This window comes from Pleurodeles waltl, chromosome 2_2 (assembly GCF_031143425.1).
Source record: "Pleurodeles waltl isolate 20211129_DDA chromosome 2_2, aPleWal1.hap1.20221129, whole genome shotgun sequence".
In the NCBI taxonomy this organism is placed as follows: Eukaryota; Metazoa; Chordata; class Amphibia; order Caudata; family Salamandridae; genus Pleurodeles; species Pleurodeles waltl.
Window position 1 is genome coordinate 775,629,617 of NC_090439.1, and position 72,089 is coordinate 775,701,705.

Here is a 72,089-nt window from a genome sequence, read left to right on the forward strand (position 1 = left end):
GGCCTCTTCTGTGGGTGGAGTGGAGATGTCTGGACCCTCCTGTGTGGTGACGTTACGTAGTGGTCCTGCAGGGGTATAAGAGCATGATTATTGCATGTGTGTGTGTCATGGTGTGCAATGGGTGGGTGTGCGTGTACCCCAGTGCAAGCATTCCTGTGTGGGGGCTTGTGTGATGATGTTTGGGGGTTTGTTATGGGTATGTGCAGTGGGCATGCTTTAGTGATAGGTGTCCATGCTTAGTTGTGTCATGCAGGGCTTGGTGTTGGGATGTGTGGTTTGTGTTATTAGTACATTAGTGAGGAGTTGTAGTGATAGGGGAGGGGTGAGGGTGGGGGGGGGGTGATAGCGTGCAGGTAGAGTGGGGGATATGATAGTTAAGATTTGACTTACCAGTGTCCATTCCTCCACCGACTCCTCCGAGGCCCTCTGGATGCATGATGGTCAAGACCTGCTCCTCCCATGTTATTAGTTGTGGGGGAGGAGCTGGGGGTCTGCCGCCAGTCCGCTGAACCGCGATGTTGTGCCTGGAGACCACGGAACGCACCTTCCCCCGTAGGTCGTTCCACCTCTTCTGATGTCCTCCCGATTTCTTGGATGCTGTCCCACAGCGTTGACCCTGTCGACGATTCTTTGCCATAGCTCCATGTTCCTGGCTATGGAGGTGTGCTGCACCTGTGCTCCAAATAGCTGTGGCTCTACCCGTAAGATTTCCTCCACCATGACCCTGAGCTCCTCCTCGGAAAACCTGGGTGTGACATGGGGTGGTGTAGGTGATATGTGGGGTGGTGTATGTGTTGATGAGTGTGGTGATGTGTGGTGGTGTGGGGTGTTTTGAGCGTGGATGTTGTGTGGGTGATGGTGTTGTGTGCCTCTGTGTGGTGGGGTTGTCTATTCTATGCTCTCTCTCTGGCCTTCGTCAATCAGTTTTGGTCGTAGGGGTTTGTGGGTGATGTGGGTGTGTGTTTTATATTGTGTTGGGTGTGTGGGAGTGGTGTTTGTATGTGTGTCAGGTGTGTGTATTTGGAATTGTCCAATGTGGCGGTGTTTTGGAGATGTGTGTGTATTTTGAGCGCAGCGGTGTGACCGCCAATGGAATACCGCGTTTGAAAGACCGCCGCGTGGATTCGTGGGTCGTGATAGCATGGGCGTGTTTCAGTTGGCGTGACGGTGGAGGTTTTGTTTTCGCCAGTTTATCACTGACCTTTGTTGTGGCGGACTTGTGTGGGTGTCTGAATTTCGGCGGATTCCGAGATGTGGGTCATAATAGCTTGGCGGAATTCTGCGGCCGCATCGGTGTATTGGCGGTCTTCTGCATGGCGGTAAGCGCCTTTTACCGCCAATGTTGTAATGACCCCCTTAGTGTCCAGCAGTGAAGCACAGCCCAAAGAGAGAGCTCTCCCCTGTGCAGGACCTTTTAAGTGGTGGCAGAAGTGTCCAGCAGGCCTGCACCTCTGGCCAATCCAGACATGCCACATCACTTGCTTGCCCCTGTCCCCTCCTTCCTGCACAGTCTTCTGGGATAGCTCAAAATGGCATTGTCCAGGAGCTTGGGCCACATATGCTCTGAAACTCAGCCCCTCCTTCCTAACATTCCTTTCAATGGTTCTCCACCCATTTCCTGGTGGGGTCTGATAGCTGGTAAGCCCCTGTCCATGCAGCTGAATAGAGCAGTAATTCACCCTAATCATGAGCTGAGTCAGAGAAAGATTAGATTCCTGGATGACCCATAGGTTGTACAATTATGCTTTTGTAACCCACTGCGTCATTCTTTTCGTACAGTTTACAATGTACATTGGTGTGACTCTGGTCTCTGTGGGCCATAGGGGACCTGAGTTATGCCCTAAGCCATTCTTTCATATTGACATTAAACGGAGTGTCCCTATAGTAAAAATACAGTAAGCACACTGACTATTCCTCCTCTGTGTACACCCATCTCATGAGGCCAACTCCAGGTCACCACCCACTCTGCATAGTTCCTTCTGCACCAGGCTCCCTGAGCACAGTTCTTGGGCTGCACATACCAGGGACCCTCCCCACGCAGTCCTTACATGGGTGCACACATGTGAGCACACGTGATCCTGTGTAACCAGCCCGGGGCCTCCTACTCTTGCTACACCACAGCAGCCTTTCCATAGCAAGGTGGCACTTGGTGGTCAAACACACAGTCCATTTTAGCATGAGTTTACTGTGAGGGAGTCCCTGACTAGGAACTCCCTTACCATGAAAGGTCAAAAACCAGGTGGTCAAAATGAGAAAAATCAGGGCGGACCAGACGTTTAGAACCCTCCTTTCACAAGTCCTTTAAAAGAAATTCAGGGCATATTTGCAAGGCTCTAGCGCCACTGGAGTGTCACTTTATTGATGCTCTGGTAGCTCAGTGTGGCTTTTCATGGCCTTGTAAATGTGGCCCTCTTTCATGCATTATTCTGCAGTACAAGGGCATTCTAAGGATGCTGATGTGGGTGTTCTCTTGAAGTTGACACATTCCCAGATTTACAAGGCTGGGAATGCATCAGATTCCTACTCCACATCAGGGGTTGCGTAAAAGTGGTGCAACAGGAAGAAATATGTTTATTTCTCCTCTCTTTTTTCTCTTTCTATATGTACTTCATTTTGCAGCACACATACAAGGGGGGAAATGTCATTAATGCTTGTTTGTGTGGAGGAAGGTCTGCCTTCCTGCACATAAACAATCATCCCTGCAACACAGGGTGACTAGGTTGGCGCTAGGCTGCCAATTGTGCACCAGTACTGAAGAAAGTTCAGGAATGCATTATATTGTTGTAAATATGATGCATCCCTGCACTTTCCTTATGGCACAGCTTGGCACTGCAAGATGACTTGCGGCACCGGGCTGCATCATTATTTTCTAAATATGGCCCTTCATTTTCGATCAAATTTTATAAATCACAGTAAACTTTTCATCCTCATCAGGAAATAACTTCAATCCCACAATTCTCTTCTCAGAGTTCTTAACCAATAGCAACGTGGTGAGAGAGCGTAATCTAAATAATACATATATTAGAATGAAATGCTCATATCAATGCTTAACGATTTTGCATAGAAAACGACAATAATAGTGGTTTTGCTTAAACACGCATCTGAATTACGACTATAATGTGTGTGGCCACCAATATATACATGTGAACTAATAATGATTGAGTAAAACTGTTTATGTTTTAGTTTATATTAACATTTACGATATTGCATTTATTAAAACCTCATAGGCCTTAAGTTAGCGTGAGCTGTGGGTTTTAGTTTGCCTGGCTCTCATATTAAAAGCATTTTTCTGTTTTCCAGTGTGCTGACTCGCAAAGGGCCATGACCCTGCAAATGTTCTTTTTCTTCAACTTGGAAGATGAATGTATCGGTATAAATTTGTTCTCATCCGCATGTTTGTTGCTTTAGTATGGGTTTATGTACAAAATTGAAACAAATGTAGATTAATGTAATGTACAAGGCCGTTTAAACCATGGACAAAGGGAACTCATGACCCGAGAAGACGTGCCAACCCGTGAAGTAATCTCCGGATGTGCCACCTCCGAAGACGCCAATTATGAAGACCAATCAAAGTGTTATAAAGTATTGTGGGGTGACAATTAGAATTACCTAATGTATAATTTGATAGGGTAAAGATAGTGGGGTATAGCAAATGCCAATAGAATTTTGGGGGAAGGTATTACGAAAAAAGGGATAAAAACCCATGACACAGAAGGAGCGAGAGAACTAGGTAGGGAATACTATTGATTTCATCCAGAAACTCTGTCACTCTGTTTGGTGACTTTGAGACTTATTAAAACCATCCTCACCCATAGACTGCCCTATACACTTCTCCTCCTTATGAGGGAAGTGTCCCCGGTCCTTTAGGCGAGTTTAGACTGATGGTGATTTGACTGATGTCCTGAAGACAAAGACTGATCCTGCATGCTGACCTAATCCTTGGAGGGTAATTATGATAATGCAAATTGTAATTTGTCTGTTTGCTTTTCTTTTCTAGGTACCAACTGCTCATTTTGATAGAGACTATAGTTAGACGTTTTCTAAATTGGTGTTCTAAATTATTTTTACATGAAGCCCAACATGCTGATGCTAATTAGTGGTTAGGATAGGAGTTCACTCTGACTGACGCAAATAGATAGATGACTGACATTGCGCTATGCTGAACTGAGACTTACATGATATTCACTGTATTCTGATCTATGTTTACACCGTGCTATGCTCTTATGTTTGTAATTCTTGCATTAATGAGATCTTATCACAGTTGCCATATCGTGACTATGCTCTTATGCTTCCTGGTATTGAGATTAACTCATCTGCTCGTAGATTGTAATCAATAGGGAATAAAAATCATAAAATTCTATCAAAAGTGTGGTTATTCATGGCTGAAAGGTCATGGTTGCGCCGACAATTTGATTAATGTCTTTATCCAAAGTAAAGTGCATTGTGGTGGTGAATATTGATGACATTATTGATATATTGCTTGACATATTGATCAGTTATCTCGTCCTACGGTGTCTCACCACTGGGTCACAAAATTCATTGGCTAAAAACGAGTCCTAATGTGTATAAATTAACATAGAAGGACGCGTTAACAGTGGCATTGTCCACCAGTACCAGCGCAGCTTCACACCAACTGACCTATACCAGCGCCACACAAGAAAACGTCAAACGCACACCTTTTTACAACTCATTCTCTTTGCAATTATCTCTTACACAATTGCTATCACACAGTCTAATGCAAAATATTGCAAGGGAAAAAAAACAATCTGTCTGCTCACTACAGGATAGCGTACCCAAAGAGGTACACTTTCTGATTATGGCTTTCACATTTACATAACAAATGAGGCTTAACCAGCAAACCTCACTTCGGGTGACATAGTTCCTCCATGTGCACTCAGGATTCATTTAATACCAGCCAAATCCACATTCACTCAAGGAAAACTATTGGCACTGTTGACGATGTTGCACAACAAGTACCTCACTGCAGACAATAAATTAACCATGGGTCTTCTACACTTGTGCATTATCCCAGGATCTTAGTCCACGACCTGTCAACAACAGCAACAACCGCAGACATTTTTTGTCAACCAGCAGCACAATCACACAACTTCAAAAACTCCAGTAAGCAATTCATAGTATCTCACTTTACTGTAATCTTCAGGCAAAAAGCAGTGCAAGTGCAAAACCATATTAATACTCACACATCTGTCTCTCGAAGGAACAACACTAGAACTTCATCAATCTTTGGAATTAACCATGGAACTGAATTCAGGATGTGCAAAATTTGGAGTGGGCTATTGCATGGGACCAATCCTATCTTCCTAACACTATCCCTAATTTGTGCTCCCCCCTAGTGGGGAGAACCGCTGCTCTGCTACCAGATTCACTGTAACATTTCTCCTTTGCAGGATATTGCTTTAAATGGGGTCAATGAATCGTTGGACGCGGCATAACGATGTGGAGGAAAAGTCATTAATTTCACAGCAAATCAGTTTCAACACAACAGTGTGACAAATGTGGCCACACAAGAAAAACTTTAGTCTGAAAGAAAGTTAAGGGGTTTTATTACAAGCTCAAACTCAAAATGAGGTAGACAATTCTCAAGACAAAGGGCCAGATGTACGTAGCATTGGGTTTGTGATTTCATAATACCAAATTTCTCCGATTCGCCATTAGGCAATCACAAACTGTTAGGCACTACATTGTGTTTAACACTGTTTGTGATTCCCAGATGGGTCGCAAGGGACCTGCCTCATTGATATTCATGAGACAGGTTGCAATTTGCGACCCACTGGGAATGGCCAGCACTCACAGGGATGGTGGCCTGCTGAGGTCATCATATCACCATGTCTGTGGCTGCTTTTGAAATAAAACAGTTGTTTTTTTTATTTGGTAATGCACCCTCTTTGTCCTCAAAGGAAAACATGATGCATTAAAAAAATGCATGGGTGGTTTGCTACCAGTAAAAAGCATCCTATATCTGGCCCATTATTATAAAGATACAGAATCACCAAGTGTTGACCAAGGCGACAAAAAAGATTCAAACAAACTAACATTAGCAGAACTAAACATTCAACAAAAACAATACAAAACATCAGAAGAATAAACTGCTGTTCAGAGAACAAGCGTTGTTCAGTTCATGCAAGCATCAAATCAGCTTAAAATCATCTAAAGTTAGCTCGTTTGGGCAGGGGAAACCCTACTGATTAGCAAATAAAGAATTAACATGTGCAGGGCTAAACACATGTAGGCAGAAAGCACAAAAAGGCTAAAAATAGTTTGGAAAAAGAAAATTTGGGAGAACAAGATGCTACCTAAAGAGAGCAAAAAGTAAGTAAAAAAGGAAAGGCTTAGCATTTCAGAAGCTCGGTCAATAGTTTTGTTCTCGGGGTTAGGGAAAAAAGCTCTAGGTTTTAGCAAGGCATTTGTAAGGGCAAGGATAGAGAGGGCAATACCTCTCAGAGTCCAAGGGGTTCATCATCTCAGGTTAGGTGAAAGGATCTGCTGCAAATCCACTTGAGAAGCATTATATTAAAGTTCATAGGGCAAGATTATTCATCAGTCCGTCACTCAATATGACACCGAAGATGTAACATCCAATAGAACTCAATCATTTGACACAGGCTGCAACATCACCAAAAGTTTCCATTTCCAACAGACAGAAAATATTCCATTTGGTCTCATCTGTGCAAGTTGAAACATTTATATATGTTACCAGTTCTACAGTTCCAAATATACTTGTCTCAAAGCCAGATTCCCAAGCTTTCCATGTATAAAATAATAGCATAGCTATTACTAAGCTAGTTTTCTCATGAGAACGATGTCTGAAAGAAATATCCACTCTAGCAATAATAACTTAAAATGTTTTGCACAATAACGAAAAAGGGCCTTGCAGGCCAAATTTAGTTAGGCTGATGCAAGTGAATTAAAACAGCACATTAATTTATGTATTTAATCATATTTAGATTTCTATACCATAACTCAATATTAACATGCTACCAGACTTGTTCATTTTACAAAACAGTTCAAATAAAACGATCCTGTTAACCCCTTCATGTAACTATAAGGTATTAATGCATTCTCTACATTTGCATATCACTTTTTAAAGGCTTCTCACATTAAATCTATTATCATTTTAGTGCACTCTAATATTTAACATCATAAATTATAAGATGAAAATGAATTAATCCGTTAGACATAAACTTACATAACTAAACCACATGCTTATTGTCTGACAACCTACAGTGAATGCACGTTAATGTGGCTTTTCAGTGCATCATTTTCAACTAAACTACTAATATAACATAATGCATAAACTGTCAGATATAGATGATTACTGTGACATGCGGGACAATATTAACATTTCTGCTACATCAAATTCTAAAGTTAAACTTTGCTAAAACTGTTGTGATCTTGTCACAAGCACCGGAGCCTTCTACCCCTTTACTTCACATCTGCTGATTGATTTTCTAGGAACCAAAACTCAAAGGTCTGCATCTGCTGCCAAACCACCAATTTCTAATGACTCACATACTAATAGCCTCATTTACAAGAGACAAGTGCCTCCAGATTGTCACTTGTTATAACGCTTCAGTGGCGCAGGCCTCTCAATCATATCCATGAAGCAACACAAAGCCACCCTGTGTGGCTTTGCATGGCCTGGTAGATATGTAAGGCGAGGCAGCACAAACATCCATGGCTTCCTAGATTTACAATGATCTGCTAGCCTGGGAATGCATCAAACCCTGTGTGCCTAATCATGGAAGGTGTAACAGAGAGAAATATGTTTATTTCATGCCCTTTTTTCTCTTTCTGTGCGTGCAGCATTCTGCAGCATATATAGAAAGAGGAGAACATATCAATTGATTGTTTTTGTGCAGGAATGTGTCCCTTCCTGTACAAAAGCTATTGTGCCAACAACTCAGACACTTTTGCACCATGATGCAAGGGTGTGTGCGCTTGCACTAGGCATCAATTTGTGCACAGGCAGAAAGGACAGAAATGTGCCATATTTCTTTAATATGTTACATTCCTTCCCTTTCCTTTTGACACAGAGCACTGCAGCATGAAGCCTTCCTGTGCTGCCATGCACCAAAAAGTTGTAAATGAGTCCCTAGGTGTGGAGGTTTTGTGCACAGTCCCCACTTATACTTCAAAATTTCAAGATGGCTACCGGTGGTTTGTTACAGTAAATCTTATGTGTTTTCTCTGCCCATTTTCATGCATAAGAAACCAATGGACCCTCTCATGAGGGTTAATACCACAGACATAATTTACTTGATCCAGTGTTGTCCAGTGATTGACGATAATTTGTTTCCCAATACCAGCCTGCACAGCACCAACAAGGATGAAGAGACAGACTTTGTTTGCCACCTAAACCAGAGGAGAAGCTAACATTGGTTTACCAGGTACAGTGACATAGGGGACCAGAGTCCTGAAGGACTATTGAAACCTGATAGTTGCTGTGTGTGCAACCCAAATAAAAGTCAAAGGGGTCAGTTTCCTTGCTTGCACCAGGGCCAATAGCATCCTTGCTAAGTTACTGGCATGAACGCTTGGCACACGGTATGTTTTGACAAGATGGGCACTAATTCCACAAGGTCAATACCATATCCTAGGAACAACATTTTACAAAAATGGACAAACTGACTCCACGTTGCTTTTACTACAAACACAATAAAAAGTGGAACACACTGCCTATTTTGCAACATCTTATGCAAACTGGGTTAAAAACATAAGCTCTGTTTTTGCCAGATCTCTGCTCAATTTCCTATTAGGTCAGCAACAACAACGGAGCAAACAGTTTTCCCTGTCTATTTTGCACCAGCGAGAAGTGTCTGCCCCAAGACCTAGGATATTTCCAAGCATCATTAGAGCCAATCCCTGGTCCTTGTTAAAGAGCAGAGTGATAAATGGGCTTAACAGAGAGAAGCATGTCGCTTCTACTGATCACAGTCTCATTAGATCTGAATTCCTAATAAGGTCTTGTACAAGGGGAAGAGAAGAAAGGACGGGTTTGGCTTCAAGCGAGCTGATCTAAGAGATGCAAGGAGCGTTAGGGAGTGCCCATTAGAGCTTTATGACACAGGGGCGGTGGACTGCAGAAAAATGGATGCAGTTAAGAGGTAAATGGTGTGATTGCAATTAAAATCCATTCTGTAAACTCTAAGCAGGTGAAAGGCTTTAGAGACTAATAAGGTTAAGTGGGGGGTTAAAATGTAGTACCGCGTAAGTGATGAGTTATTGAGTTTTTCTGAAGTAGAACTAATCTCAGCCAGAGGAAGATAAGAAAGAATCAGACATTAAAACAAGAGCAAATTAAAGAGCACATTAGAGCGGCACGCACAAGAACTGAAATGTTAGAGAAGCATTTTAAATAAAATAATGATTAAAAAGAGTCATAAGGTATTCACATCATAAAAAGAGACAGGCAGCAACAATTACATGCACTGTAACTCACCCACACTTCAATTACAATCCAAAACTATCAGAAATCCCATAATGAGGGATGCTAAAAAAGAAACAGCGCTAGAGGCAGTCCGTCATCATAGGAGGTCTCAGAGCAGGATTGAAACAGTGGTCAGTGGATGAATGAATGACAGGGAATTCGAGGGTGTACAGTTACCCTATTAGGGCATCCTAGCAAAGAGTGATAAACCACCAGTAACATTGAAACTAAGAAAATAGGTCGGTGAACATCTTCATAAAGGAAGGTAAAATGATAAACATCAAAGCAACGCAGAAGTAGCTGAACTGGTGGCAAACAAAGAGAAAGAAGGGCCGACAATGCAAGTCTTTCTAACGTTAGCCCCTTCGCTGCCAGGCCTTTTCCCCCTCCTGTGCAGAGCCTTTTTTTGTCTATTTTGGCAGTTTGCGCTTAGGCCCTCATAACTTTTTGTTCACATAAGCTAACTACGCCAAATTTGCGTCCTTTTTTTCCAACATCCTAGGGATTCTAGAGGTACCCAGACTTTGTGGGTTCCCCTGAAGGAGACCAAGAAATTAGCCACAATACAGTGAAAATTTTGTTTTTTTTTAAAAAACAATGGGAAAAAAGGGCTGCAGAAGGCAGCTCATGGTTTTTCCCCTGAAAATAGCACCAACAAAGGGTTTGCGGTGGCAAGATCACCATCTTCCCAGCTTTCAGGAACGGGCAGACTTGAATTGGAAAATCCAATTTTTCAATACAATTTTGACATTTTATTGGAACATACCCCATTTTTACTATTTTTTGTGTTTTCAGCCTCCTTCCAGTTAGTGATCAAAATGGGTGAGAAACCAATGCTGGATTCCAGAAAGCTAAACATATCTGAAATGTAGACAAAATTCTTAATTCAGCAGGGGGTCATTTGTGTAGATCCTACAAGTGTTTCCTACAGAAAATAACAGCTGAAATAAAACAATATTGAAATTGAGGTGAAAAAAACAGCTATTTTTCTCCATGTTTTACTCTGTAACTTTTTCCTGCGATGTCAGATTTTTTAAAGCAATATACCGTTACGCCAGCTGGACTCTTCTGGTTGCGGGGATATATAGGGCTTGTAGGTTCATCAAGAACTCTAGGTACCCAGAGCCAATAAATGAGCTACACCTTGCAATGGGTTTTTATTCTATACCTGGTATACAGCAATTCATTTGCTGAAATATAAAAAGTGAAAAATAGGTATCAAGAAAACCTTTGCATTTCCAAAATGGCCACAAGATAAGGTGTTGAGAAGCAGTGGTTATTTGCACATCTCTGAATTCCGGGGTGCCCATACTAGCATGTGAATTTCAGGGCATTTCTCAAATAGACGTCTTTTTTACACACTGCCTTACATTTGGAAGGAAAAAATGTAGCGAAAGACAAGGGGCAATAACACTTGTTTTGCTATTCTGTGTTTCCCCAAGTCTCCAGATAAAAATGGTACCTCACTTGTGTGGGTAGGCCTAGCGCCCACGAAAGGAATTGGCTCAAAACACAACGTGGACACATCACATTTTTTCACAGAAAACAGAGGTGTTTTTTGCAAAGTGCCTACCTGTGGATTTTGGCCTCTAGCTCAGCTGGCTCCGGGGGGGGCAGAAATGGCCTAAAATAAATTTGTCCCCCCCAACCCCCCCGGGGAGCGACCCTTGCCTAATGGGTCGCTCCCCATCTCTAAAAAAACAAAAAAAAAGCACCCCAAAAAAATTTGCCCTGGTGCCTAGAGGTTTCTGCCCCCCCCCTAGGGGCAGATCGGCCTAATAACAATAAATGTACCCCCCACACCCCTGGGGAGCGACCCTTGCCTACGGGGTCGCTCCCCTTGCGTGACGGCGAAAAAAAAAAGATCCCTGGTGCCTAGTGGTTTCTGCCCCCCTTGGGGGCAGATTGACCTAAAATCGGCCGATCTGCCACCAAAGCGGGCAGAAATGGCCTAAAATAAATTTACCCACCAGGGGAACGACCCTTGCCTAAGGGGTCGCACCCCTTGCGTGAAATTCACGAGAAAAAAAAACTCCCTGGTGTCTAGTGGTTTCTGTCCCCCTTGGGGGCAGATTGGCCTCATAAAAATAGGCCACTCTGCCCCCAAGGGGCCCCCTATGGGAGCGACCCTTGCCTAAGGGGTCGCTCCCCACCTCTAAAATCAAAAACAAAACAAAAAAAAACTAAACAAAACAATTTTTTTTATCCCTGGTGCCTAGAGGTTTCTGCCGCCCCTGGGGGCAGATCGGCCTAATAATAGGCCGCTCTGTCCCGGGGGGGGGGTAGAAAAGGCCTCTGGGAGCGACCCTTGCCCTAGGGGTCACTCCCTCATGCCAATTTCATTTAAAAAATAAATCCCTGGTGTCTAGTGGGCGTTTCAAAAGGCGGATTGCTTTACAATCCGGCTTTTGAAACGCAGAGAGAGAGGAATGTATTTCCTTCCCTTTGAAGCCTCTCCGGGCCGCCTCCACGTGATCGGAAGAGAAATGCAAAGCATTTCTCTTCCAATCGCGCTGGAAGCTGAGCTTCCAGTGCGAAGGAGGAGGCGTCTGTGACAATCAGCGCACGTTCGCGCACTGACGTCACGGTGGTGGGGGGGTCGGGGGTGAAAGGAAGGTCTTCCCCTTCCATCCCTGCCTTGGGGGGGTGGAGGGGAACCCCTCAGAGGGAGCGCGAGCGCTAGCGCTCCCTCTGGGCTCTATGCACAGGACGTAATGGTTACATCCTGGGCACACGAGCACTGTGCCTCAGGACGTAACCATTAGGTCCTGGGCACAGAAGGGGTTAAGGACTCTCACAAGGATGCCCAGAGCCGAGTGAAGGGTTTTAGGTGATGCATAAGGAGCTATGCGCTACTGGATCATGATGAAGGGCCCACAGCTGATCCTGGAGGATATTTAATTAGCCGGGTGGTAAAGCAAGAGTGCTATTTGTCTTGTTGAGTCCTGGAGCAGGCATAGAGTATCTAAATGAAAGTAATAAGGACTACAAGTTTACTCTTGTTACATAGAGTAGTTGTAGAAGACTATAAAACATCCAGAGCACGCCAGCCAGACTCATCCTCAATCTCCCATACAGAACTGACATCACATGACACCTCAGGAAACTATACTAGCTCCATATACACAAGCATACTCAATTCAAACTCCTCAAGCACACATTCAAGGCACTACATGACTTAGGCCCCACCTACCTGAATAGTCACAACTCCTTCCAACAACCACCCTGACACAACTGCTTCACAAGACTCCTACTTGCACAAATCCCATACATGCACAGAAACAGATCAGGAGGTCAGGCATTCTCTACTCCTAAAGTGTGGGATGACGTCCCACTCCACATCAGAACTCTTCCTCTCTTCCTGAATTCCACAAGAAGCCGAAGACCTGATTTTTCAACTAACCAACAAATAATATGCAGAGCTAGGCACACACATCTTCTCAGCGCCATGATACCCTTGCACATGATAGTGCACTTTACAAATACACATAACATAACATAACATAACATAACATAACATAAGTGTTGGACAATGGGTTATTGGTAAGGGCAGGTAAGTACCTACACTTAGCAATAAGCCACTAACCTCCATTCAGGTCCAGCGAGGTATCAATAAATGAAACCGAGCAAATTCCCTTGGTATCTTGGCAACGAGCATCAAGGCTTAATTTAGGAGACAAGTGTGGAAAGCATTTAAAAATCACAAAACAGTGAATAAGTAAAACACAAAACACAATAAAAACCCAACACAAATTTATAAAGATATATATATTCTATTTTTATCTTTAAAATGAAATGGATAAAATCGGATCAGCGGAACCGAAGATATGAATTTTTAAAGAATTAATGTTTTCTAGAGCATAGAAACTAAAAGCGCCAGTCTGGTCATCTGGTCGCACCTCAACCAGGGCATAGTCAAAATTTGAGGTTGACCCCGATGGAGCCCTGCTTGGCTACAGCAAGTGGGAGGCCTCGGTCAAAAGTTTACCTTTGGACTAAGACAATTTCTTGAAGCTGTTCTTTAGCAGGAGGAAGTCATCAATCCGAACCGACCTCCCACGAGCCCTCTTCGGAAACGCATTGCAGGAGACCTCGGTGAAGATTTTTAGGCTCGGACTAAGATGATTTTTTGGGATGAAAATCTTCATCTGGGCCACAGCTGAATCCTGATCCGAAGTCCATGGAAACCCCCCCAGATACGCCGCACAGGCAAGTCCCGGTCAACTTTTTACCTTCCGACTTAGTCACTTTTAAGCTTTTTCTCTCTGACATCGGATGACCCTCCACAGCAAGCCGACTTTCACTCAATGTCATCAGATTGCCTTTCCAGGAGCCCCTGGTGAAATCCTGAAGGACTGGGGCTCCGGAGCTTTTCAGCTGGACTGTAGGAAAGTACCATCTTGCCTGGCATGTTACCCCCATTTCTACATGTATGTCAGTTTGTTTTTGCCTGTCTCACTGGGATCCTGCTAGCCAGGACCCTAGTTGTTAGAAACCCGGAATTTGTAATGGCCATCAGGGGTGGAAAAAGCTGATTTTTCCTTAGCACCCTCAGTCAGGCCGATCTGCCAGTACCCTGAAGTAAGATCGAACGTACTCAGGAACTTGGCTGCCCTAGTCTGTCAACGAGCTCATCAGCTCGGAGGGATGGGGTGAGCATCAGTCCGGGTGACTGAGTTGAGACCCCGGTAGTCCACACAGAACCGGAGTTCTGGCTTCGCACCTGGGGCAGTAGCCTTAGGAACCAATACCACAGGGCTGGCCCAGGGACTACTGGATTTCTCAATAACCCCTAAAGTCAACATCTTGGAGACCTCCTCCTTGATGCTGGCCTTCACCTTATCCGACAACCTGTAAATTTTGTTCTTCACAGGGGGACAGTCACCTGTGTCAATGTCATGAACACAGATGTGGGTCAGTCCAGGAGTAAGGGAGAACAGGGGGGAGAACTGCTCTAACAGCTCATAGCAGTCTCCTCTCTGGGTTAGAGTCAGGGAGTCAGATAGAACGATGCCCTCCATTGACCCATCCCCTTCTTTGACAGAGAGGAGGTCGGGGAGAGGTTCACTCTCCTCTTCCATGCCTTCATCTGTGACCAGCAGCATACTGACCTCATACCTCTCAAAGTGAGGTTTGAGCCGGTTGTGATGGAGGACCCTTAGGGGGTGCCTAGGGGGTCTTGAGGTCCACTAGGTAAGTGGCCTCCCCTTTACGCTCCTTTATCTCAAAGGGGCCAGTCCAGCGGTCCTGGAGAGCCCGGGGCTCTACTGGCTCTATCACCCAAACTTTGTCTCCAGGTGAGAACTCAACCAGAGCGGTTTTCTGGTCATACCACTCCTTCATCACCTCTTGACTGGCCTCGAGGTTACTCTTGTCCTGCTTCCAGAAGCGTTGGGTTTGGTTGCGGACGGCCAGCATGTAGCTGACCAAATCCTGGTGAGGTGACTTGGGAGCTTTCTCCCAGCCCTCTTTAACAATGCTTAGGGGTCCCCTGACAGCGTGACCATAGAAAAGCTCAAAGGGGATGAACCCCACCCCTTTCTGGGGCACCTCTCTGTAAGCAAACAACAGGCAGGGTAAGAGGACGTGCCACTTACGCCTCATGGCCTCAGTCAGGCCACTAATCATGCCTTTCAGGGTCTTATTGAATCTCTCAACAAGCCCATTGGAATGAGTATGATAAGGGGTGGTAAACCGGCAGGTCACCCCACACTAATCCCTTGCCCTCTGGGGTAAATCCTTGCCCACTTTCCCTCCCTCTCCAGAAGATTCCCATTTTGAGGAAGAGGAATCCTCTCCCTGTGCAGAACCTACACCAGATGAGCTGGCAGCAGACCCTGCTGAGCTTTTGGGTGCAAGGGGCCCTGCTAGGGAAGAGCTCAGTGTGGCACAACAGACCTGTCCCACACTAGAGGGTTTAAGACAGCAAGCTTTCAAACAGCAGAATGGGGATATCACTGATAGCCATAAAGTCTATTGGGAAGACAGCCTGCTCTATACTGACTCAAGGGACCCTAAACCTGGAGCTGCAGGTTTGGGGTCCCTTGACTCAGTATAGAGTCAAAGTCATCCCTTTGCAGTTTAGGGAGTTTCTTCTGACTTTGGCTCATGATATTCCTTTGGCTGGGCATTTGGGCCAAAGTAAGATGTGGGACAGACTTGTTCCATTGTTTCACTGGCCTCATCTGTCAGAGGACACCAAGGAATTTTGTCGCTCCTGTGTGACCTGCCAACCCAGTGGCATGACTAGGCACACCTAAGGCCCCCTTCATTCCACTCCGAGTAGGTGGGGTGCCCTTTGAAAGGGTATGGGTTGGCATTGTTGGCCCCCTTGACCCTCCAACAGCTTCAGGAAATAGATGTATCCTTGTGGTAGTGGATTATGCCACTAGGCATCCTGAAGCTATACCCTTAAGGACCACTACAGCTCCTGCATTGGCAAAAGCCCTCCTGGGAATATTTTCCAGGGTGGGTTTCCCTGAGGAAGTGGTATCAGACAGAGGTAGTAACTTCATGTCTACATATCTCAAGGCAATGTGGAAGGAGTGTGGTGTTACCTACAAGTTCACCACCCCTTATCATCCACAAAGAAATGGACTGGTTGAGAGGTTTAATAAAACTCTCAAAGGCATGATCATGGGACTCCCTGAAAAACTCAGGAGGAGATGGGATGTCCTGTTGCCATGCCTCCTTTTTGCTTATAGAGAGGTACCCCAGAAAGGAGTGGGCTTCAGCCCTTTTGAACTCCTCTTTGGACACCCTGTAAGAGGACCCCTTGCTCTTGAGAAGGAGGGTTGGGAACAACCTTTAAAAGCTACCAAACAAGACATTGTGGATTATGTACTTGGCTTCAGATCAAGGATGGCTGAGTACATGAAAAAGGCCAGTAAAATCCTTCAAGCCAGCCAAGAGCTCCAAAAGCAATGGCATGACCAGAAGGCTGTCCTGACTCAGTACCACCCAGGACAGAAGGTGTGGGTATTGGAGCCTGTGGCCCCAAGAGCACTCCAGGATAAATGGAGTGGACCCCATCTCACTGTGGAAAAGAAAGGTGAGGTCATCTACTTGGTGGACCTGGGCACTGCCAGAAGCCCCCTTAGGGTTCTTCATGTCAATCGCCTGAAACTGAAATATGACAGGGCTGACTTAACCCTGCTCATGGCCACAGATGAGGGGCAGGAGGAAGAGAGGGACCCTCTCCCTGACCTCTTCTCCACCACTGAAGCTGATGGCTTAGTGGAGGGAGTTGTATTGGCAGATTGCCTTATTGCTGAGCAGAAGGACAACTGCATAAATCTCCTTGATCAGTTCTCTGACCTCTTTTCACTGATTCCAAGTACAACTACCTGGTGTGAGCACACAATTGATACTGGAGACAGTTTACTTGTCAAACGTACAATTTATAGACAGCCTGACCATGTCAGAGACTGTATTAAACAAGAGGTGCGGAAAATGTTGGATCTTGGAGTGATTGAACCTTCTGAAAGCTCCTGGGCCAGCCCAGTGCTGCTTGTCCTCAAACCTCACAGTAAAGATGGAAAAAAGGAAATTAGGTTTTGTGTGGACTATAGGGGTCTCAATCAAGTAACAAAAACTGATGCTCACCCTATACCCAGGGCAGATGAGCTGATAGATACACTGGCTTCTGCCAAGTATCTAAGCACTTTTGATTTAACTGCAGGGTATTGGCAGACTAAGTTATCAGAAGATGCTAAATGAAAGACAGCATCTTCAACCATTGGAGGGCACTATCAGTTCACTGTTATGCCCTTTGGATTGAAAAATGCACCTGCCACTTTTCAGAGGTTGGTGAATACAGTCCTCCAAGGATTGGAAGCCCTTAGTGCAGCATATCTAGACGATATTGTTGTCTTTAGCTCCACCTGGGATGATCACCTGGTCCACCTGTGGAAAGTTTTGGAGGCCCTGCAAAAGGCAGGCCTCACTATCAAGGCTTCAAAGTGCCAGATAGGGCAAGGGAAAGTGGTTTATCTGGGCCACCTGATAGGTGGGGAACAGATTGCACCACTGCAAGGGAAGATCCAAACGATTATGGAATGGGATCCCCCTACAACTCAAACCCAAGTGAGAGCCTTCCTAGGCCTCACAGGGTACTACAGGAGGTTCATAAAGAATTGTGGCACTATAGCTGCCCCTCTTAATGACCTCACATCAAAGAAGATGCCTAAAAAAGTATTATGGCCGGCTAACTGTCAAAAGGCTTTTGATGAGCTTAAACAGGCCATGTGATCTGCACCTGCACCTAAAAAGCCCTTGTTACGCCAAAAAAATCAGACTGATGCTTCTGAATTAGGGGTACGGGCAGTTCTATCACAGCTTAACACTGAGGGCCAGGATCAACCTGTTGCTTTTATCAGCAGGAGGTTGACCCCTACAGAAAAGCATTGGTCTGCCATAGAGAGGAAGCCCTTTGCTGTGGTCTGGGCCTTGAAAAGGTTGAGACCATACCTATTTGGTACTCACTTTATTGTTCAGACAGACACAAACCTCTATTATGGCTTAAACAAATGAAAGGGAAAAACCCTAAATTGTTGAAGTGGTCTATCTCCCTACAGGGAATGGACTATACAGTGGAACACAGACCTGGGAATACCCACTCCAATGCAGATGGACTTTAAAGATATTTCCACTTAGACAATGAAGACTCCTCTGGGCAAGGTTAGCCTTATTGTCCCTCGTTTGGGGGGGTTGTGTAGGAAAGTACCATCTTGCCTGGCATGTTACCCCCATTTTTACATTTATGTCAGTTTGTTTTTGCCTGTCTCACTGGGATCCTGCAAGCCAGGACCCCAGTGCTCATAATTTGTGGCCTGAATGTGTATAATTGTGTAGTGACTAACTGTGTCACTGAGGCTCTGCTAATCAGAACCTCAGTGCTTATGCTCTCTCTGCCATTACATTTGTCATTATAGGCTAGTGACCAATTTTACCAATTTCAATTGGCACACTGGAACACCCTTATAATTCCCTCATATATGGAACCTAGGTACCCAGGGTATTGGGGTTCCAAGAGACCCCTATGATCTACAGAATTTCTTTTGCCACCCATAGGGAGCTCAGACAAATCTTTACACAGGAATGCCACTGCAGCCGGAGTGAAATAACGCACACGTTATTTCATAGCCTTTTTGCCTGCACTTCAGTAACTTACAAGTCACCTATATGTCTAACCTTCACTTGCTGAAGGTTAGGTGCAAAGTTACTAAGTGTGAGGGCACCTTTGCACTAGCAAAGGTGTCCCCACATAGTTCAGGGCCATTTCTCTGGACCTTGTGAGTGCGGTGAGACCATTACACGTGTGCACTACATATGGGTCAATACCTATATGTAGCTTCACAATGGTAACTCTGAACATGGCCATGTAACATGTCTATGATCATGGAATTGTCCCCCCATGCCAAATCTGGGCCACTATGGACCCCGGGTACTGCCAAACCAGATCTCTGTGGTTTTCTCTGCAGCTACCGCTGCTGCCACCCCACAGACAGGGTTCTGCCCTCCTTGGGTCTGGGCAGCCCAGTCCCAGGAAGGCAGAACAAAGAATTTCCTCTGAGAGAGGGTGTTACACCCTCTCCCTTTGGAAATAGGTGTTAAAGGCTGGGGAGGGGTAGCCTCTCCCCCCCTCTGGAAATGCTTTGAAGGTCACAGATGGTGCCCTCCTTGCATGAGCCAGTCTCCATCGGTTTAGGGAACCCCTAGTCCATGCTCTGGCGTTTAACTGGACAAAAGAAAGGGGAGTGACCACTCCCCTGTCCATCATCACCCAAGGGGTGGTGCCCAGAGCTACTCCAGTGTGTCCCAGACCTCTGCCATCTTGTTTCCAGAGGTGTGAGGGCAATCTGGAGGCCTCTGAGTGGCCAGTGCCAGCAGGTGACGTCAAAGACATCTCCTAATAGGTGCTTACCTGACTAAGTGGCCAATCCTCCTCTGAGGGCTATTTAGGGTCTCTCCAGTGGGCTTTTCCTCAGATTACGACTTGCAAGAATTCACTAGAGTTCCTCTGCACCTCTCTCTTCGAATTCTGCCAAGGATCGACTGCTGACTGCTCCAGGACACCTGCAAAACTGCAACAAAGTAGCAAGAAGACTACCAGCGACATTGTAGCACCTAATCCTGCCACCTTTCTCGACTGTTTCCTGGTGGTGCATGCTCTGGAGCCTTCCTTCACCCTGCACCAGAAGCCACAAAGAAATCTCCCGTAGGTCGACGGAATCTTCCCCCTGCTTCAGCAGGCACCACACTTCAGCTTCACTGGTACTCTGGGACCCCTCTCATCCTGAGGAGCATGGCCCCTGGAACACAGGTTGTAGACCAAAGTCACCCAGACTGTCCAGTGGTCCAACTGTCCAAATTTGGAGGAGGTAGGTTCTTGCCTCCCCTCTCCAGACAGTACTCCTTTGCACTGCGTGAACTGCAGCTACAAGGGCTTCTGTTCATATTTCTACGAAATCCTGCATGCACAGCTGAGTCTAGGTCCCCAGCACTCTGTCCTGCGATGCTCAGGTCCCTGAGTTTATCTCCTGTGTCGTGGGACCTCCTTTTGCAGTGTTGAGATGACTGCTGTGTTCAGTTTTCTTGAACCCATGTTCAAGGACTTCTGTGGGTGTTTCCTGCTTGTGCTTGGGCTTTATACATTGCTGAGGGACTCCTCTGTCTCCTCTCACAAGTGGTGACATCCTGGTCCTTCCTGGGCCCGGGCAGCACCCTTTTTCTCTAACCGTGACTTTTGCAGCTAGCAAGGCTTGTTTGGGGTATTTTGCCAAGGAAACAACTCTACATCCTCCAGCACGCCATGAGACATCTTCTGCACGAAGGAGAAGTTCCTAGCACCTTTTGTTGTTGCAGAATATTCAGCTTCTTCTATCCTGAGGCAGCCATTTTGCACCTTTATCCGGGGTTTAGTGGGCTCCTGCCCCCCCTGGACACTTTTGTGACTCTTGGACGTGGTCCTCTTCCTTTGCAGGTCCTCAGGTCCAGGAATCCGTCTTCAGTGCTTTGCAGTCTGTTGTGGTCTCTGCAAAATCCCTTATCACAACTTTAGTGTATTTCTGGGGAAATAGTAGTGCTTTACTCCTACTTTCCAGGGTCTTGGGGTGGGGTATCTTGGACATCCTTAGTGTTTTCTTACACTCCCAGTGACCCTCTACACACTACACTACCCTAGGGGTCCATTCGTGGTTCGCATTCCACTTTCTTAGTATATGGTTTGTGTTGCCCCTAGGCCTATTGCATCCTATTGTATTCTACAGTGTTTGCACTACTTTACTTTCTGACTGTTTTACTTACCTGATTTTGGTTTGTGTGTATATTTTGTGTATTTTACTTACTTCCTAAGGGAGTATATCCACTGAGATATTTTTGGCACATTGTCACTAAAATAAAGTACCCCTACTTTTAGTAACCCTGAGTATTGTCTTTCTTATGAGACAGTACCTATATGATATAAATGGTATAGTAGGAGCTTTGCATGTCTCCTAGTTCAGCCTTGGCTGCTCTGCTATAGCTACCTCTATCAGCCTAAGCTGCTAGAACACTACTACTCTACTAATAAGGGATAACTGGACCTGGCACAAGGTGTAAGTACCATTGGTACTCACCATAAGCCAGGCCAGCCTCCTACAGGGACAAACCTGCAAGTCAGGTCGGGTCGCGGTCGATGTAAACCGGCTTGACACTCGACAGCAGCTCGGTCCCTTTATGGAGCTTTTTACAAAAAGTTCTCCAATCTTCTCCAAACTTCTGGATCTTCTTCAAGTAGGTCTTTTAGGAGTCCACAGCTCACCACAGGGTTCCAGAAGCTCTGAGTTGCTTCTTGAGGGTTGAGACTCCAACTCCCAGAATGAACGTGGCTCAAACTCCAAAATGGCCACTGGACAATGGTCAGCCTGTCAGTTTCTTCAGGACTTGATTGAGGTGACTCTGGTTAGCTAGTTTTCACCTGTAGGAAACAGGGAATCTCTTCTTGAACCTGTTGAAGCCAGGCAAAGTCCTTTTTGTGGTGAAGACTAAGTGTGCAGCTGGTGCAATCCTTCAGAGTGTAGTGTCCAGGTACAGGTCAGGGGTCCAGCAGGGCAGTCCTTTTTCTTCTGATGTTCTTCTTTGTAGGGATCTGAGGTGTGGGTGCAGCTCTGCCACATTTATCCTTGGTCTTGGGTGGAAAGCAGGGGGGGTGCTGGTTGCCCAATCACTGGCAGGCTCCTTCCCCGTTTGATGACCACTTCCTGGGAAGTGTGGCAAAAATCAATCCCAAGGAGCAAAATTCTTCAAAAATTCAACATGGCTGAAAGTTATTTTTGGAGGTTAAATCTGGTTGAGCCTACCCACTGGAGTGGCTAAGGGCCAGATGTAGCAACTGACGAATTTGCGAGTTGCAAAGTGCGAGTCCATGCGACTCACAATTTGCAACTCGCAAATTCGTATGCAGTACGGTGTCTCAGACACCGACTGCAACTCGCTATGGGGTCGCAATGACCCACCTCATGAATATTCATGAGGTGGGTCGCAAATTGCGGCCCCATAGCGAGTATAGGCACTCGCTAACTGACGTCAGCAGACCTCCATGTTCGTGACCTGCTTTTAAATAAAGCAGTTTATTTTTTTTTAAGTGTAGCCCGTTTTCCTTACAGGAAAACGAGCTGCACTTAAAAAAAAAACGAAACCTTTTGTTTCGGTATTTTTTCAGGGCAGGGAGTGGTCCCTTGGACCACTTCCTGCCCTGAAAAAATATTTTTGGGTCCAGTCACAAACTGGAAGGGGTCCCATGGGGACCCCTTCCAATTTGCGAGTGGGTTACCATCCACTTGAAGTGGATGGTAACTGCGATGCCATTTGCGACCGCGTACGCGGTCGCAAATGGTATTGCATCCCACTGCGACTCGCAAATAGGAAGGGAACACCCCTTCCTATTTGCGAGTTGGAAATGCATATTGCGAGTCGGTAACGACTCGCAATATGCATTTCTGCATAGCAAACCCACGTTTGCGACTTGCAAACGGCGATTTTCGCCATTTGCGAGTCGCAAATGGTGTGCTACATCTGGCCCTAAAATCCTAAACACAACCCTCTCCTGCCCTCTCCTAATCTAATCAAGAGGGCACCTAATTGTCTGGAGATCCAAGAATGTGAGGGAGGTCATTAGCTGCCACAATTGTCCTTCCCTGCCTTTGAAGACCAGTTTGGCTTCTCTCCCCCATCCTGTTTCACCATCTGCTGAGGCAGATCTCCACCCCAGGAACATTCATTGTGTTCAGCCCAGGGCACTTCACAACTCATCAAGGCAGCCTGGCCAGGCTGCCAGAGGCTGGCCAATCAGAGAAGGGCACTACAGAGCAGAAGTTGGCAATTTTCAGGTAGAGTTTTAAAACTCTTTACCTGAACTAGTTATATTAAATCTATAAACTGTAAATTGTGGGATTGGTTAGAACAATTAATTTGATACCAAACTCAAGGAATCTAACACTTATGGGAACTTTGTTAATTAAAAGAAAGTCTCCCCTTTCTAGCCTATGGAGGCCATTCACTACAGTGAGGGAAAAACAAATGGAGCTACTTTACCTCACCAGGGTTTATAAAACATTTTTATAAGGTCCCTTCTTCTAGTTACATGGCACCCAACCCTAGGGGCACATAGGGAACACCTTAGGGATGACCTACGTGTAAAACTAACGTCATTTAAGACTTTGGAAGTACTTTTAATTCCAAAATCAAACTTGCATATAACTTTCGTTTAAAAGCAGCCAGCAAGGCAGGCCTGCCTTCAAAATGACACTAGGCACCTCAGCAGTGCACCTATGGGTGCACTGCCTATGCTGGGGTCCCTAAACCTACATGCCATACCATATACTAGGGACTTATAGGTAGGTTAACATAGCCAATTATAGTTAGCCTAATTTTCATACTCATTTTTGTTCACAGAGCACAGGCCCTGGTACCCAGGGCACCATCATAGTCAGGAAAACATCAGCAAAAGTGAAAAATAGGGGCAAAAAGTCAGGGGGCCTCTGCAATCAGCCCTGTTTTCTGACACTAAGGGCCTGATTCTAACTTTGGAGGACGGTGTTAAACCGTCCCAAAAGTGGCGGATATACCACCTACCGTATTACGAGTCCATTATATCCTATGGAACTCGTAATACGGTAGGTGGTATATCCGCCACTTTTGGGACGGTTTAACACCGTCCTCCAAAGTTAGAATCAGGCCCTAAGTAAACAGTTAAACCATGAGATTTTCACATAACAATGGTGTAAGATATTGAGAGTACTGGTTAAGAGGATGATTACCTAATTCAAGCAATACCCACATTCATTGTTAGGGTGAACAACTAAAGTCACTAAATAACCTGAGATTATCCCCCTGGTACCTATTGCACAGAGCAGACAGGCTTAACTTAGAGGCAAGGTGATAAGTATTTTTGCTGTACGGAAACAGTAATTAAGTGAAAACACAACAAAAAATAATCCCAAATCAGTTTAGAAATATATAGTAAATTTCAATAAATAAAATGAGACAAAAACAACATGAATCCAATAATGAGAACAAGGGATGTGATTTTTTAGAGTTTAAGGTTCAAAATAGCACTAAAAAGCATTAAGCGATAGGTGCCAACCGTAGTGATGTGGTCAAGGTAGACAGGGTCGTCGGAGCGATTTGAGGCTGACTGCAATAGAGTAGGGGTCAGCTACAGAAATTAGGTTCAATCCGGCTGAAAGCTTTACCTGCACACTGGAACTCAGATTCTTCCAGTGGGGCATTCTGTAATCAAACACGGCTCCACGAAGATGTATACTTTCTCCCCACAGAATCTGATTTGCTGCTGCAGAAAATCTCAGACCACAGAAACTTCAATGTTCAGCTCAGCGGCAATGCAGCTTCAATGGATGGACTCGGCAGGATTGTCCCTGTCCTCTGAGGTCTATGGAGCCAAAATGTTCAGCAGTTCAGCTTGGCAGGATAATCCCTGTCCCCCAAAGGCCTCTGGAGCCAAACAAAATCTATGTCCCACGTCTCAAGACTTTGGAGACAGCACTTGGGGTCCAAGACTCACTCCAGCAGAGGTCAGCAGCAAGATTGATGTCAGGTCCAGTTGGAACTGGTCAGCTTGGCAGTTGCAGGAAAGGCCTCTTGTAGCTTGATATGTTTCTGTAGCTTGAACAGAAGGTCAGCCTTATGACTCCTGGAGTCAACCTCTTTGTCTTACGTACAAGAAAGCAAGCAGGTCCAGTAAATTAGGTTGCTACTAACATCTTAGGATCAGTATCTGCTGATCTTCCACAGGTTAAGTAGTGTTCTGTGGCGGGTCTAGCAGTATCACACGTATGCCTGGCACCAGCCTGCGGGTGGCGGGTAACTCCTGGCTTCTCCCTAACCAACCGGGTAAATGTTCCCAGGGTTACCCTATCCACTACTGCAGCAGCTCCTCTGCTCTCTACTACAAACAATCCCACAGTGTCCCTTTCTACCTAGAAACAAGTTGGAAGAACCTTTCTTCCCTTGTGCAGAGCTTGTGTGCCTACCCAGAGATGAGGTCATGGAAATGAGCAGTCCCTCCTCCATTGGTCACACTAAAACAGTTCTGGCAGCAGCTCTTATCCCTCTAGAATTGGTGCCTGTCTGTCTGGAAGAACAAGGGAAGGGCCTGCCTAAGTGTCAGCTAACATTTGCCTGTGACACGGTAGACCTTTTTGACGTTAACCAAGTCCCAGGGCACATCTCACTGGCAATCTTGTAAAAAAAAAAAAGTTTCCCCAAACCCAAGGCCTTTGTCCTGATCTGGAAGTAGTTTTCACACATTATGGGATCTATTTAGCTGCCATGTGACAACTTGATTCCATGCAAATGGGTCTCTAGAGGCTTTAGGCAGGGAAAAGGCAACTTTTCTGAAAAGTAATGTTTCCTTAATAGATAGAATTAGATTTTTATCAACAAATTGGATTTTGTAGAACTATTATAAGGAGCCTTGGAATTATATTTCTAGTCGTTTAACAGCCAAACATATTAATTGTACTATTTTACATATTTTTTTCCTATGGAACAACCAGCCTTGCTACAGTTAAGGTAGCGTTTTATGAAATTTTCACTATAAGGACTGGTTTAACAATAAGCTTTTATGTATAAATACTGTGCACCTTGTCTTATGGGGAACACCTGGGAGAACACTGTGCAAATGATGGTTGTTTACTACAAATGGTAAAGATTAAAGAAGGTTTTTCAGTGATAGAAGACATCACATAGAAAGCTTTTGGATGAAGATTGCGGGTAAGAGGAAAATAAACACAGGAGTAGTAACTGGTGTAGAATGTTGATTTTATTAATTGGTCAAGCTTGTAGGCAATACGTGGGGCAGAAGGTTGACGTTTAAAAATTAATAAACATATATATAAGTAAATAAAACTATTAAGCTTGAATAAAATATTAAAATAAACATGTTCAAATAGAATGCATTTACATAAATTGTACACTAAATGTAAAACCAAAACCAATTTATTAACCATATACTTATAAATATTTTGTTATTTTACTTTTTTATTATTTTTTTTTTTTTAATTAAATAAATTAAAACACCATATCTATCTATCTATCTATCTATCTATCTATCTATCTATCTATCTATCTATCTATCTATCTCTATATCTCTCTCTATATATGTATATATATATATATATATATATATATATATATATATATATATATACACACAAAAACAGCACTCGTTACAATCCTGCACCTAAGAGGGGTGGAGTGCAGGCCAGATGAACAAGCTGGTCGTAATATCCAAAATTGCAAGAAAATTATTAATAGCACTCACTCAGGAATTGATTTGATCAAAGATTTTAATCACCCTTCATGACGCGTTTCAGCCAAACCAACGGCCTTGCTCACATAATCACTGTGTTGTGCAAAATCGCGTGAAGCCCTTCGAAGCGTAACATAACATATCAAAAGATAATGTAACATACATAAACGATGAAAATGGATTCTTGTAAAAACATCTATGCCAAACAAAAGCACAACAGACGCCATCTTATCATGTCTAGCAATACACTTAAAATATACCCTATTTCATTCATTTTTCAAATGTACCTCACAGAATATTCAAAATACTGGAATTACTAGACATAATCAAATAAATATGCATCAAGGAAATTAATAGTCAACATTGGAACATGTAAAATTTCACATTTGAAAATTGCATAAGTTATGCAATGTAACGGAGTTCTATTCCTACATATACATTGAAAGTAAATGGCACAGTTGCCTATGGGTGAGCACTGCATATCAATAGATTAAGCCTATTTCAGTTTATGTAGCCCTATTAGAGCTGTAAATCAACAACTTTCACATAGAATTTGACAAATGTGGGCTCAACTCAGTAACCAGAAACACATATATTCCAAATGAAAATTAATCCCCTAAAGGGATTTTGTCAACCATACTACCGTAACACTTATTTCCATTGTCACCACCATCCATGCTTCCAAAATATGACAGGTTACCGTAACACTCATTTCCGTTCTTACTTTATGAAACTACCAGCATAGTTATATTTACGGGTGGTGTTTTTCACTCATATGTACGTATATGAGGCTTGGTCACATAGAGAGTTGATTGAGTGATTTAGGATACAGGTAATGTGAGTCTCGCGAACATGTTGACCATATTTTCATAGCATACATAAGCCACTTAGTTTATATGTACCATTAAAATGACACTTTAAAATATGCAATCACTGAACATAATGATGTTTTAGGCAGTGATTCAGCCACCCTTATATACTGTGGGGAAGTTTGACTACATTGAAACTTTGACCATTAACTGTGAACAAGGGTGAAGCCACTGTAATAAACCTGCCACATGCACCCTGCACTTTGGAGAGTCTGTGTTTTCCTTTGGATTGGAGGAGTATCTGGTGTAATACACATATATATATATATATATATATATATATATATATATATATATATATATATATATATATATATATATATATATATAAATATATATATATATAAAAATATATATATATATGTGTATATGTATATTTATATCTATATCTATATCTATCTATATATAAATATCTATATATTTATATTTATGTATATGAGGAGAACAAAGCTTGCCAGGGGCCAAAATAGCTGCGTAGGCCTAGAGCTCCTCCTGTCGAGAAGACAATCCTGAGCAACACTGGCGCTAAGGGTGTCCAAATGTGTGAGTACGCTCCTGGGGAGAGTGTAGCTGGACCCGGTGACCAAGAGAAGCCCTCTGTATCCTGGCTCTGTGAGATGAGGGCAGAGACTGTGACACGGCCTGCTCAGGCCTGGGAGCGCTGCTGTCCAGGGAGCCCCGGGCAGGGCGTGGCCTGCTGGCGGCATGGGGCAGACCCGTGGAGTGAGGCGGTGAGCGGAGGTGGCTCGGAGGACGAAGGAGGGGCCCAGAGGGAAGAGGAGGTGAAATCGGCCTGGCCCCACGGACGCATCGGGGGGGGAGTGATCCATGCGCCAGTGGCAGGACGAGTGCAACAAAGGTGAGAGGGCCCGGCGGTCTGACTGGTGGGCCCTGGATAAGCAGACTGGGGTGGCCCTAGGAGGAGGGTAGCGTGGAGTCGCCTGACTTGTGCATTATACAGGATCGACCCAAATGAGTGCTCTGTCCGCGATCAGCTTTTTAGACCTGGGAGGTAAAAAGATGGAGTGAGGCCCTGTTTCTGAATTTAGAGTATTGGACGGGGATTGGGGAATGAGACATGTGAACTGCTGATGGTCTGGTGGTGGCCGCAGGAGCCTAGAGACGTATTATTAATAGACGACTGATAATGTTGAGAGACCAGGGGCACAGGAGAGGATAAATTGGTGCAAGGCCTACCTAAAAACATCCACAGAGAGAAGTCGTGCCCGCATGATGTGAGCTGTGGGGCAGGAGTGGGCTACTGGGACCAGGGTGCCCTGGTTGTTTGAAGTGCGTTGCGCAGCCTGACTGACAATTAATTCACCTTGGCCCTATAGAGGCGTTGTTCCTCCACATTTGCCTCTGTCCGGGAGGTCCACTGTTCATGAGTGGATGCGTCACTATGGGAAAATCAGACAGAGTGCAGACTAAACTACAATTCAAGTCAAGGAAGGCTCTCAAGGTATATAGGGAAGGAGTGACTGCCTCCAAGGGGTTATTGGAGGGACCTTCAGGGGAGACAGATGCGGACTTGAAGCAAATATTGATACATACGCTACAAAGCCTCACAAAAATTGATGAGAAGATAGATGTCCTCCTGTACATGATTGATCGAATGTCTTACAGACTGGATGGGCATGGTAAACTGTTAGACCAGGTGGAGCGAAGAGTGTTGGAGGCAGACGATGAGCACAATACGCTAGTGTTAGCCCAGAAGAAGGTGGATAAGCTACTACATATGTTGCAAGCAAAAGCAGAAGACCTGGAGGTTCACTCTCGTAGGAACAATGTACGCATAGTGGGTATAGCGGAGTCGACCCGAATTGACAATATGAAGCGGTATGTGGAACAGTTATTGTCCGATCTGTTGGGCTGTGAAACTTTCTCAGAAATGTTTGTGGTGGAGCGGGCACACCGTTCGCTGGCACAGCGGCCGCCGCCAGTGGCCCCACCGCACCCCATCATAGCGAAGCTCTTGAACTACAGGGATAGATATGCAGCACTTTGGAGGGCCCGAGATAAAGAAACAATGCACCATGAGAGCTCCACAATATCTCTCTTCCCTGACTTCACCCAACATGTGCAGGAAGCCAGGCGACTGTTTTTGCAGGGTAAATGGAAACTCTGAGATCTAAAATTAGACTATAACATGGTTTATCCTGTGAGAAGTAGGGTGATGGCTGGGGAAAGGCCCTGACCGTCACTGATCCACAGAAACTGCAGCAATATATCGCTAATAAAAGGGCCAAGGGACAACAACGGAACACACAAGCAGTTGGAGATGGAGATGCAGCGGAAGTAATGTACACTGTGGAATTTTGACTGGGGGCTATGACGGGGAGGCTAAGGCTTTCGCTGGTACAGCGACGGACTGCCAAGGCTGCCCACCCTGTCGGCTCACTCAGAAATGAGGTTGGACTTTGAGATCAATTTGTAGGTGGTACGGGCCTGTCATGTCATACAACTTGATAGGTGGCCTTTGCTGCCAACCAGACTGTGTTTTTGGGACTGGTAAGTCAGTGAGAAGGTGCTTTGACTGGGGAGATTGCACAAACATGTAAGGCAGTGTCCAATGGAGGTGCTGGCACTGAGAGTGAGACATTGAACCCATTTCATAAGAGACCCTCAATGCATAAAGAACTGGAAGATGTTGGCCACAGCTGTGCACATGTGTAACGTGAAGCACTTGGCTTTAGCGGCCCCCGTATGTGCACCACTATTGTGTTATGTGTTGTTGATATGAGGAATTGTAGGAATTTAGGAGGGGGGCTGTGCAGATTGCGCAAGTTGAGGGCAGCACAGCGTGGAGGGAAGGGTAGTTGGTATTGTGTGAAATTTACTCTTAGTTGGCAGATGGCCTGTTTGATGCTCTCAAAGTACACTAGTAAATTTGTCATAGTTATCAAGATATTTCTTGCCTAACACTCAACGTTTTGCTATGAAATATCAGCCAAGATCTAAGCCCTTACGGCTACTCACCTGGAATGTCCGTGGCCCAAATGATAATCGAAAGATCCGCAAGGTAGACGCATATTTGTGTCAGCATACTGTAGACATAGCAACCCACCAGGATATGCATTTGACACCAAGTAGTAGAGATTTAGTGCAGCGAAAGATACAGTGATTGATATGTGAGGCTGGCTTTACAACGTATGCGAGAGGGGTGCTTATTTGGGCCAGGAAGGGAGCAGGGGTTAGGCTGCAGGAGATGTGTGTGGATCCTGCTGGTCACTATGTAGTGGCTAAATGTATTATAGGGACCTTTACAATGCTGGTGGTGGGCATATATGGACCTAATTATGATGACCCTAATTTTTATTACACTCTTAATGCTAAGTTGCGGCAATGGGATGACATACTGCAGTTATGGGGAGGGGATCTAAATTGTGTGCTAAATCCAGACCAAGACCGATTGTCCAGGTCCCAGAAACATTTCTCATCAGCAGCTCTGGCTCTTCCTGAGATATTAACACGTGAGAGGTTTGGGGATGTCTGGGCGCATTGATATCCAATGATAATGGGGTACACTCATTACTCAACAGTGCATGATAGACACACCCGCGTAGCTTACTTGGTGTACTCATGACTCTTAGCCCCCCAAATACAGGTCTGTGAGGTTTTGCCACGTACATACTCGGAGCACTCACCGATACTTCTGGGGATTGATTTCAGTGTGCCACCCCCACCTGCCTTCTCTTTGAGGTTCCCTCCAAATTCGCTACAAGATGAGGCATTTAAGGCAGAACTGGGTCTGGACTTTGCCTTGAATGTGGGGATGGTAGACAAATTTGCCACAGTCTTGGAGGCGTTTAAGGTCTATGTATGTGGTGTCACAATGGCAAAGCATGGGGGAGTCCTGTGGGTGTTGCGCGCAGTTGACTTAGTAGGTTGGAAACAGAAATAGTGGAACTGGACAGTAAACAGTTAGAGGGAAGGGATGATGCGGTGTTGAATGAGATACGCAGCAAACTGACAGAATTTCAGGAGGTAGCCCAGGCTGAGGTAATGCACATGGGGAAATAATAGGTGGTGGCGCATGTTTATGGTGAAGAAGAGCGGCCGGGGACCACATTGGCGGCGCTCCTTCGCCCCTGACATGAGACTAATGTAACAATGAACATATGGATTGATGCTGGAAGAGTGTGGGGTGATGCCGAGTCCGTGGTGGGGAAGTTCCAGGATTACTATACAGACTTATACAAGTCACGCTTGAAGTTTGATGAAGCGGCAGTTACGGACTACCTCACTCACATGGTAATGCCATGGCTAAAGGATGACCATAGGGAATGGTTAATGGCCCCATTGACTTTAGAACAGGTCAGGGCTCCCATTAAGGATATGCCGGCGGGCAAAGTGCCCGGGACTCATGGTAGCCTTTTACAAGACATACCAGGATGTGTTTATACCACATCCCCCTATCCCAATAGAGCGAGGAACGAGGCAGGGATGCCCCTTCCCCACTATTATATAAACTTGTTGCCGAGCTGTTGGCATGTGCACTCCGGGAATACCATTTACACAGAGGGTTGCACTCTCCATATTATACTCTGATAGTGTCTGAAATTGTGGATGACATCTTGCTGTATGTCAGGGACTCAGAACTGATCCTTGCATCAGTGCCACGTGGGGTGGTACTGTTTAGTTGTGATGCTGGACTCCGAGTGAACTGGGATAAGTCACTGGTATTTCCACTTGCTTCTAGTACTGCCCCGGAGCAAATGTAGTATCCACTACAGTGGACTGGTTAATCTGTTGGCTATTTGGGGATCAAGTTTCACTCTGACCCGGCTGTCATGCTGCAAGATTATTATGGCACAGCAGTGCAACAGCTGTCTGAGGCAGTTGAGCTCTGGATTCATCTTCCTCTCTCTCTTGCTGGGAGAGTGGCAATCATGAAAATGGTGTGGCTGCTGTGGTTCCTTTCACTGTTTTTAAATATCCCAATCATCCTCACCCGCACCAATTAAAAGCTCTCCTGAGCAGGCTGACATGGGCGGGCAAACAGCCCAGAATAAGATGGCAAACACTGACTCTCCCATATGATATGGGGGAACTAGGTGCCCCAGATCTACTGGCGTATTACCAGGTTGCACAGGCACAGTTTGTGTACTACTGGGTACACAGCATGGCAGATCTACCCCATGTTCGGCTGGAACAGGGGATGGCAGCACTAACCAAACTGCCTTGGGTTCTGTTTGACCGACTGAGGCACCGATACGGAATGCTGGACTCACTCTTTTCGACAGCATTCACCTGGCAGAAATTAATGGAAAGGCATGAGAGATCCTTACTATATTCACTGACCATGTCTGTGGAGTGGTGTGCTTGGCTTCCGCGGTTGCAGGAGTGGTGCACTGTTAAAGCACTACAGGACTTGGGCATCGCTACTATGGGAGATATGTTTGAGGAAGGTCATTTACTGGGTTGGGAGGAGATGCGGCAAGACAAGGTCAATGTCACTCCACTGACTAGGTTCTATCATTATAGAGCATGAGCTGCGTTGGGGGAGATATTGTGGGATAATCTCATTGAGCCTCTTCTAGTCCTCGCTCTGGCATCGCTGCTGCAGTACTCGGCTCCAGGTCACTTAATATCGAGATTGTATGTCGCGGGACAGGAAGTGCGAAGGTCAGAGGTATCTAAAGCTCAACTGGCATGGCAGAGGGAATTTGGAATCATTAAAGATGATAAGCAATAGGAATATTGTTGTTTTGTAACTAAAGCCATTTTCCTTAATGGGCGCCACAGGCTCATACACTCCAAATACCTTAGTCAGGTTTATTATACTCTGTGCCGGTTGCACAGGTATGGTCTCTGTGATAACGCAAAGTGCTCTAGATGCTCAGAGGATGAGGCCAGTTTCCTACATGTGGCATGGGCTTGTAGGGGCATACAGCTTTTCTGGCAGGCGGTCCTCCAGGAGTTAGGTTTCATCACAGATGGGATGGTGGAGTCGGACCTCATGCTGGCATTGCTAGGCTATGATAAGCGCCTATCAACCGTGACTAGATGACTAATAGCTGTGGGGCTTCTTCTGGCAAAGAGACGTGTGGCTATGCGCTGGTATAGGGGCCCCTTGTCAACAGTGAGGGAATGGACAAGGTATATGGCGTATTGCAGACTGCAGTCTGATGTATATGGTGAAATCCTTCCAAGCTGTAGTTGCCCAAGGGACATTTGGGGCCCGCTTCAGACTAACTTGGAGAGACAGGGAGTCCGAGGAGAATTCATCGATTAGGGGAGGTGGACCATAGGGCACTGGGCACCTTAGCTATGAATGGGTGGCCTGACGCACCATAAACACTGGCAAGGGTTTTGATGAGGGGGAGACAGGGTTTGTATTCTATTCGCAATGTGTAATTGGTGATGGACTGGCTGCGCACAAGCTATAACCAGAGATGGCCTGTATGGTGATAACAAAAATGGAGATGTTAGACGTAGCATTCATTTAAAGATACAACAAGGGTAGTCCTCTGTCATGGAGAAGGAATGGCCGTGAAGGAGAGCTGAAAGCGGGATCACTGCCAAAGTATACTATTCATTGCTATTTGATTGTTTGTAATGTGTATGCTATTGTTATGCATAAAAAACTCAATAATGCATAATTGTAGAAATGGGGTCTCTAGTGCTTTGGTTTGCACCCTGTCCAAGTAGGGACCCTCACTCTAGTCAGAGTAAGGGAGTCAGACAGCGAAGATAACCCCTCTCTCCCCCTTGGTAGCTAGACACGAGCAGTCAGGCTTATCTCAGAAGCAATGTGTAAAGAATTTGTACACACACAGTAACACAGTGAAAGCACTACAAAAGAACTCCATACCAGTTTAGAATAGTAGCCAATATTTATCAGAGTAAAACTAGACCTAAAGGAAAAAATCCAACATACACAAGCAAAGATACTAGTTTTAAGATTAAATCTCAGTATAGCACTTAAAAACACAATATATTAAACTGGGTTATCACAAGACTTTGACGGACTCATTGCCAATACCCAGACTCCACTCACAAAGCAGTGCAGGTCAGTCAGAGAGTCGCACAGATCCCAGGTATAGTACCTTGGAAAATGAGGAAACAAAGATTTTGCATGGTGTCGGGGAGGTGAGGCGTCACTGGAGTTGGTGCGGCGTCTGTTACTTACTGCTACCAGGGAGGTGACGCATAAATTCCTTACTGCTGGGGAGAGGAGGTGAGGCGTCAGTTCTTTGCAGTTTCAGAGGAGGTGAAACAGTGTTGTGGCGAGGCATCAGTTCTTTAAGATCCAGCGGGGTCGAGGAGTCCAGCAGGTCAAGACATGAGGCGTTGACTTTGTGGTGTCGTGATCCCACCATGGGTGTGCAGGTGCTGCAGCAGAGTTAGAGGTCACGGACACCGCACTCGGGACTCACAAGGTGGCAGGACATCAGAGGCCCTGTGGTGGCGCCAGACCTGTGGCATCGGTCGCAGTTGTTTCACTCAGCTGGACTACTCTGCGGCTCTGGTGCAGGCAGCGGTGCAGAGTCAGACAGCAGGACCAGTTCGGAAGTTGCTCTGGAATTTATGTGCTTGTTTCTTCTTGGTTACACCAGAACTCACTCACAAGGGCCCAGGAACTGGATTTGGTACCACTTGGCAAGTCGAGACTCTCAGCAAGACAGCCCAGGTGCTGGCAGATGACATCTTTGATATCCCTGAGACATCTTGACAGCAAGCAAGCTCAGCCCAAACCCTTGGAGAAACTTTGGAAGCAGGATGTAGAAAGCAAAATCCCGTCCTTTCACTCCGAGGAAAGAAGCATCAAGCCGCAGCCCAGCGCCAATACTATTTAGGCAGAGAGCACTTGCACTTTAGCACTGGTCATCAGTGGTAAAGTGCAGAGAGTCCTAAAGCCAGCAAAAACTAAATTGAGCACAGGATCAAAAACAGGAGGTCAGAAGCAAAAAGACAGGGGAAAACACGTCAATGGCTGACAGGTATATACATATATATATGTATATATATATATAGATAGATAGATAGATAGATAGATAGATAGATAGATAGATAGATAGATAGATAGATAGATAGATAGATAGATATATGTATATATATGTATGTATATATATCCTCCAACACTCCCTTAATATATTGGGAGAACCAGGACACCTCCGATTTGAAAAATCAATTTATTTCAGCAAAAGCATCCAACGCCTTTCGGGGAAGATGGGAAGATGTTAAATCAATGAATGAGAAATATTATGGCATGCTGATTGATTGGAGAGATCAGGGAATGATTGAATGGGAGAATTCCTTTTTCTCAAGTGTGATCATCCGAAGATTCCAATACTATACCTTCTCCCTAAGATACACAAAGATATAATCAGTCCACCAGGTAGACCCATAGTTTCGGCTATGTATTCCTTTTTGGAAAACACATCGAAATATATCGACTATTTTTTACATCCTTTTGTTGAGTCAATACCGTCCTATGTGAGAGATACTACACACTTCCTGAAAATCATTGAGGGCATCCAATGGGAAGACGATTATTTACTACTAACCCTAGATGTTACCAGTCTATATACCAGTATAGATCATGGTTTGGGGGTTAAAGCTATCAGACACTTCTTCAGAGCGAGAACACTGTCCCTCTTTTTCCACTCAGAAATGTTGTGTACTATAATTGAGTTTTGTCTCAAGAACAACTTGTTTATTTTTGACAATCATTTGTATAAACAGTTGCAGGGGACAGCTATGGGCACCTGCTTCGCCCCCAGCTACGCAAATTTGTTCATGGGGTGGTGGGAGGAGCAGGTCTCAGAAAAGATCACCCAGTTTGAGGCCAATGTGGTCCTATGGTGTTGTTTTATTGACAATATTTTTGTAATTTGGAGGGGTGATGAGAAAGCAGCTATCCAATTTGTGCAGAATTTGAATGTTAATGAATTCAATTTGAGATTTACTGAACACATAGTTTCGAGTAGCATTGAGTTCCTTGATGTAGAACTTTCTGTAAGGGATGAGAGATTGGTATCTAAATTGTACAGAAAGGCAACAGCTGGGAACAGTCTGCTATTTGCTCGCAGTGCGCATCCGGCAAATCTGATACGAAGTATCCACTTTGGAGAGCTGTTGAGAGCTTGGAGGAACTGTAGTGAGCCAGGAGATTTTTAACAAGAGTGTGAAGTGATGTGTGAAGGGTTCAGAAATAGGGGATATGAAGCTAAAGTTATAGACCAAGCTAGACAGAAGGTGGAGAGTTTGAATAGAGATGATGTTTTATATGGGACAAATAGAAGTGAGAAAAAGAAAGATGATTCCATTAGATTTATCACAACGTTTAGTGATCAATCCCATAAAATACGGTCTATTCTGAATAAGAGTTGGCACATTTTGCAAACTGATCCAGTTCTTAATAATTGGATCGAAGACAACCCTCAATTAACATTTAGGAGAAATAGATCTCTTAAGGATGATTTATGTCGGAATGACGTAACCCTAAAAGGACACATCAAGAGTACTATATTAGGAGGTTTTGCTTGTTGTATGAGATGTAAAGCGTGTAAAACCAGTAAGAGTTGTAGAACAGTGAAAGTCCCAGGAAGAACAGATAGCTTTGTGATTAGGGGTAATTATAACTGTAATACAACCTATTGTGTTTATTGTTTGATATGCCCATGTGATAAGTTATACGTGGGGAGTACGATACATAATGCTAAGAAGAGAGTTCTGAAACACAGAAGAGCCATCAAGAATTATGACAAAAACTACCCGGTAGCTAGACACTTCTTCAATCAGCATTCTGGCAATGAGAATTTGTTGAAGTTTGTAGTTATTGATCAAGTGAAGATAAGCAAAAGGGGCGGTAATAGAGAGCAACTGCTGCGTATCTTGGAGTCAAAATACATAATAGTTTTGAGACGTTGGAACCTGTGGGGCTGAATTCAAGTGAAGAGCTGAGCATCCATCTAGGGTAATTGGTATTTTAGCACTTTGAGGGAGTATGGTGGCCTTTTTAGAAAATAGTACTTTGGAATGTTGGTGACATTAGGGTACTTATACATGTATATAGATGAGTTGTTGGGTGTTCTTTTTACGATTTTCTTTATTACAGTAAAAGACCTTGTATGTCTACCCACTTGGGTGTCAATAATCTTGTACATAAGTAGGATGAAGATATTTGTGAATAAGGTCATAAACAATAGGAAATCTTTCAGAAGAGCTTATTTGAGTGAGTATGCCCACTTGGGCTCCATAAGACTCAATTATGTCAATTTAGATATGGGTGTAAGAAATATGTGTTTATCTAAGAAATATTCAATTTGAATTTAAAAACATATATATATATTTTCTAGGGTATGGTCATGAATGAGCTTTTTGAGTTCTTTTGTACTTTCAAAATAAGCTTTTCTGTATTTTCATTATAAGGTTTTATCTGTTGGTATAATAATAACATGACGAATATCATGACAATTATCAATGAGAAATTTGATGAATAAGGTCTTTGTGGTACAAATTACTGTATATTTAGGTTTAAATGAACACCTTAAAGATGGCTGCCGCTGTATATGTTTAATGGTGGGTGTATTGAGGTGTTGTCCATTTTCTATGTTCATGATGAATTTGGATTATTTATTTGAAGCATTGTAGTAACAATTCATCCGTGATAAAGGCTGTTGCCGAAAGGCGTTGGATGCTTTTGCTGAAATAAATTGATTTCTCACATCGGAGGTGTCCTGGGTCTCCTGATATATTAAGGGAGTGTTGAAGGTTATTTGGGACGTCTCGGAGCCCTGTCAGGACCGCTGTGCTGAGCTCATGCATTCCGGGACTTGTGTGCATATATACATGTAGGTTTAGGCCCCTCAGCAGTGCACCTATGGGTGCACTAGCTAAACTGTGGTCCCTAAACCTACATGCTCTAACATATACTAGGGACTTATAGATAGGTTGATACTGCCAATTTTAATTAGCCTAATTTGCATATCCACTTTACACAGAGCACTGGCCCTGAGACTGGTAAGCAGTACCCAGGGCACAGCCAAGAGTCAGTAACAACAAGTATCTGTCCAAAAGGTTTGGGGGTGACCAGGGCATAAAGGAAGACTTTCCTACACGTATGAATTGTCAGTAAATGTAATTAGGAAATTTTACAGCATGTTTTGTTCATTGACAGGAATATTTCAAGTAGCATGAAGTTTAGTGTTTCTTCTTTAATGATTTGAAATCTTACTGGAATTGGAGGATTATCTACTTCATATTTTACATAATATATTTGCAGAAGCTCATGGCTATGTCATGTTTTACCCAACATTCACAGTGCACATAGAACATATTTGTCTGAAGATAAAAATTATGTGCTCACAGACTTCTTTTAACAGGGTATTCTGTATGAATTCTGGTAGTTCAAGAGTTGTGTTTCAGAAACAGAGGTCTTGGGCTGTGTTTCAGCAATTGCTAGCTTCATGTAATGTCTGTTACAGTGCTTCTCCCAATCATGCAAATGTAACTAGTTGTACTTATGTTGTAGGGTGTAGCACCACACTCCACCTATCTCAAGGTCGTAATAGGCTTTTGTTTGTAGACTGGAGGTTGTTGAAATCAAATGTGAAGTGCCTATTTAGTCAATGTTTTTAATATAAAAGCCCAGATATTTCATACAGCAGATAGAAGTGGGTGTTATCCTCTTCAACTTCCAATGCATCAGGACTCTGCCTACTAGACTAAGGAGTAGTCAATGAACCCCACAAACAGGGACAACTTGTTCCTGATGTAGAGTTCACACAGAACCAGCACCAATACGAAATAAGGTGGAGTGGGAGTAGCAAATCTAACCTCTCCTTAGTCTAACATTTTCCCCACCGTTGCTTAGCCTGGAGCAGCAAAAGTAAATTATTTTCCTTACTGCTGCTTAGGCTGGGGTTGTACTAGTAAATGTAACACCGCTGAAATCCAAAGCTTTCCCTACTGTTGCTTCGACTGAAGTGGGAATAGTAAATCTAACATTTCCGAAGTCCAATCCTTTCCCAACTGTTGCTTACAACGGGGTGTGAATAGTAAATCTAAGCCCCCTGAAGACCAACTTTTTCCATGTTGTTGATTACAATCAATGTTTACTTTTTCATTTTATTGTGTTTAGATGTGTTTGTTATTTGTACAGAAATGTTTTTATTATATTGTTTATATATATATATATATATATACTTAAAAAACATTGAAATTCATCAGTTATAGTTATTTTGCAAGTAACTATACCTCGCGGCCTAAGGTAACGATAACTCGTGCCCCAGCCATGCACAATATTTTCTGTAATAATTTGACTTCTAATGTTTCATTGATATTTTTATTGACGTTATAAAAGTTTGCATGAGTGCTGTAATATCTGGGGTAAGTAGCAGTGCATGGCAAGGGCACGAGTTATAGTTACCTTAGGCCGCAAGTTATATTTACGTAAAATAACTCTGACTATAACTGGTGTATTTTATTGCTTTTGTATGAGTGAAATATAAGCCTAACTATAATGTCCATGTAACTTTTGATTTTTTATCTGGATTTCAAAGGGTTTTTTCTATTCTATTTCCTAACTATAATAATGTCTCTGTAACATTTGGTTTTATCAGAAAATGTCTATGTTTTTTTCAATGTAAATAGTTTTAATTAATAGACATTAATCCAACCACTGCCACGCATGGCCTTTGGCCATTCACGGCCGAGGTTGGCCGGGGAGCTTGGAATACAGCCAATCCCTGCGGCCAACACCCCTATCCACCCAAGCTGCACATGGGTGAAGGCCATCCCCAGCCGGAGATGGCCACAGGGCCTGCCTCTATGGGTGTGAGAATAGGTGTCAGAGGGTGTCTCTGTGTATGAGAGTAGCTCTGAGAGTGTCTGTCTGGGTGTGAGAGTGGGTGTGAGAGGGTCTCTGTACGTGTAAGAGTGGGTGTAAGAGTGTTTGATTTCACTCCAATAGATGAAAGACGGATTCACCTCCACAAAAGATTTCAGATCATTTTTCAATATAGAATCACTGAGTAAACACACTTGCTTTGCCTTTGCAGGCCCAAGAGTTAGGATCATGTATCCTTTCCAGAAGTGGAGTTGCAACTGGGGCGCCTACTATGTTCATATTTGTAAGTGCTTCCTGTTGAGTTTAATTTCTGTGAAATGAGCATCATGGCCAGAATGGATGCTCTGCTGCTTGTTTATCCAGCAAGAGTCCACAGTTTACACAAAATGTCTACCCAACTGGAGCACTTTCCCCTGATTAGTTAGTAAGTGCTACCTCATCGGTTAACTGTGAATTGTGGGGTAGGGGTGCCAAAAAGCTCCCCTCCCCTTGCAAATTCATGTCAAATAATTTTTTTAAAGTGATTTTTTGCTCTAGGAGGTATCTCTGGGACCCCAACACCAGAGCTAAGGAGTCAGGATTTCCCTACCCTGTTTTTTTTAAATATTTTTTTCTGGGGTGCGGATGAAGCCGAGTACCACGATGGCTGCCAACACCTTCTGGTTGAAGTGTTGGCAGCAAATCAGAGCTCTACATTTCCCTGTACTAGCTTGTTATTATTTGTGAATCCTTCACGCCTCTAGATATGTATGTAACCTTTTCCTTTAAATATCCCAAAAACAACTGAATTCATTTATACCAAAAAACAAAAAGCACTCTTTCTAGATTGAGAGCTACCATCCCGCCAAATTTGGTGTAATTCCGTCTAGAGGTTTGGCTGTGGTTGTGTTTAAAATCGCTGTGTAAATTGTAATGGAAACTTCACTTTTTTATGCCCCCTTTTTCTCTGCTACTATTTGATGGATCACTTCTAAAATTCAGTTACAACAAGATTCTCAGTAACACTTTAAAAAAAATAATAAGTGTGAAGATTCGTCAAACAGCGGCAAAGATATAGGCAAGTCTAGTAAAAAAACACTTCTTTCAATGGAAACATGGTCCTAACTATAATAACCTTAACCTACTGACAATCGCCAGTAGGTTATATATATATGTGCACCTAGGACTGAGTGCCATGTAAGGCAGGGACCTTATAAAAATTGTTTTAGAAGCAACGGTGAGGTAAAATAGCCAAATTTGTTTTTCCCTCACTGTAGTGAATGGCCTCCATAAGCTAAAATGGGAAGACTTTATTTTAATTAATAAAGACCCCTTAATTGTCAGATACCTTGAGTTTGGTATCAAATTATTTTTTATAATAAATTCCACAACTTACAATTGTTGGATTTAATATAACTTGTTCAGGTAAACAGTTGTAAAACTCTACCTGAAAGTTGCAAACTTCAACCCTATAGCGCCCTCCACTGATTGGCCAGCCTCTAACACCCTGGCCAGGCTGCCTTGATGAGGTGTGAAGTGGCCTGGGCCGAACACAAAGAGTGTGCCTGGGGAGGAGATCTGCCTCAGCAGATGGGGAAGCAGGATGGGGGGATGGTGGCCAAACTTGTCTTCAAAGGCAGATAAGGACATTTGGAGCAGCCCAGCACCTCCCTCACATCCTGAAACCCCAGACAATTAGGTGCGTTTAGGATTTTAGCCACACCAGTGGGTGGGCTCAGCCAGATCTAACCTCCAAAAATCACTTTCAGTCATGTTAGATTTTTGAGGAATGTTGCTCCTTGTGATTGATTTTTGCACAATTCCCAGTTCGGGGAAGAAGCCTGTCTGTGATTGGATACCCAGGACTCCCCTGTTTTTCACTAAGGAGCAAAGATAAATATGGCAGAGCTGCACCCACACCTCAGATCCTTACAAAGAAGTACATCAGAAGAAGGACTGCCCTTTTGGACCCCTGACCTGCACCTGGACACAGCACTCTGAAGGACTGCACCAGCTGTAAACTTGGGCTTCACCGTAAGAAGGACTTTGCCTGGCTTCAACTGGTTCAAGGCGATACTCCCTTTGCTACAGGTGACCACTGTCCAGGGGCCATTTTGGAATTTGAGCCAGGTGCATTCTGCGAGTTCAGTCCGCACCCTCAAGGAGAAACTCAAGGCTTCTGGAACCTTGGGGTGAGCTGTGGGCTCCTAAAGGACCTTCAAAGACCTTCTGGAAGAAGAGTCAGAAGTTTGGAGAACATTGGTGAACTTTTTGGAAAAAGCTCTATAGAGGGACCAACTCACCACAGTGAGTCTTGCCGGCTTGCCTCAACCGCGACCCGAACTGACTTGCAGGTTTGTCCCGCTGAAGAAAATCAGAAAAAGTGACCAATTCTGAATGTAGAAAGTTGACCTGGACCTCCCACGCAGTGGATCTGAAGAGGGCTACAGGGACGTGGAATCAAGATTCAGGTTTGGCCCGGTTGAAGGATTTTTCTCTCGAAAAATCATCTAAGTCCAAACTTAGAAATCTTCATTGAGGTCTCCTGTGACGCGTATACTAGGAAGGTCTCCAGGGAGGTCGGATCGGACTGGCAACTTTGCCCAGCTGAAGAAAATCTTTAAGAAAACGACTAAGTTGGAAGGTAAACTTTTGACCAAGGCCTTCCGCTTGCTGTAGCCAAACAGTGCTCCATCGCTGTCGGCCTTAAACATTGACTTTTCCCCTGTCAAGGTGCGGCCAGATGACGGATTGGCGCTATTCATTTCTATGCGTTAAAAATCACTAATTCCTAAAAATGTTATATCTCCGATTCCCCTCATCCAATTTTATTCATTTTGGTGTCACATTAAAGATAAAAATATTTCTTATTCTTATAAATTGGTTCTGGATTCTTAAACTGCTTCCTGTGTTTTATTTATTTACTGTTTTATGATACTGGAATGCTTTATACATTTTGGCCCTCATTATGACATTGGTGGTAAATGCCATTTCCCGCCGATAGTGACTGCCGCCAGCATACCGCTGCGGTGGCGAATATCCATGCACCATATTATGACACACACACACCAAACCGACAGAATACTGCCACATACACAAATCTGCCAGCCCAAAGGTCAGTGGTAAAGTGTCGGTAAGAAACGCACATACTGTTACGCCAACAAAACTACGCCCATCACATCATGACCCACGAATCACTGGCAGACATTCAATGATGGTAAAACATTGGCGGTACACACTGGCGCACTCAGAATAGCCACCCAAATACAAAACAACACAACATTGGCCAACACCAGAAACACACACATGACACTTATACACAAACCACATCCACCCACCCATAGCACTATAAAACACACACCCACATTACACACCACCCTTTACGAATACCAATTAGCGCCACAAGACTAGCAAGAAGACCGCTGAGACAACTACACACCAAGGTACACCATCAGGAGATCAGGGAGAATTAGCAGCTCTCAACACCACCATGGTCTCCATTGCAGGGGTGCTGGCATATATGGCCAACATCATGAGGGAATGGACAGCACACCAGCTGGCCCCTACCACTAGACAGTCTACTGACCAGCCCACCACTTCCACTGCACCTAGTGGGCAGGAGGCCCTGCAAGAGGACCCACAAGCCACCAGCACCCCTCGTCTTGCAGAAGGTGAACCACTATGCAAATAATCCCTGTTACCCAGACAGAAGCCAGAGACACTTACCAAGACCAAGGCCACCTCCTGGAAATGAGACCCTTCTGAATGTCCCCCTTGTGTCCCACCTTGTCACCTTGTTTACTTTGAACTGTCTTTGCTCCCCTTCCTATGGCCCCTTGGACATTGGACCTGTGCTACAAACAGACTGGAACAATACCCTGGACTTTTCTCAACCATCACCCCATTCCATTGCAATTTCCGTCAAATATTTGAACTACAATAAACACCCTTGAGCACAAGCTGAGTGAAAGTGTTTTATGTGATGAAAATGTGCATATATGGAAACAGTCGCATCATGTGCAAATGATCAGAACACTGTGATAGCATACATTTAATGACCTGTATCCATCTGTAGTCATGACATCAGTACACAGTTGTTATGCCACCAACATCTGCAAAATGAGAAGCCATAGGTGACAGTAAGTAGAGATGCAAAGGAAGTGAATGCCATACTGCTAGAGCCATACAGAAAACAAAAATAATCAGAGGAATGGTTAGTTCCACTGTCTCACCTGTGTGTCATTGGAAGTATTGACATATAAATGATGCTCTGTTGTCCACATCCTCAACCTCTGCCTCCTCATCCTCACTGTCCTCAGGGTCCACTGCTGCCACAGGGGCATTTCCAGTCTCCTCCTCCTGCAGATTAGGCACATGATGTCTGAGGACTAGGTTATGCAACATGCAGCATGCCACTAATATCTGGTAGACCTTCTCGGGTGAGTAGCACAGGGATCCACCTGTTAGATGGAGGCATCTGAACCTGCCCTTCAGAAGGCCAAAGGTCTTTTCAATAATTCTCCTGGTTTGCCCATGTGCATCATTACAATGATTCTCAGCCCCTGTCCTGGCATTTCTTCCACGGGTCAGGAGCCATGGTAGGTTTGGGTAGCCAGAGTCACTTGCAAGTATTGAGGGACAAACATTAGCTTTACACAGTTGTATGGGGTTAACACCAGAAGGCATACACTGACATACATTAGGTGGGGAGACAGGCTCCTCAATTAGCCACACCCTGTGCCTCTGTAGTTGTGCCATCACATTTGGGATGCTGCTATTCCTCAGGACGAAGGCATAATGCACCGACCCAGGATACTTGGAAGTGACGTGGGAGATGTACTGGTCAGCCAGGCACAGCATTTGCACATTGAGTGAGCAAACTCTTTCAATTCCTGAACACCTGTTCATACTTGCGGGGGACAAATGCAACATGTGTACCGTCAATCACCCCAATAATATTGGGTATATGTCCCATTGTATAGAATCCTGCCTTCAAACGGCCAAATCTTCCACCTGGGGGAAAGCAAAGTAGCTGCACATGCGTTTCACCAGGGAAGACAAAACCCTTGACAGCACGATTGAGAACATTGGCTGTGGCATTCCTGCTGCCAAGCCCACTGTCATTTTGAAAGAAGCAGTTGCCAGGAAATGGAGCACTGATAGAACCTGCACTAGAGGGGGGATCCCAGTGGGATGATGGATAGCTGATTACAGATCAGGCTCCAGTTGAGCACACAGCTCTGTGATAGTGGCCCTGTCCAGTCTATAGGTCAATATTATGTGCCTGTCCTCCAGTGTATCCAAGTCCACAAGGGGTCTGTACACGGGATCTTGTCTCCTCCTCTGATTCCTCTGCAGTGGTAGGAATCTGAGGGACACAAGAGTGAATAGGCTGTCACAATTTGAACAATGGAACCATCAACTCAGTGTACATAGAGCAGTAACATGATGGGACAATGGGAATGGCAATGTATGTGCAAATATTAGAAATTATGCCGTTCTCGATTATCTGAATATTGTCCACCACCATAAAATGGCAACTGCCTGTCCTGTATGTAGGGACATGTGGAAGTGAGGTAACTCCACCTGCATTGCGCATCATGGCGGAAGACGGTCTTGCACCGCCGTGCTATTCCTCATTGGATAACATGGGGCTCCAATAAGTACAGTGGCCAATGGGGATCACCGGCGGTGGTGACGGTGTTCACCGCCGTGGATGTGACCCCCATTTTCTGTCTATATCCTCACTTGATTCCTGACTTTCCACAGGACAACACCTACACTATGTGTGCTGCTGTGACCTGTGCCTGGATCCTGCCATGGCCCGTGTGACAGGGGAAAGGGCCCCTGCCTTCATTTCAGAGTAGTTGGAGCATTTGGTGGATGGAGTCCTATCACAGTATGGGCAGCTGCATAGGCCTCCCGACTAACAGATGAGTACACATTGGGCACAATGCATGTGACAAGGCTGCATGGAGATGTGTGTGAAAACATTGAGTCTTTTGGGGGGGGTTGTATGTCTGGTGGTAGTGTACATGGTTGGCACTGGGTGATGTGTATGCCAATGGGGATGGAAGGGGATTTGTGGGCCATATGTCTGACAGGCTGGATTGTATGTGTAATGGTGTACTCCTGTCTGTGTTTCCTCTGCAGGGCAGTGCCCATCAGTAGAAGGGATTGTGGCATGCCATCACCAAGAACGTGCCGACCCTGGGGGTCTACATCAGACAGAGAACCCACTGTAGGAAGAGGTGGGAGGACCTGAGACGCTGGGCCCGGAAGACCGCAGCGGCCCAGCTGGGGATCGCCTCCCAACAAGGGCGGGGCACCCGTCAGAACCGGACCCCCCTAATGGCCCTCATACTGGCAGTGGCCAATCCAGAGCTGGATGGACACTTGACGGCATCATAGCAGCCACAAGGGGTTGAATACAGTGTGAGTTACAACTATGATTGGTAGGTGGCATGGGATCCTGGTGGTGGGTGCCAGTGGGTGCCCCTTAATGCCAGGTCAGAGATTGCAGCGTGATCCAGCTCAAGGGTAATGGTTGTATTGCTAAATCTGGTAACCTAGCTAGGTTGCATTCCATGTCAGACAGGGCTTAGTGACTCCCAGGAGGGGTGCAGTTTGTGGGGGTTGGCTCACATCTTGCTGTGGTACCTAGCCAATGGAATGCCAGTGCGATGTATAGTGCTCAATCCTGATCCCTGTGTGTGACGGTAATGTGTATGCCATCTGTGGTGTTGGTGCTGTAATTGATCCAATGCTTTCTTTCTCTCCTCCATTTTCTTCTGTTATCCTGTCCATGTGTGTATTAGCATAATCTGATGGAGGAGCAGGGGCACCGGTGACAGAGGGAGCTGTATCCCACAGGACCCAGGAGTGAGAGTCCACTGACTCCGAGGGAACCAGTGGGACGGAGGGCGAGGGGAGCACCATGGCGGAGACAGGAAGTGACAACACTGACTCAGATTCCTCCTCTGATGGAAGCTCCCTGGTGGTGGCGGACACCTCTGGGACCACCACAGCTACAGGTACAGATGCCACCCCTGTACCAGCACCGCCCTCCCAGTATCCCCTCACTGAGTTGCCTGTGCCCGCTCACCCAGGAGGGTGGGTATCTCCTTCTCCCCAGGCACATCAGGCCCTGCCCCAGTGAGTCCTGCTGCCCTCAGTGAGGAGGCTATTGACCTCCTGAGATCCATCTCTGTAGGGCAGTCAACCATCGTGAATGCCATCCAGGGGCTGGCATCCCAGATGCAGCAATGCAATGCATTCCTGGAGGGCATTCACAGTATATTGGCAGCCCATCAGAGATCATTCGAGGCTCTGGCCTCCGCTCTGATGGCAGCCATTGTCCCTGTTCCTACAGCCCCCCCTCCAACTACCACTTTCCAGTCCCAGTCTCCTCAACCGCAACCCATCCCATGCACAAATACAGACAAGCATGCACACAAAACATTACACAAGAGTGGCACAGACAAACACAGGCAGCACACTTCAGGCCACAAGTGCTCACACAAACAACAGCCAGTTGCACACACAACAACATCCACTGCCTCCACTGTCTCCCCCTCCTCCTGCTCCTCCCTTACTGTCACATCCGCAATCATACCTGCATGCACTGCATCAACAGCCACCACCACCATCACCACACCAAGCAGCACACATCTCACTTGCAGACACCTCCACAACATCCATCCACACATCCCCTGTGTCCTCTCCCACCCTGTCTGACCCCTCCTAAGAGACACAAACATACACATTCAGACACCCAACAGCCATCCACCTCACACCTGCACACTGCCCATGCACCTGCACCCAAGTCCAGCAGACATAGACTTCTAACAACCACTCCCTCAGCCTCCACTCTCATCCTTCCTCCCTCATCCCTCCCCACCGTCCCTAAGAAGCCTTCCCTTGCCCAACTTGACCTCTTTCCTCCACCTTCACCCCCCAGCCTGCCCGTACGAGCAAGGTCACAATGACCCAGCCCAGCACCTCATCCAAACAGTCCACTGGGACAGAGGAAGCACCTCCTAGTCATGGAGGCAAGAAAAGAAAGGATCCCACCACACAGAAAGGGGAAGGATCTCACTGCACCATCCAAGAGGGGGAAGGATCTCACTCTACCACCCAAGAGAGGTAAGGATCCCACTCCACCACCCAAGAAAGGAAAGGTTCCCACTCCACCAACTAAGAGAGGCAGGAGGCCCTCTCCAACAGAGGTGGGCATGGAGCCCTCACCTCCAGCAGAGGCTGGCAGGGTTTCCTCTCCAACAGCAGTGGGCAAGGAGCCCTCAACTCCAGTTGGGACAGATCAGCCCTCACCTCCAACTGGGAAACAGTAGCCCTCACCTCCAGCTGGGACACAGCAGCCCTCACCTCCAGCAGAGGACATGTAAGCCACCATCCAGGTACTGTTGTACAAGAGCCCCCTCCACAACCAGTGGGCAAGTTTCCCACCTCAGAGACTGTGACCTTGCACTCCCCAGCAAAGTGAAATAGGCAAGGAGCCCCCTCCAGAACCAGTGGGCAAGTTCTCCACCTCAGAGACTGTGACCTTGCATGCCCCAGCAAAGAGAAATGGGCAAGGAGCCCCCTCCAGAACCAGTGGGCAAGTTCCCCACTTCAGAGACTGTGACTTTGCCCTCCCCAGCAAACAGAAATGGGCATGGAGCACCCTTCCAAACCAGTGGCCAATTTTCCAACTTCAGCTGAGGTGCCCCCCCTTCCCCTGAGGTCCCTGGCCATTGCCAACATGGTGTCCCTGCACATTTTAGTGCGGATTACGTCAGGGAACAAGTTGGGCCTTGGATTGTGTCCTGTGGCCATGTGGCCCTTTTGTACTTTGGACTGGCCATTGGGCCTCTCTAAAAAGTGACTCATGCATTTCTTGTCACATGGACAATATGGTGGCTGTAGGCATCAAATTACACTATCAGTTCTTGTTGTCCTTGCATTATTATGACGTGTGTCCTGTGAGACTGGTTTTCCACTGCAGCTGGTTGTGTGTATGGTGTGTGAGAATGGTGTGTTTTATGCGTATGTATGTCACTCTCCTTTTCCTCTCTCCTACCCTTGTGTGCTAGGTGGCTGTACTCGCTGTCATTGTCTTCGTAGGCATTGGTGTTCCAGGTGGAGCATGGCGTAGAAGAGAAGTTCTGGTTCCATGGCGGCGATGGTCTTCTCTGTGTCTCTGATGGTGAGTCTTTTGTATTCTCCGTTATGTTTCTGCCAGGCTTGTGATGGCGTTGGTGCCACCTTGGAAATCATGGCAGTTTGCTATGTCTTAATATGGTGGGCGGTATCTTGTCTTCTGCCTGGCTGTTGATGGCTACCGCCATGGTCAGTGGTGTTAACACCCTGGCGTTGGTGTGGTATATTGGCTGTCTATGGGAGTTATCACCGCCATGGTCATAATTTGGTGGTAATTACCGCCAGGCTCTTGGTGGTATTAACGCCACTTTAACAGTCCCCGCCAATGTCATAATGACCACCTTTGTCTCCTAAGTTAAGCCTTGTCGCTCGTTGCTAGGCTACCAAGGGTTGAGCTGGGGTTAATTTATTGAGACCTAACTGAGCCTAGTGGGGGTTAGGGCCTATTGCAAAGTGTAGGCACTTACCTGCCCTTACCAGTAATCCACTTTCCAACAAAATGCAAGACAATAATAAGAGCAGAGGACAAGTTTAGAAGTCCAAATACATATACCATGGCATGATGTCTTCATAAGGGATAAAAGTTGCTGTTTTTGCATTGCCTAATAGAAAGGCATGAAAAAGATAATGGTGTTTCACACCATGAAAGATGGACTTGTGGAGTTCAATAATCTGATGCATTGAAAGGAATTTTATTGAAACTCAGTACAGCACAGGAGCGGCACTATCCACGTTGTTTTTCTGTGCTTGTAGATTTACAACTGGTGTTTGCTTCTTGGCATAGCTTGCTGGATTTGTAATCTGTAGAAACCCATCAAAGTAAAGATCTGACACTTCTCAGGAGGAGCATGCTTAGGGTGCCCTGAGAATAAGGAATACATTAATTGTTCTGCCCTTTAGTAGTCATTTACGGGCAGCCAAGCCTTGGCCTTCTCGTCTCTGACTCTACCTGATGGCAGCTTATTCTTGTATTTGGCAACCAGGGTATTCCCCTTGTGGACACCTTAAATAAAGGAATTCAAGCGGTATTAGTGTAAGAGTTAGGATTTAGGGCAAGTGCTTAAGATGGTTGAAATGCATTTTATCTCTAAAGGAAATTATTAGAGATATTGCGTTATTCTTGCTTACCTAAGGTTTATTATCTTGATTGCTTTTGAGGATCCTTCATATAGAGTTCTTTATAGAGGCATTTTTTCATAACACATTATTTATTTCAGCATATTGCTCACATGGGCTTAATTTGTTTGATTGTTCCACTTCTCTAATGTGGGCAAACTTGAGGCTGCTGCTTTTGAGGGATTTCTGAGGAGGTTCTACAATTGGTTGGATTAGTGTCTGGGTCATAAATGGTGTAAGCACTACTCCTGCCATGAGGCAGGATCACCACTAAATTAAAAAATAATAATCTTTCAACAGCCTTTCACACAATTAATAGGAACAAAGGAATGTTGAAAATCACAAGAGTATGCAATATAAAAAAAAGGTCAACATAGCGTAATATGATCTTTAGTTGAGTATCTTGCAGAACTGACATATGTACTTGAAGTACGGGTTCAGGGGGGTGCTGCAGCACCCTCACAATACCCATGCTGGAGTTCAGAAGGTGAATAAGCCACAAGGATGCCTTTAAATGTAGTATTTAGTTTGTAACATTTGCTTCAAATACAGAGGTCGAATGTCAGGCTACGTCTTCTGACAAGCTGCTGTTTATTTTTTTTAGCATGAAGATTAGTGTTATTTTTTCTTTTCTGACTGCAAAGTGATATGATTTTGTGAAGTGAAGTATGTGACAATCTTGCTGGGCACCAGGAGAATTGAAAGGAAAGGCTGTAGAATGTCAATTATTTTCTAAAGACAAAATGTAAACATCTGTAAATTAACTGTACACATATTTTGAAAAATGTCAATGGTTAAGAAGCACAAATGAAGCACAATTTTTGCAATTCTCAAACATAATTAAAACAAAGATTTTAATAGGATCAAAACAAATCAAGACACAGATGATTAATATTCACTGAACCGCAATTTCCACACTATTATTGTATGCATTATAGTTTTATCATTGAAAACAGCATATCTCTGCAAATTTAGTGGCCATTTCAATGGAAAATGTGCTATTGATAATGAGAATGTGCTAAGACATCATGGTTTAATAATATATTTGTAATAGTGTACCTCGAAATGTTCTAACAGCTACATTTTTCAACCATACTGCTCTCCTGCTGTATGGGTGTGGTTTATTGTCTACACTTTCACTGTGTGACACTTGGATTTTTAACAAATCCTGTGATTTCAGTGATGTAACATTGATGGCAGCATCCCCACTTTGAAAATTGCTCCAGCACCACTGACGTCTGATGTTGTTCTCCTCAAAAATCCCATTCCGCACTCCAGGAACCTGGGGAGTCTTGCATGCAGCAGATTTCATCTTAGGAAGGCTGATGAGAGCAAACTCTTTAGAATGTAAGTGGGGATATCTAAACGAGCTAAATCATAGAGCACGTGAATTGCCATATTAGGATTACTGGCAGCTGCGTTCAGTTTGCAGATTGCAAGATGCTGTGTACAGCAAATCGAGTTTTATAATATGGTGCCTACATTTTCAGAATTGAGTTAAGCTTTTGCAAAATTTGTGTAGCACACTCGACCAATTCACTTTAAATCCATGTAGTACGATGACAGGACTGTCTGCTTGCAGTAACAATACATTGAGCATATCGTCTGTCTCTGAATGAAGTAATAAAGGTCTCCATAGGTTTGATATACAGATATAGAAAGATATGTGACAGAACTGTTTTTATCTCAGATTGTTCCTCAGTGGGTGTGCCTGGCATATATTGCCCTTGCAGCCTACACTTGCTATTATATTTCCTAGACGTAACTCTCATTGTGTTGACCTTCTCCCTAGTTGTCTGCTGGCTCAACTAAGGATGAGCACATTTCTTTTTCACTGGCAATGTTTTGCGAAGTTCATATTTTCCCATTTCACAAAGCATCCACAACTCGAGAAAGTTGTCAGTTAGTTTACTTTTATCTTCTCGGATGCAAAGTGTTTCGGTGGATGGTGGGCTAACTTTCAAGGCGCATTAAGATAATGTTCACGTTTTTTTAAAGCAACCAAGCTAGAAAATATTTGAACATGTTTATTGTGCTTGAGTATGTTTTGCTGAAAATGTCATTGTATACTAGCAAACGTACTGACAACATACGGTTCCACAAAGAATATTAGAATGTAAAACCATGTTGTATAGAATATTTGGTAGTGCAGTGACAGTGTATCCCACTCACTGGTTATTCCATATATAATTCAAGGTCTTTAGAAGCAAACATGGATCACAGCGGAAGCACACCCAATATTGTCAACACACACGCATAGTGTCACAGTTGAGACATAAGCAATAAAGTCAGACAATATAAATATTCAAATATAGAATAAATACAAAAATGGTGTGAACGGTGTGATCAATGCATTAGTTTATATGTAATGTCAAAGTATCAATGGAGAAAACAACCAGTTGTCACTTCATAATTACACACAATGAATACGCGAATAGTCTAAATCAATGGTTCTCTTATTCACAATAACAAAATGTGCGGTCTATTATCAGGATATTCTTTTGAGCAACAGTATTTAACAACAATGGCAATTTAATAACATTGACTTCCAAGTTTGAGAACATTTATTCTGAGCCAAATATCAGAATCCTGGTCTGTATCCATACTACAAAAAACAGTAGAAAGAAGCAAGAGACATTTAAAACCAATCTAAAATGCCAAGTGTCATCGTTACAGAGAAAAGGGCAAAGCCGATTAATAGAGTTAAGAATAATAAATCAGCCTAAAAATAAGGAGGAGCTGCAGCCTTGTAAGCACAATTCGGAATCACTCTAAATTATTTAAATCGGGGAATTCTGTGAGTGCATTTGCTGGTTGATTCTTTGTGTTATAAGGTTTTCCTTTACATGATCTCGAGAAAGCTGTGAGGAGATTATTATTCACATTGAACTTCAATCCATTTCAAGTCTAATCTTTTTAGTAAGCTGCTGTGTGCTTGTCACCTACTTTCCAATATTTTTCTCTTATGCCTGTTTATTTTCCTAACAGTCTTGAATTGTAATAATTCGTGTGTGAGATATATTTTTCCTCAATTGCCAAACAATCAGAAAAAACACAAGTTTATTTCCAACATTTCTCCCTTGGGAATCGTTTGCGTCTAGAAAAATCGCGAATCAGTAACTTGTTAGGAAGGGGCATGTTCAGGGCTTCCCTTCCTAATACCGAATGCTATATATGATTGACTGTGAATGCGGTCACAAAACAATTTCAAATTGGTGTTAACCATTTCGCAAACTGAAAGGGGTCACCATAGGACCCCTTTGTTCTTGTGAATGGTAGCAAAAATAGTTTTTTCAGAGCAGGCAATGGTCCTACTCTAAAGAAATTAAAAGCAAACGTTTGATTTTTCTTTTTGAAATGCATCCCGTTATCTTGTAAGAAAAACGGGCTGCATTTCCAAAAACAATGCTTTATTGAAAAGCAGTCAAAACATGGAGGTCTGCTGTCCTCAGCAGGCTACCATCCCTGTGTGTGCTGGCCATTCCCAATAGGATCCCAAATTGCGACCTGCATCAAGAATATTTATGAGGTAGGTCATTTGCGACCCCATTGGGAATCACTAATTGTGCCCGAGATACATTTGTACATTTAATTTTGCGAGTCTCTAATTGCGATTCACAATGAATCACAGTTAAAGACTCGCAAAATTAAATTGTCGCAGATCTGGCCCTCAGTCCTTCATCAGGAGAATTGTATCACCTGCAAACAAATTAATGACAAAGGCCCTCATTACAAGTGTGGTGGTCCGAGGACCGCCACGCTTGTGGTGATGGTTGGACTGCTGCACATTACAACCATGGTGGGCAGACCCACCTAAAGACTGCTGTCCTGTGGTTCCCAACATGGTTCCTGGTGACAGCGGCCTAAGTTGTACTGTCTGATTATAACTCACTTTTCCGCCAGCCTTTCCATGGCGGAGACCCCATATTTCAAGCAACTGTAACTCATGCCCTAAGGTAAATATAACTTGCGCCTCACCATGCACAGTTTTCTCATCAATAATTTTATTGCAACTAATATCAAAGATGCCATAGAAAGTGTCATCAATGATATATTATGTGGAGTAACTAGCTATGCATGGTGAAGGCGCAAGTTATAGTTCCTTAGGGTGCAAATTATAGTTACTTGAAATAACTCTGCTGAATTTCTAAGGCTTTGTAAGAGTAAATTCAGAACCTACTATAACGTCCCTGTAACCACTGTTTTTTTCAGTGAATTTCTATTGTTTTTTAACGTAAAATAATTTTGATTACTATGGGGGTTATTACAACTTTGGAGGAGGTGTTAATCCGTCCCAAAAGTGATGGTAAAGTGACGGATATACCACCAGGCGTATTACGAGTCCATTATATCCTATGGAACTCGTTATACGGCTGGTGGTATATCCGTCACATTTGGGACGGATTAACACCTCCTCCAAAGTTGTAATAAAACCACCACCGCACATGGTCTTCAGCCCTGCATTACGGTGCTTGGCCACAGGGCTTGGCCTGCAGCCACACCTGCAGCTAAGCTTTCATAACCACCTAATGCCGCTAACAGCCTTTAGCCGTGCACAGAGGGGGTTGGCCAGAGGGCCTGTCTCTGTCAGTGGGTCTATGAGTGGGTGTGTGAGTGGGTCTGAAAGTGGGTGTGTAAGTCTATAAGTGGGTTTGAGTGGGTGAATGAGTGGTGGAGTGGGTGTGTGAGTGGGCGGATAAGTCTCTGAGTGCATGTGTGAGTGAATGAATTAGTGTATGAATAAGTCTTTGAATTTGTTTCTTTATTTTTTTGCTTATTTGCGAATTTTCGAGAATATTACTGAATATTCTCGAATATTCAAGAATACTGGCGAATATTCAAGCATATTCTTGAATGTCGTGCATTGTGAAGAAAAATCATTTTAAACCCATGATGTGACCCTCAAACACTGTTTTATCACGCCCCTGAGGTCAACTTTCTAGTCAGGTTGTGGCTACCCAATCACAGCATTCATGTTTGCTCATGCATTCACGAATGTGTCACAATCATCACAAAAACGTGATAAATTCGCGACCAGAGATATCCAATTTTTTTTTTCCTTTAATTTCTAAAAAACGACTAAACAGATTTACACCACATAAGTGAAAGCACAATCTTAGTACTAAAAGCTAGCTTTCTGCTAAATTTAGTGTAATTCCATTCAGCGGTTCAGACTGTAGTTGTGTTCAAAGATCCTATAAGAATTAACAAGGGAAGCGCAACCATTTTTACACCCCCTTTTTCTTGGCCTCTGATTGATGGATCACCCCGAAACTTTCCATGCAACAAGAATTATGGGGACTTCTTTTTTGGAAAATTTCATTAAGATTCATCTAACGGTGCGAAAGATATTGGCAAGTCAAAAAAAGCTTTTCTCACGGAAACATGGTCATAACTATAACTACCTACTGGCAACCGCCAGTAGATAAAAAAAAAATACAAATATATATATATATATATATATACTTGTTTAGGAAATGCTGTTCTGGTACTTGAAGCACAAATTCAGTTTGATTTAAAATAAAATATAAAGAATTATCGAAAAAATAACCAATTTTAACTTCGCATTATGACAGATTTGCTATTGGAGTTGTGAAATTTAATTTAGGTGTTCAATCAAAGACTTGATTTTGAGTTTTTTTTTTTTTAAAGAATTGAATTCCCATTTTTTTCATTTCAACTTTTCTTGACCTATGAACCACGTGGCCTTAGCTATACAAACATTACACATGCTATTGCACATATTCAGTTTCGCAAGGTTCACACGTTTGAATTTCAAATAATTGTCTGGTTTGAGAATACTGTATGTGAGGTACTTTGATACTTCTGCTGTAGATAACAAAGCTTAAAGATAGATGTGTTACTGTGTTTTTGTTGTAGCATATTATCGTTCTTGTTGCCTTGCATCTGTTTTCATTATTAAGCCTCTAAAATAGGATTTTCATTTATAAATTGCTTGTATTCCTATTCAGAGGAGAACTGTCTTGTTAGTTTGGGTAGAACTGCTCCTATTAGAGCAAAAGCAAGGCTGATTTGCAAATGGTAAGTTTCTGTCTGAGGTGGCATGGTGGATAAAAAATGCAGACTGAATTGCAGTCTAAGTAATTACCATGGGCTGAAATTAAGTCAAGCAATCACTCCATCACTTCTTTTGCCTCCTCAGTATAAACAAAGGCTAAATGTCAAGCATGATTCAATATTATCTGTGACCCACTATTGTTTGCTCCGTACTAGCAACGTTCTTTATTTTCAACATCATAGGTGGCCATTACCAGTGACTCATTGTCTCTCAGTTGCTTTAAATTATGAATGGAGCAGTATTACATTTGTTAAGTATTTACAAGTGAGTTGATAAGTTAGGCCCTCATTATGAGTGTGGTGGTCTCAAGACCGCCACACTTGTGATGGCGGTTGGACCACCTCAGACAGGGCGGTCCGACTGCCCTAACATGACCATGGCAGATGGGCCACGGTCTGACCCCTGGCACTGCCAGGTTGCCACCTGTCGACAGCCTGGTGGTCTCTGCGGTCCAAGCCACCAGAGCAGCACTGCAAGCAGTGCTGCTCTGGGGATTGTGAATCCCCTTTCTGCCAGCCTTTGCATGGCGGTTGGGACCCCATGGGAGCCCCTGCACTGCCTATGCACTTAGCATGGGCAGTGCAGGGGCACCTATGGACAGCTCTGTTGTGCATTTCACTGTCCGAATTATGGGCAGTGAAATGCGCGACGGGGGCTCTCGCACCCAATGCACCACAACATTGCCACCGGCTCGATTACGAGCCGGCGTCAATGTTGTGTTGAGTTTTCCACTAGGCCATTAGGCGGAAATGCTGTTTTTGCCCCCTGGCCCAGCAGAACACTCCTATTAGGGCGGGTAGCATACCACCACCACTGGCGGTATGCTGGCTGCAGGGGCTTTGGCGGTCATTTAAAAAGACTGCCGAAGTCGTAATGAGGGCCTCAGTGTCACTAATGGCTCAATATGATTAATGTTTCTATACTTCAATGTTACCAATTAATCATACTAATTTCTTACTTTATTTCAACCATTTAGACCATAAAGGTACAATATATCATCACATAAATCAAAGGGCAACAATACATATACAAATCCACTTAATATTCATAGCCTAAAATACAAAAGAGTGCATAAAAGACAGATAAAAACACATGGATTCATTAGAATTTAAAACATGAAGCTAAAATCTAACTCCACAGGCTAAAATGTGTTGTACTGGACATGAGCAACATCACGAATCACTAAACAACACTCCCCGAACTGCGATCAAACATGTTGATTAGTCAAGTGCATACAGTGCATACAGTGCCTGCAGTAATTCAGGATGTCTACCTTTTAACAATTAACTGGCCTGCCATAGTATGAAGTCTTCAGCGCCTCTGTACTGAGGCATCGGGCACACTTAAGATATTTTTGTCAAGGCAAACACATTTGGCTCAGCTTTGTCATTTCTCAGTCTACACAAAGTTACAACACAGTGCTTAATCCCCAAATTTACGACAGAGAGAGAGAATCCATCTAGCTCGCAGAGCTTTATATTTTGAGCAAAACAATAGGAAATGTACATCTGATCCATCTGTACTAGATCACCAAGGACAACTTACCTGCCCCGGGGCATGGGGGGCCCTCTTGGCAGTGAAAGATCTTAATGACCAAATGCCTAAGCAAAAGGGAAATAACAGGGCCTTAGCCAATGCTCGAATGACCCTGTCTAGATAGACTTCAAAATGGAGGCAGGGTTTGTGGGTCAGTAATGCATCTACAAAGTCCTCAGACTTTGATTCACACCACGATCTTTCTAGTTTCTTAGTAATTTAGCTGTACTCCTGTCCATTGCATTGGGATCCTCCCACACACTTGTTCAATTTAGGTTGCTACATAGAGATTTTACAGTACACAGCCCAGGGGTGATGCAGTTCTTATCTAAAGAAATCACCTCCTGCAGTGCTAGTTTATATCCTGACCTAACAGGTCAACACCTTAAGGCAGGCAACTTGGTCAATTCTTTTCATGTTTAAATTCCACCTTAATGGTTTTAGGGGGTACTTGATGAAACACTGACTAGAGACTTAATGAACATGTTCTCTGTGAGGTTAAGACTTGATAAATCAACCAAACCACATATTTCTGCCCCATACATAGCGCAACCCAAAGCCAAAGCCTGGTACAACTCAAGCACGGGGTAAATATCTCTGTTAAGTGACAAACTATGCTTTCTTGCAATCACCGCTGACCTATGTAGCAAGAGAGCATTACTTTTTGGTAACTGAAGATCCCAGCTGAGTTTGTCTGACAACCTAATACCCAACTAATCAAAGCTCTTTACTCACTCTAATGGAGTCCCATTAACAGCCAACTTGTTTCTAAAAGAGCAATGGGGGTTTGGTACCTTTAGTTTAGATACCAATGCATACATTTTAAGACATCTAGGTTTACTAAAATCCCCAAGGAGATCAAGCAAGTGTTGTAAACCCAAGGAGTACGGAAGATCAGCAGGGTGTCATCTGCAAAATGCACGACCAGCACGCTTTCACCTGCTATTTTTGGGGTGTTGTGCTGGCAAGTAGACAATCATCCACCACTCAATTAAAAAACAATGAAACGAGGGAGCGAATAACACATAGAACTATAGGAATCCGTGAAGTTAAGTCACCTTGATCGTTCCACCTCTTCTGGGCATACATGTCTGTATGAAGTCAAATTAACAAGTACAATGAGTCATGGGGCATTCCGGCCTATCAAGCACCTCCCAAAGGATGTGTCTCAGTCCTAGATTGAATGCAGCTCTTGTGTCCATGAAGGCCACACACAAACGCTCTTTTCTAATGGTGATATGTTCCAGCAAACTTTCATAAACCGAAATGTTTGGTCCACTTTCCCCATTTTTTCTCAGAAACTGGAATAAAAGTGAGATAGGACATTATTATCAGTCATCCAGTCCAGGATCCCGAATACAATTAGCAGGGATATCTCTATCAACCTTTTAATGAATAGGAACAATAATAGCACATCAACAAGTTTTAGAAATGTCACCCTCCCGAGAAACTGCATTTGTTAACATGTTCAAGTGTGGGACCCAGGTATCAGGCTCTAAGTGACATATATCAGCAAGTATGCAATATGGGCTGGGAACTTTCTCTTTTTTGTATGTAAAAGAGCATATCTAGTTTTCTCCATGGTAAACATTAATGGGTGACCCTTAGTAAAAGGAAAATTACCTTTGTATAAGGTGGAAGTTGATGTAGCCTCCTTTGTTGCAGATCCAGCTGAACAGTAATGTTCAAATTTGCTATACAAGACCTTAAAATGTCCCACTCAGCATTCTACAGGAACAAAGATATCGGAAAAATGGTTACCATATCCATTACCCACCTCCACTGTCTTGCTGAATGTTCTGGAATTGCATTTTCTCAGGGCTTCCAGCATCTGTACCCATTACAATTCCTCCCATCTTTTGGCCTGAGCAAACAAGCCTTATATGTTTTCCTGGTTTCAATTATTTCCTTTCCCTAACGGCTTTCACCAAATTCACTTTGGCAAGTCTACATAGGGCTGAAAACCAGGAGTGAGATCTAAACCTAACTTGAAATTTCCCTGGCTGTTTTGTAAGTAGGACTTTTAGGACACCAAATAATTGTTCATGCCTTGTGGTGAAACTAAACAAATTAACAGGGAAAGACACACTTGGGTCTAAGGAACCAAGGGCCAGATGTACGAAAGGATTTTACCCATTCTCTGTCTATGGGAAAAAGCTTTCGTACATATGGCCCCAAGCTTCTTGACTAATTCACTATAAATAAAAACCTTAATACAGTCATTTTCACTAATAATGGACCATTTTATATTCCTACAGTTACTTGACAATTCAACAGAATATTAAATTGGTCAGGAATCTCTATCGGAGGCCTCTCAATAAGCTTGGAACTAAAGTCAGTGGCAAAGGCATTATGATTCCTGTCCGCTGTTAAACAGCTATCATATCAGCCATATCTGGCTAAAGCCTTATATCTAGCAGGACGTAATCTTGATTGTTTATGTGCAAGTCATGTTTGAAGGTTGGCTGAGGGCACTGATCAGACTTTGTGCCGCTGTTTGCAGCACATAAACCATAGTTAGGCAAAGATGAAACAACTGAAGTGCTACTTTTACCACCGGATGGCCAGGTCCGCGGTAAGCTCTGGTATACTCCACTCACCATCTTCCTCAGCAATTAAGGTTGAGAATGGATCACGTGTGTTGGTGTTGCAGTCACCTGTGACAATGGCAGGCCAAGAGTTTTGTGATGCATTCTCAACCAAGGAACATGTCATGTGTACAGTTGGCGACTCTGCACTGTCATATAGCAACCGTGCATAGATATTCAGGACCACCATGTGCTTGAACAGGCAAGGGCTGCTATTTACAATATGAAGGCCTAATATATCCTTGGAATCTGTTTCTATCCCTTGAACACTATAATCATAGGCATTTTTATCCAGATGAGCAAGCCCCCAGAGGCTCTTCCTGTCCTTGCTGGGGTTATTGCAGTAGTATAAAAAGTAAGGAATCCTGCCTTAGTGGCCGACTCTACGACCCATGTTTCCTGCAAAAGGAGAATTTGCTTGGCATCTAGAAATGCACCGTAATCAGGATCACATATCTTGGCCTGCAAGCCAGCCACATTCCAATTACAGAAACCTTTACTAGTTTTCCTAAAGCTTGTTTATTAGCTGCAAGGGCTGAGGAATGTGTAGTAGCATCACTCAGATTAGTACTTAATAAATAATGGGGTCTTATTATCACTCCAGTCTCAGATTTGTCAGTTCTTCAGTATCATCAGTGGTTTTGTACCTTTAATGAGCAATATTATCAGTGATCAAAAATGTCGGAGATTAGTCTTATAAATGCCTAAGTATCATCAGTGTTCAGTAATATTAGTAGACTGGTATTTGCAGTTATGTGGCACAATCAGATGGCTTGGTGTGTCTAACTTCATAGTATAATCAGTGGTGCAGTATCATCAAAAGTACTGCATCATTTGTGGCACCATCTAATATGGTATTATCAGTGACAACCTATCATTAGGCTCTGTATGATGCTCAAACGTGTCTCAGTATTGTCAATTACTCAATATCATCAACTATATTAATAATGGTCTAGTACTGTATGTGACTTAGTATCAGGGATAACAGGACAACTAGTTTGATGCCATTTTATGTGTTAAACAATAGTTGTCTGCACATTGCTTGTAAAAATGTTTGTTATTTCTCAAATGACAAGACGTATGGTAAGTGTTTTACCTCTGGGGTACAGTCTGTGCTATAGGCACTTTTTGTCTGCTGCACATCAAATGTTGCTACTGTACAGAATTTTCTTTTGAGCAAATTACTGTGTGTACAGCTTAAAATGCTTGGAAGCATTGGTAATGACCATAAAGTATTGAACTATTTCATAAACTCGCTTTAAAAACAATGGTCTGATTCAGATCTTGGCGGTCTTACCACCGATCTGCCACAGAGACAGATCAAAGAACACAAGTCGATGGTGTTCAGCCCGCCATACTTAGATGTACTGTGGCTGATCCACCTAAAGCCATGATGGAGTGCTCTTCCTACCCATCACACTGGCAGGTTCCAGCCGACCATACTTAGATGCTACAATTCTGCAGGCGGTGGCTATGGAATAGATGTAAGTCTCTCACACACACACACATACAGTGCCTTAACCATATGTGTCTCCCTGCACAACACACTATACAACACATCACTGGTATCCATTGCCATTCCACCACAACACAACCAGTACATGCTGAAAAAACACACATTGATGTACTTCCATGAGACAACATGCACACACTATTGACACTGCACCCAGATACGACACAATCACAACAACCAACACATAAGCACATGCACACACAAGCACAACTACACACATCATGACAATGACCACCACATACCAACACTCACCTGAATGTTGCACACAGCAACACGACACAACATACTCAACAACATCAAAGTTACATGCAAGTGGCACACTTCCTCACACAGCCACATCACCCACTCCAGCTCCCTCTACCTCAACCAGCCAATCTCATTGCATGTACACATACACGTACTGACTCACATACACAACTGGAAGCACAACATGACAGGTACAGGTCCGCTTGTAATGTGCACACCCGGACACAGTTGACAAGTGTGATTGAACTACCATTGTGGTGCCAGAATTCATTTGGCAATGAATATTGACACCAACATGACAGTTGTGCATGGTTACGACATGTGTGATGTACCCTTTGTGTCCGTACCCATGTCTGACACAATTGTTTCCCAGACATATGAATGTCACAGTAATGTAAAAAATGACTGTGACATATATATGACTGCAGTGCTCCTGAGCTCATATGCGCTGCACACGCAACATACACAGGCAATGTGGGCTCCCTACCTTGGAGCCTAGCGACAGGGGGTTGTGTTTTCTTCGTGGTACAGTGACAGCAGTGATAGAAGGTGTGGTCCAGTCATGTTTAGTTGAAAAGATAAAGATACGTTTTCACTCTATTCCCCCCAATCTGCCACCTCAGACGTAGAGGTCAGACCGCCACTGTTGGCTTGATGGTAAGGCACATCCAAATCTTCAGGGCGGTAATGGCAGCTGCAGTCCCACCATCAGCCACTATTTCCTATTGTGCCATTGACATGGATGAGGATCCTTGGTAGAGTCGTGGGCTATCGCCTATGGGACCGACAACATCTAAATCTGCCCATCGGACCGCCAAGGCGGAAGATGGGTTTTCATTTGAAAAAATGATGGCGGGAATGTTACCACCAAGATCTAAACCAGGCCCAATGTCTTTTTATTTGACAAATGCCCTATTTAGGGCTATTTTTAAACAATATTCTTGGGGAGTTTAACATTGACCCTGGTTCCCACAGACTTGCCTGTTATCACTTGTTGACCCATGGACTAGTCACATATCACACATTTTGAGTTCAATTAGTCCAGTAGCTGAGGAGGGTACAATTGGGTGAAATATCACTCTCCTCCTTAACCATCAATATTGCCCTGGTGATGGAATGGTAAAGTGAGGCTTTTAGTAGGCCTGTAATAAAAATGTTCATATGTCTAACAGTATGAATATGTATTTAAAGTTCAAACAAATCTTAGATTTGTGTATAGCGTGGGGAAGAGATTATATACATTTTCTCCCACTCAGTCCTCAAATGTATTGGTACTATGCATTATGAATACACTTCACGTTGTGTAAATTATGCTTAGTCAGATTATATGTTTGAGATGCTTTGGATATTCAGTGTCAAGCTCTTACATCTCATATACAAAGTATACAATTTATAATGCATAGACATAGAGATACAGTAGTGATACATATCTATTTCCCGAGGACCGTATATGGGTGATATAAGCAGATTGTACCTTACAGCTGCACAGAGTTATGAAAGTTGTGAACATTATGGGGGTCATTCTGACCCCGGCGGGCGGCGGGAGCCGCCCGCCTGGAGGGAACCACCAGAATACCGCTGCGCGGTAAGAATACCGCTGCGCGGTCAAAAGACCGCCGCGGGTATTCTGGGTTTCCCACTGGGCTGGCGGGCGACCGCCAAAAGGCCGCCCGCCAGCCCAGTGGGAAACACCCCTCCATGAGGATGCCGGCTCCGAATGGAGCCGGCGGAGTGGAGGATGTGCGACGGGTGCAGTAGCACCCGTCGCGAATTTCAGTGTCTGCTGAGCAGACACTGAAATTCAAAGTGGGGCCCTCTTACGGGGGCCCCTGTAGTGCCCATGTCATTGGCATGGGCACTGCAGGGGCCCCCAGGGGCCCCACGACACCCCTCACCGCCATCCTGTTCCTGGCGGGCGGAACCGCCAGGAACAGGATGGCGGTGAGGGGGTCGGAATCCCCATGGCGGCGCAGCAAGCTGCGCCGCCATGGCGGATTCCCATGGGCAGCGGAAAGTCGCCGGCACACCGCCGACTTTCCGCTTCTGGCCGCGGCTGTACCGCCGCGGTCAGAATGCCCGGCGGAGCACCGCCAGCCTGTTGGCGGTGCTACAGCCGACCCCAGCCCCGGTGGTCCTTGACCGCCGGGGTCAGAATGACCCCCTATATATTTTTAATTCTTGCAAAGAAAAATATTTTAACATACATGACATACCTTCCCAAACACATCTTTAAAAAAGCGTCACCAGTCCATGCTTTTTGCATTTCTTTTCACTTGATCCATTTTGATGTCCTACACATGCCGATAAGAGTGTGGAAAGTACAAGCTAGATGTTGGTGAATGCACAATTATGCATTGCCAAATATGCATATGATTTTTCTGGCCAGTCTGTAGAACATCCTCTACGTCCAGTGGCATCGCTATTTTTCTAAGTGGAAGCATAACTTATCTGTGCCTGTGTGTAATGTCCACATAAAGGAGCATATCAACATTTACTAGTACATTTAGTAGCACTGCAGTAGTACTGCTTAAGTACTACAAAATTCCATTCACATAAAAAAATAATTGTAGGTTTTCTTTGTAAAAAATATGGATTGAATAAGATTCCGTACTTAATTTAGTTATTTGTTATAAAAAATGTTTTTATTTTTTTCACTGTAGGTGGGATTTTTTCAATCAATATTTTAATAAATGAATTCACATACATGAAAGATATTTAAATGAATTACATTTTAATACATTTATAACATAGTGGGGTAACATTTTTTATTTGTTCTAGGTTTTAAAAAACACATTATATTATTTTCAATTCATATTTAACATTAAAATATTTCAACAAATTTTTTTACAGTCTCATAAACTTTTTTTCTTTTCCCTATACTTCACCATGGGGAGATCGCTGCCAGATTCTGAAGACCTTTACCTACATGTGAAAAGCTAATGGCAGTAACTTTATACTCGTAAATTTGACTCCATCTCTTGGTTTCCAGAGATGAGGACATTTAAGTCTAAGCTTTGGAGTATCTTTACACTCCAAAATAGTAAGTAGAGAAAAGTAGCAAAGTTACTATAAATTGTGACAATAATTTACACATCCGTAAATCTTCACATTTAAATTTACCATTGTGAATAGAATTGAAAGTGCGTATATTTCGTACATTACCTCTCTCTAAACGTTTGTGTTTCATATGCTTGCAGTAGGAATCCTTCCAGGTTAAATTTATTTTTAGGGCAAAAAATGTTGTCACTTGAGTGAGCGACCCAAGGGTAGGTCGCTCCCCCTGCCGCTGCAGCTCCTCCAAGTTCCCGAGTTCCTGTGTTCCTGAGACCCACCAAACTGTAAGTACCCCCCTCCTCCCAGCCCCTCGCCCTGCCCCGCGCCACTCACCTTCTCTCCTGCTCCTGCTTCTTTTCCTCCTCTCTGTCTCTTCCTCCTCGCTCCCCCTCTGCAATCTTCTTCTGTGTTCTTCTGTTCTTCCCTTCTGTTCTTCTGTTCTTCCCTTCTGTTCTTCTGTGTTCTTCCGGTCTTCTGTGTTCTTCTTCTCTGTTCTTCTCTGTGCTTCTGTGTTCTTCTTCTCGGTTCTTCTGTGTTCTTCTGTGTTCTTCTGTGTTCTTCTGTGTTCTTCTGTGTTCTTCTCTGTTCTTCTGCTCTTCCGATCTTCTGTGCTTCTGTCTTCTGTTCTTCTGTTCTTCTGTCTTCTGCTCTTCCGGTCTTCTGTTCTTCTGTCTTCTGTTCTTCTGTCTTCTGTTCTTCTGTCTTCTGTTCTCCTGTCTTCGGCTCTTCTACCTCCTCCGTCTTCTTCCCCCGAGCCTGCCCTCCTGCTCCTTCCTCATCCCCCTCCCTCACTCGCCTCCCCCTCTCTCACCCCTAGCTAACCCGTTCGCTATCTACCTCCCTCACTCCTCCTATCTTCCTATCTCTCTAGCTCCCTATCTCACTATCTAACTCCCCCACTCTCCACCTCCTCCTACCTACCTATCTGTCTATCTATCTATTTCCCTATCTATCAACTTCTCTATCTATTTTCTCTATCTATTTCTCTATCTCTCCCCCCTCCCGCCACCCCCTCTACTACCTATCTCCCTATCCTCTCACTCTACCTCTCTCCCTCACCCACCTCTACAACCCCCCCCCCTATCTTCACAACCCTACTCCTATCTCTCTCCCTAATCTCCAAACCTCCTAACACTCACCCTCCTCCACCCTAAACCCCCTCCCCCAGCTCCTCTCACTCTACCTGTCCCCCCCCTCCCTCGCGCTTTCCCGCCGCGACCTCCTGCACGCCCCCGCCCCCCAGCTCCCATTCGCCCCCAGCTGACCCCTCCCCCCCCTCCTACCTCTTATGGCGGCCGCTGCGCGACAGTGGTAGCGACCCTTGACCCAAGGGTAGGTCGCTCCCCCTGCCGCTGCAGCTCCTCCAAGTTCCCGAGTTCCTGTGTTCCTGAGACCCACCTAACTGTAAGTACCCCCCTCCTCCCAGCCCCTCGCCCTGCCCCGCGCCACTCACCTTCTCTCCTGCTCCTGCTTCTTTTCCTCCTCTCTGTCTCTTCCTCCTCGCTCCCCCTCTGCAATCTTCTTCTGTGTTCTTCTGTTCTTCCCTTCTGTTCTTCTGTTCTTCCCTTCTGTTCTTCTGTGTTCTTCCGGTCTTCTGTGTTCTTCTTCTCTGTTCTTCTCTGTGCTTCTGTGTTCTTCTTCTCGGTTCTTCTGTGTTCTTCTGTGTTCTTCTGTGTTCTTCTCTGTTCTTCTCTGTTCTTCTCTGTTCTTCTGCTCTTCCGATCTTCTGTGCTTCTATCTTCTGTTCTTCTGTTCTTCTGTCTTCTGCTCTTCCGGTCTTCTGTTCTTCTGTCTTCTGTTCTTCTGTCTTCTGTTCTTCTGTCTTCTGTTCTCCTGTCTTCGGCTCTTCTACCTCCTCCGTCTTCTTCCCCCGAGCCTGCCCTCCTGCTCCTTCCTCATCCCCCTCCCTCACTCGCCTCCCCCTCTCTCACCCCTAGCTAACCCGTTCGCTATCTACCTCCCTCACTCCTCCTATCTTCCTATCTCTCTAGCTCCCTATCTCACTATCTAACTCCCCCACTCTCCACCTCCTCCTACCTACCTATCTGTCTATCTATCTATTTCCCTATCTATCGACTTCTCTATCTATTTTCTCTATCTATTTCTCTATCTCTCCCCCCCTCCCGCCACCCCCTCTACTACCTATCTCCCTATCCTCTCACTCTACCTCTCTCCCTCACCCACCTCTACAACCCCCCCTCCCCTATCTTCACAACCCTACTCCTATCTCTCTCCCTAATCTCCAAACCTCCTAACACTCACCCTCCTCCACCCTAAACCCCCTCCCCCAGCTCCTCTCACTCTACCTGCCCCCCCCCTCCCTCGCGCTTTCCCGCCGCGACCTCCTGCACGCCCCCGCCCCCCAGCTCCCATTCGCCCCCAGCTGACCCCTCCCCCCCCCTCCTACCTCTTATGGCGGCCGCTGCGCGACAGTGGTAGCGACCCTTGACCCAAGGGTAGGTCGCTCCCCCTGCCGCTGCAGCTCCTCCAAGTTCCCGAGTTCCTGTGTTCCTGAGACCCACCTAACTGTAAGTACCCCCCTCCTCCCAGCCCCTCGCCCTGCCCCGCGCCACTCACCTTCTCTCCTGCTCCTGCTTCTTTTCCTCCTCTCTGTCTCTTCCTCCTCGCTCCCCCTCTGCAATCTTCTTCTGTGTTCTTCTGTTCTTCCCTTCTGTTCTTCTGTTCTTCCCTTCTGTTCTTCTGTGTTCTTCCGGTCTTCTGTGTTCTTCTTCTCTGTTCTTCTCTGTGCTTCTGTGTTCTTCTTCTCGGTTCTTCTGTGTTCTTCTGTGTTCTTCTGTGTTCTTCTGTGTTCTTCTCTGTTCTTCTGTGTTCTTCTCTGTTCTTCTCTGTTCTTCTCTGTTCTTCTGCTCTTCCGATCTTCTGTGCTTCTGTCTTCTGTTCTTCTGTTCTTCTGTCTTCTGCTCTTCCGGTCTTCTGTTCTTCTGTCTTCTGTTCTTCTGTCTTCTGTTCTTCTGTCTTCTGTTCTCCTGTCTTCGGCTCTTCTACCTCCTCCGTCTTCTTCCCCCGAGCCTGCCCTCCTGCTCCTTCCTCATCCCCCTCCCTCACTCGCCTCCCCCTCTCTCACCCCTAGCTAACCCGTTCGCTATCTACCTCCCTCACTCCTCCTATCTTCCTATCTCTCTAGCTCCCTATCTCACTATCTAACTCCCCCACTCTCCACCTCCTCCTACCTACCTATCTGTCTATCTATCTATTTCCCTATCTATCGACTTCTCTATCTATTTTCTCTATCTATTTCTCTATCTCTCCCCCCCTCCCGCCACCCCCTCTACTACCTATCTCCCTATCCTCTCACTCTACCTCTCTCCCTCACCCACCTCTACAACCCCCCCTCCCCTATCTTCACAACCCTACTCCTATCTCTCTCCCTAATCTCCAAACCTCCTAACACTCACCCTCCTCCACCCTAAACCCCCTCCCCCAGCTCCTCTCACTCTACCTGTCCCCCCCCCTCCCTCGCGCTTTCCCGCCGCGACCTCCTGCACGCCCCCGCCCCCCAGCTCCCATTCGCCCCCAGCTGACCCCTCCCCCCCCCTCCTACCTCTTATGGCGGCCGCTGCGCGACAGTGGTAGCGACCCTTGACCCAAGGGTAGGTCGCTCCCCCTGCCGCTGCAGCTCCTCCCAGTTCCCGAGTTCCTGTGTTCCTGAGACCCACCTAACTGTAAGTACCCCCCTCCTCCCAGCCCCTCGCCCTGCCCCGCGCCACTCACCTTCTCTCCTGCTCCTGCTTCTTTTCCTCCTCTCTGTCTCTTCCTCCTCGCTCCCCCTCTGCAATCTTCTTCTGTGTTCTTCTGTTCTTCCCTTCTGTTCTTCTGTTCTTCCCTTCTGTTCTTCTGTGTTCTTCCGGTCTTCTGTGTTCTTCTTCTCTGTTCTTCTCTGTGCTTCTGTGTTCTTCTTCTCGGTTCTTCTGTGTTCTTCTGTGTTCTTCTGTGTTCTTCTCTGTTCTTCTCTGTTCTTCTCTGTTCTTCTCTGTTCTTCTGCTCTTCCGATCTTCTGTGCTTCTATCTTCTGTTCTTCTGTTCTTCTGTCTTCTGCTCTTCCGGTCTTCTGTTCTTCTGTCTTCTGTTCTTCTGTCTTCTGTTCTTCTGTCTTCTGTTCTCCTGTCTTCGGCTCTTCTACCTCCTCCGTCTTCTTCCCCCGAGCCTGCCCTCCTGCTCCTTCCTCATCCCCCTCCCTCACTCGCCTCCCCCTCTCTCACCCCTAGCTAACCCGTTCGCTATCTACCTCCCTCACTCCTCCTATCTTCCTATCTCTCTAGCTCCCTATCTCACTATCTAACTCCCCCACTCTCCACCTCCTCCTACCTACCTATCTGTCTATCTATCTATTTCCCTATCTATCGACTTCTCTATCTATTTTCTCTATCTATTTCTCTATCTCTCCCCCCCTCCTGCCACCCCCTCTACTACCTATCTCCCTATCCTCTCACTCTACCTCTCTCCCTCACCCACCTCTACAACCCCCCCTCCCCTATCTTCACAACCCTACTCCTATCTCTCTCCCTAATCTCCAAACCTCCTAACACTCACCCTCCTCCACCCTAAACCCCCTCCCCCAGCTCCTCTCACTCTACCTGTCCCCCCCCTCCCTCGCGCTTTCCCGCCGCGACCTCCTGCACGCCCCCGCCCCCCAGCTGACCCCTCCCCCCCCTCCTACCTCTTATGGCGGCCGCTGCGCGTCTGCGCAGCGGGCGCGCCGCTGGCGCGCCGGAGGCGCGCCAGAGGCAAGCCCGTCTGCGCCCGTCCGCGCCTGGCCCGCGCCCAGCGCCACGACCACTGGTCCCCAGCTCCCCCAAGCCCCGCTGATCCGCTACGACCCCACCACCCTCCACGCCCTCAACCCAGGGCGCTCCAAAACCTGCTTCCTAGCTCACCCCAAACGCACCCATGGACCCTTCGCCTGCAACTCCTGCAAACGCATCTTCCACCACGCAACTACCACGACCACAAGCCCACGCGCCATCAACCACCTCAAGTGCATCCTGGTCAACGCTCGTTCCGTCCACAAGCACGCCGTTGAACTTTGGGACCTCCTGGACTCCACAGCCCCGGACGTCGCCTTCATCACGGAGACATGGATGAACGCCTCCTCTGCTCCAGACATCGCTACCCGCCATCCCCGAAGGCTACAAGATCTCCAGAAAAGACCGCACCAACCAAGTAGGAGGAGGTGTCGCCATCATCTTCAAAGACTCCATCAGCGTCACCACCTCCACCGAAGACCCCCCCCTCGCCGCTGAACACCTGCATTTTCAGATTCGCACCGACCCAAGGACCACCCTCAGAGGATCCCTCGTCTACCGTCCTCCCGGACCTCGCGCCTCTTTCAGCGACGCCATCGCCGACTTCATCTCCCCGCACGCCCTCGCCTCACCGGACTACATCCTCCTAGGCGACCTCAACTTCCATCTGGAACAAAACAACGACCCCAACACCACCACCCTGCTCGACAACCTCGCCAACCTCGGCCTCAAACAACTGGTGAACACCGCCACCCACATCGCCGGACACACGCTCGACCCTATCTTCTCCGCCAGCAAACACGTCTTCTTCAGCCACACCTCTGCCCTACACTGGACCGACCACAGCTGCGTCCACTTCACATTCCGACGCGAGACCTCCCACCTCCGCACTCAACCCATCCCTCGTCGACAGTGGAACAAGATCCCTGAAGAGCAACTCTTCTCCGCTCTCGCCGCCAACCAACCCACCCTCACCACCGACCCCAACGACGCAGCTCTCAACCTCACAAACTGGATCTCCAACTGCGCTGACAACCTTGCTCCCCTCAAACGCACGCATCGACAGACCAACACCAAAAAACCTCTCTGGTTCTCTGACACCCTCAAAGAATCAAAGAAAACTTGTCGTGCCCTTGAGAAGGCCTGGCGCAAGGACCACACCGCTGACAACATGACCGCCCTCAAGAACGCTACACGCGAACACCACCACCTGATCCGCACTGCCAAAAGGAACTTTTTCACCGACAGACTAGACAAAAACAGCCACAACAGCAGAGAACTCTTCAGCATCGTCAAAGAGTTCTCCAACCCCAGCGCCAGCGCCAACGCCGTCACGCCCTCACAGGATTTGTGCGAATCCCTCGCCACTTTCTTCCATCGCAAGATCAGCGACCTCCACGACAGCTTCGGACACCAGACCCAACCATACACCACTGAACCCGCTTCCCCGGACATCACCCTCAACAACTGGACCCACATCAACACGGAAGAAACCAAATCCATCATGAACTCTATCCACTCCGGCGCCCCTTCGGACCCCTGCCCGCACTTCATCTTTAACAAAGCCGACGACATCATCGCCCCGCACCTCCAGACCGTCATCAACTCTTCTTTTTCTTCTGCTACCTTCCCCGAATGCTGGAAGCACGCTGAAGTCAACGCCCTACTAAAGAAACCTACGGCTGACCCAAGCGACCTGAAAAACTTCCGCCCCATCTCTCTTCTACCTTTCCCAGCCAAGGTAATAGAAAAGACCGTCAACAAACAGCTGACCACCTTCCTGGAAGACAACAACCTGCTCGACCCTTCACAAACCGGATTCCGAACCAACCACAGCACGGAAACCGCCCTCATCTCAGTCACAGACGACATCAGAACCCTGATGGACAACGGTGAAACAGTCGCCCTCATTCTCCTCGACCTCTCGGCTGCCTTTGACACCGTCTGTCACCGCACCCTAATCACCCGCCTACGCTCCACCGGGATCCAAGGCCAGGCCCTGGACTGGATCGCCTCCTTCCTCGCTAACCGCTCCCAAAGAGTTTACCTCCCTCCGTTTCGCTCAGAACCCACCAAGATCATCTGCGGCGTACCTCAAGGCTCATCGCTCAGCCCGACACTCTTCAA